At 36.9% G+C, this 64,065-nt stretch overlaps 1 long non-coding RNA gene across 1 annotated transcript; it reads left to right on the top strand.

Annotated features, from left to right (window-relative positions):
• The first annotated feature begins 5,622 nt into the window (after nt 1-5,622).
• LOC309660843 lies at nt 5,623-30,685 on the top strand. The gene is made up of 2 exons (XR_014263671.1): nt 5,623-18,461; nt 18,786-30,685. It is a non-coding gene; the product is annotated as an uncharacterized lncRNA (long non-coding RNA).
• The last annotated feature ends 33,380 nt before the right edge of the window (nt 30,686-64,065 follow it).

Genomic DNA, 64,065 nt, shown 5'->3' with positions numbered 1-64,065 from the left:
CCCATAGATTTTGGTTATGTTATATTTTCATTTTCATTTGTCTTCAGGTAATTTTTTATTTCTCCTTTGATTTCTTCATTGACCCAACAGTTGTTCAGTAGCATGTTGCTCAGTATATGCATATTTGTGATTTTTCCTGTTTTCTTATTGGGGTTGATTTCTAATTTCATACCACTGTGATAAAAAAAAATGACACTTGATGTGATTTCAAACTTCTTATATTTATTGAAGATACACACACATTTTTGGTGTGTCCCAACATTTGATCTATCCTTGAGAAATTTCCATGGAAATTTATACAGCAGTGTATTCTGCTGATTTGGATGGAATGTTCTGTACAAATCTATCAAATTTATCTGGTCTAATATTTCATTTAAGGCCAATTTGTCCTTATTGACTTTCTTTCTGGTGATCTATTCATTGATGTAAGTGTGCTGTTAAAGTCTCCTACTATTATTGTGTTGCTGCCAATTTCTCCTTTAGTTCTGTTAATAATTGCTTTATATATTTTGGTGCTTCTATTTTGGGTACCTATATATTAATAACTGCTGTGTCTTCTTGATGAAATTTCACCTTTATCATTATATACTGTCCATTTTTGTATCTTGTTACCTTTTTTTTGCTTGAAGTCTATTTTGCCTGATACAAGTGTGGTTACACTTGCTTTATTTTGGCTGCCCTTTGCTTGGAGTATCACCTTCCATCCCTTCACTTTTAGCCTATGTTTTGTTGTTAGAGCTGAAATTTGTCTTCTGGAAGCAACATATAATTGGGTCTTGTTTTTTAATCTACCCAACCACTCTCTGTCTTTTGATTGGTGAATTCAATTCATTTACATTTAGGGTGACTATTGACAGATGAGGACTTAGTACTGTCATTTTATCTTTTGTTCTCTGGATGCTCTACATCTCTATTTTTTTGTTTGCATTTCTGTCTGTCATTTTGTTTTGGTGGTTTTCTATGATATTTTTCAGTTTTCTCTTTTTTATATTTCATGTCTCTGCTCTATGTTTATGTATTGTGGGTACCCTGAGGTTTGTATCAAATGTCTCACAGATAAAATAGTCCTTTTTCTGTTAATAGCATCTTCATTTACCTATATGAGTTACATCCTTTTCCTCTCCCCTTTTATGCTTTGTTGTCTCAAATCATCCCTTTTTATGTTGTGACTATGTTACCAAAATGAAATAGCTATAGTTATTTTTCTGCTTTCTATTTTTCTCCCCATAACCTTTATGCTATAATGAAGTGTTTAAAAACTGATTTTGAAAAAGAAGTGCAATTTTCTGGTTCTGTCTATTTATCACCTTGCTCAAAGTTTTGTGTATTTTTTGTTTGTTTGTTTGTTTCTGGTAGAAAAGCTTCTTTCAACATCTCTTGTAAGATAAGTCTAGTGTTGATGAACCCACTCAGCTTCTGTTTGTCTGGGAAAGTATTTATCCTTCATATCTGAATGATAACTTTGTTGGATAGAGTAGTCTTAGCAGACAGTTTTTATTTTTCAGTATTTTTGAGAAGGTCATTCCACTCCCTCCTGGCCTGGTAGGGCTTCTGCTGAGAAATCTACTGATGGTCTAATGGGGGTTCCTTTGTAGGTTACCATCCATTTTTCCCTGGCTCCCTTTAAAATTCTTTCTTTGTCATTGACTTGTAACCATTTTAATATAGTGTGTCTTGGAGAAAGTCTTTTTGCATTGAGACAATAGGTGTTCTCTTAGTGCCATGGACTTGTATATCTGGTTCCTTCCCCAGGTTTGGGAAGTTCTCAGCTATCATTTCTTTAAATAAACTCTGCTCCTTTCTCCCTCCCTTCTCCTTTGGGGATACCCATTACCCTAATGTTGCCCTTCCTAAGAGTCAGATGGTTCTCTTAGAATTTCTTTTTTTAGAATTTTAATCTCTTTGTAAAGCATTCCTTCTGTTCATTATTTTTATTCTTGAGCTCATTAAACTGCTTTTCTGAGTTTTCTTGTATCTCATTGAGTTTCTTCATGAAAGTTATTTTGAATTCTCTATCAGCTAGATTGTAATATTCCACATAATATTCCATGACTTTAAGTTTGGATTCTGCAAAATTGTCATTTTCTTTTTGTGGCATAGTGTTAACTGTGGTTTTTCATGGTACTTGATGAGTTGTTTCTCTACCAGTGCATTTGAAGTTAAATGACAGGTTAGAAGTTCTTCTCTTTTGTTTTCTGTTAGGATGTGCTGTAACAAGAGTTTTTGGGTTCTCTTACCTGAGCTGCCTCTGGTTATTTTAGAGTTGACACTTTCCAGCCTCCACTCTCTCTGTAAGAGCTGTGGCTTCATGCCTCTGTTACCACTTCTTGTGCTTCTAGGGTTGTTGCTGCTTTGCTTCTACCAGAGACACTGTCCTCTTCCCTCATGTCCAAGATCCCCTGAGTCATAGGCTTTGCTGCTATGGGGGAAGGAGGGCCATGGAGGGGGAGCCTGGGGTCATGCAGGTACCTCTGCCATGTCTGGTGTTTTAAGATTTGCAGGCTCTACTGTTGCAAATGAGTGGGGTGGAGGGGACTGTGGTCATGGGCACCTCAGTTGCTGGAGGGACAGTGTGCCAGGCCCTACTGTGGCTGCTGCCCTATTACCTGTGGCCTTGGGTGGCGCTGTGGTAGGAAGGCCAGGGTCATGTGCGCCACCTCCCCTGCTGCTACCGGGTTCTGGAAGCTGTGGGCTCAGTTGCTGCTGTTAGAGCGCCAGAGGGCATCAACTCTGCTGTTCCCTTAGTTCCATCTCCTCTGTGTGTCCCAATCCACCCACCTTTAGAGGTACAGATGTGTGGAATTGTCTGCTGTCCTGTTATGACGAACAGAGGCACCTTTTTTGAGTTGTAGGTGTTTTACTGGCTGTAGATTGAAGAGGACAGAGAAAAGTAGCTCCTCACTCCACTATGTTGCTGACATCACTCCACACTCTTTCTTTTGAATGAGTACCAGTATGAGAGCATATTGCCAGCCCTTTGCCAACACATTTCAGCTTAATAAATTAATTGCTTATACATAAGCCTTTTCGCTGGGTTAAACTTGAGTGAGAATAAACATTACAAGACCACACCACTATTTTAGATATGCAATCCATTTACTTAATTTTCTAATTTCTGTACCTTGAACTGTGGATAAAGACCTCATTCTGAGAAATATATTTGTGTGTGTTTATGCACACATGTATATTAGGTGTAGTTAGGGTATGACTGGACAGGAGTACAAGTTGATGTGGTTGAAGTTTATTTTGGATTCTATGGGCCAAAGTAAAAAAAAAAAAAGATTCATTTCAGTGCTATTCACAATGGCCAAGATGTGGAAACTACCTTAATGTCTGTTAATAGACGAATGGATAAAGAAAATGTGGTATACAATGGAATATTATTCAGTCTTAAAAGAAGGAAACATGGGTGAACCTTGAGGGCATTAAGTGAAATAAGCCAGTTATAGAAGGACAAATAATGTGTGATTCCAGTTATGTGAGAGATCTAAAATAATCAAATTTAAAGAAGCAGAAAATAGTATGGTGGTTGTCAGGGGGCTGGGGAGAGGGGGAAATTGGGAGTTTCTAAACAACGTGTATAAAATTTCACTGGTGCCAAAAAGAATAAGTTCTGGAAAGCTGATGCACAACATTGTGCCTATTGTAGCAATACTGTATTGTACATGTTAACAGTCTGTTAAGAGGGGAAACCTCATGTTAACTTTTCTTACCAAAGTAAAGAATTTGAACTTGAATCTGAGTGTGATGGAACTGGAGGGTTTTCAGCAGAAGAGTGACATGATCTGATTTAGATTTTTAAAGGTCAACATGACTGCAGCATAGAGCGTATGTCAGAGAACAAAAGTGGGAGCAAGGTGCTCAGTTAGGATACTCTTACAGAATTCCTAATGAGACATGATGGAGATGCCATGGACTTGGATACTATCCACAGAGACAGTATGAAGCAGATGGATCCAGATGTCTCCTGAAAGATGATCAGAAGTAGTCAGGCAAATGGTAAAGTAAAGCAGCATCTCTTTCTACAAGGAAGAGGTTATTTTAAATTCATATTTTAATCAACTAACAATTTGTGCCCTGTGATTTCTTAAGTGCTGGAGGATATAAGCCATGTGCATTTTCATTCATGCCAAGAGTCATGGTCCTAAGAAACTAAAATGGCATTCCAAGCATCTGAAAATAAACCCAGTGGTCCACTGCGATGTAGACACTTAGTGCTCAGCTATACCCTTCTCTCCTTCTTTAGCACGTGGGAGGGAACCACTTCCCACACCATGTGACTAATTCTGGTCAGTAAAATGTGAGAGAAATAAGGTGAATTACTTTCAAGCTGAGCATTTAAGTGTAGTCTTCTGCCTTTGCCTTCTCTCTTCTTCTGCAGGAGAGACCTTGGATGGCATGTGTTAAGATATCAGAGTCACCACAAGATAGAAATGAGTGGATCTCTCAAAGTCCACATCATAAGACTGCAAAATAAACGTTAGTTGTTTTAAGCTATAGAGATTTAAGATATATTGGCTACTGTAACATAGCCATTCATTAATTATCTTGACTAATACATATAATCAGTCAAAATAAACATGATATAAAAGTAATACCACATATTGACTTTCCAGGGTAAAAAGTTGCACTAGGATTATTTTAACCGTGTTTGTTTTGTGCCTGCTATGAAACGTAACCTCCATATACGTAAAGACAATATATTCCCAATAAACCTGAGTTAGGTATTACTAATCACACTTTTTTTATAGATGAGAAAACTGGCTTAGAAAGGTGCTAACTGGCTCTTGTTTACTATCTTCACGTACTCCAGTTGACTGTCATGTTCTAATAAAAGGAATCATGGATTTTATCTATCCTTTACCACTTCCTGAGTTTTCAGACAAGTGACTTGGGTATTCTATCTCTTCAGCATAAGAGACTCTGAATTAATGTTTCACTAGTTTTGATAATTCTGTATTTAAGAATTCAGATCACCTTTTAAAAGCAGGAGTTTTTTATTTCACAGCTTATTTTATTTGCCAATATTTTTCCAGGCTTAAGAATTTTCATCATTCTTCATGCAACAGTTATTTTTATTTTTTTAATATTTATTTATTCATTTATTTTTGGCTGCGTCGGGTCTTAGTTGTGGCACTTGGGGCATGTGGGATCTTTCATTGCAGTGCACAGGCTTCTCTCTAGTTGTGGCACATGAGCTTATTTGCCCCATGGCATGTGAGATCCTAGTTCCCCAACCAGGGATCAAACCCACGTCCCTTGTAGAAGGTGGATTCTTAACCACTGGACCACAAGAGAAGTCCCATGCAGCAGTTATTAACTTTAGTTTTTGCCTACCACAGTCTTTCATTTCATGCTATTCCAATATTTTGTGAATCTATCTCCCCAAATTGCATCCCTCAACGTCCAGCATAACAGTATCTAGCGCAGAGCTTCAGGATTTCCTTTCATGGTCTCTCAGCACTCACTGGACATCTCATGGAGCAGACAGAAGGGCTAAATATGGGCTTTAAGAAAAACAACTTTAGTGAGGCAAAATTCACATATAATAAACTGTACATATTTAAAGTGAACAATTTGATAAGTTTTGACATATATATATATATATATATATATATATATATATATATATATTCATGAAACCATCACCACAATAAAAAAGAATGATATATGGTGGGAGAGGAACATGGGGAGATGTTGACAAAGGGTATAAAATTTCAGTTACAAGATGAATAGGTTCTGGATAGCTAATATACAGCAAAGTGACTGTAGTTAAAAATACTGTACGGTGCACTTCAAATTGGCTAGGAGGGTAGATCTTAAATGTTCTCACCACAAAAAAAAAATTTGAAAGAAAATGGTGACTTTGTGAGGTGATGGATGTGTTAATTATCTTGATTGTGGTGATTATTTCACAATGTGTACGCATATAAAAACATGAAGTTGTACACCTTAAATATATACAATTTTTATTTGTCAATTATGTCTCAACAAAGATGAAAAGCAAACAGGCAAAAAGAACAAATATATTCATTAGTTGAAGAAAATTCTGTGTCCCTTTGTAATTCCTCACCCCAACCTGCCTCCCAAAAGTCAATCAAAAACTGATCTATTTCCAATCACTATAAATTTATTTCCATTTTCTAGATGTTTATATAAATGAAATCATGCAGTAAATATATTTTCTGTCTTCCTTCTTTCACTTAGCATAATTAATTCATCCATGTCATTGTTTTATAGCTGAGTAGTGTTCTGTTTTATGGATATAACATACTTTGTTTAACCATTTTCATGTCAATGGATATTTGGGTTGTTTTAAGCTTTTGACTATTAGAAATAAAAATACTATGAATATACATGTACAAATATTTATATAGACATATTTTTCCTTTTCTTTTAAATAGGTACATAAAGTGAAGTTGTCAAGAGTATGTGGAAATGTATATATGATTTTTTAAGAAGCTGCCAACCTGCTTTCTTTTTATTTACTAGTTTTTTATTTTATATATTTATTTTTATTGAAGTATAGTTGATTTACAATATTATATTAGTTTCAGGTGTACAACATAGTGATTCAACATTTTTATAGACTATTCTTCATTTAAAGTTATTACAAAATAATGGCTATATTTCCCTGTGCTGTACAATATATCCTTATTGCTTATTAACTTCATACATAGTAGTTTGTGTCACTTAATCCTCTACTCCTATTTCACCCCTCCCCACTTCCCTCTCCCCTAACTAGTACCTAACTACTTATTAACTAGTAACCACTAGTTTGTTTTCTATACCTGAGTCTGTTTCTGTTTTGCTATATTTATTCATTTGTTTTATTTATTTATTCATTTGTTTTATTTTCACTTATGATATGATAAGTGATATCATACAGTATTTGTCTTTCTTTGTCTGACATTTTACTAAGCCTAATGTCTTCCATTCATGGAGGGAACAAGTCCATTCATGTTGCTGCAAATGGCAAGGTTTCATTCTTTTTTATGGCTGAGTAGTATTCCATTGTGTATATATACCACATCTTCTTTATCCATTCTTCTGTCGATGGACACTTAGGTTGCTTCCATGCCTTGGCTATTGTAAATAATGCTGCCAAGAACATTGGGGTGCATGTATCTTTTTGAATTAGAGTTTTCATCTTTTCCAAATATATGCCCAGGAGTAGGATTGCTGGATGATATGGTAGCTCAATTTTTAGTTTTTTTAAGGAAACTCCATACTGTTTTCCATAGTGGCTGCACCAATGTACAATCCCACCAACAGTATAGGAGGGTTCCCTTTTCTCCACACCCTTTCCAGCATTTGTTATTGGTAGACTTTTTGATGATGGCCATTCTGAGCAGTGTGAGGTGATAGTTCATTGTGGTTTTGATTTGCATCTCTCTAATAATTATTGATGCTGAGCATTTTTTCATATGCCTGTTGGCCATCTGTTTGTCTTCTTTGGAGAAATGTCTATTTAGATCTTTTGCCCATTTTCTGATTGGGTTGTTTGTTTTTTTGATGTTGAGTTGTATGAGCTGTTTGTTTATTTTAGAAATTAATCCCTTATTGGTCACATCATTGGCAAATATCTTCTCCCATTCAGTAGGTTGTCTCTTCGTTTTGTTTATGGTTTCTTTTGCTGTGAAAAAGCTTTTAAGTTTGATTAGGTCCCATTTGCTTACTTTTGGTTTTATTTCTTTTGCCTTGAGAGACTGACATAAGGAAACATTTGTGGGATTTATGTCAGAGAGTTTTGCTTATGTTCTCTTCTAGTTTAATGGTGTCATGTCTTATAATTTAGGTCTCTAAGCCATTTTGAGTTTATTTTTGTGTATGGTGTGAGGGAGTGTTCTAACTTCATTGATTTACATGATGCTGTCCAGCTTTCCCAACACCACTTGTCAAAGAGACTGTCTTTTCTCCTTTATATATTCTTCTTGCCTCCTTTGTCAAAGATGAATTGACTGTAGGTGTATGGGTTTATTTCCAGGCTCTCTGTTCTGTTCCATTGATCCATATGTCTGTTTTTGTGCCAATACCCCACTGTTTTGATTACTGTGGCTTTGTAGTATTGTCTGAAGTCTGGGAGGGTTGTACTTCCAGCTTTGTTGTTTTTCCTCAGGATTGCTTTGGCAATTCTGGGTCTTTTGTGGTTCCATATAGATGTTAGGATTATTTGTTCTAGTTCTGTGAAAAATGTCATGGGTAACTTGATAGGGATCATATTAAATCTGTAGATTGCTTTGGGTAGTATGGCCATTTTAACAGTATTAATTCTTCCAATCCAAGAATAAAGTGTATCTTCCCATTTCTTTGAATCATGTTCAACTTCCTTTATCAGTGTTTTATAGTTCTCAGCAGATAGGTCTGTCACCTCCTTGGTCAAGTTTATTCCTAGGTATTTTTATTTTTGACATGATTTCAAACAGGATTTTGTTTTTACTTTCTCTTTCTGATATCTCATCATTAGTGTAAAGAAATGCAACAGATTTCTGTATATTAGTCTTGTATCCTGATACTTGCTGAATTCATATATTAGTTCTAATAATTTTTGTGTGGAGTCTGTAGATTGCTTTGGGTACTATGGATATTTTAACAATATTAATTCTTCCATCTGCAGGATACAAGGTTAATGTACAGAAATCTGTTGCTTTTCTGGACAGTAATAATGAACTATCAGAAAGAGAAATTAATGAAACAATCCCATTTACAACCACATCCAAAAAAATAAAATACCTAGGAATAAAGTTAAGCAAGGACATGAAAGACCTATGCTCTGAAAACTCTAAAACAATGATGAAAAAATCTAGAGATGATACAAAGATATGGAAAAATATCACATTTTCTTGGACTGGAAAAATTAATAATGTTGATAACCTCTTTTCCAAAATATTCGCACCATTTTACATTTTCCTCAGTAGTGTATGAGAGTGCCTGTTTCCCCACATTCTCACCAACACTTGGTATGTTTTTAATTTTAGCCACTTTAATATGTGTGCAGCGATATCTCATTAAAATTTTAATGTTCATTTTGCTAGTGTTCATTTCCCTAAATTATGTTTTACATTTTTGATGTGCTTATTTGTCCTTTATATATCTTCTTTGATGAACCGTCTGTTCCAATTCTCTGCTCATTTTAGAATCAAGTTCTTTGTTTTCTTATTATTGAGTTTCTGAGTTCTTTGTGTACTCTAGATCATATACTCAGATATACGGTTTGCAAGAAAATTATTTTCCAGTATGGGGTTTGCCATTTCATTTTCTTAGTATCTTTTGAAGAGCAAAAGTTTTAAAATAGGATGAAGCTGTATTTATTCATTCATTCTTTAATGGATTGCACCACTTTTGGTTTTGTGTCTAAGAAATACTTGCCTTCCTCATGACCAAGAGATTTTCTTCTAAATGTTTTAGAACTTTGGATTTTAAATTTATGTCTTTAGTTCATTTTTCCTTATAAATATGACATTTTAATGTTTAAAATTCAACAACCATCAAAAGATACAATTACTTTGAAAATTATTACAGATATTGCAAGCTATCTGTCTTAGATCAGGTTTCCCAGGAAACAGATGATGATTAGTGTGTAGGAGGGTTCTTGGGAAGTACTCTCAGAAACAATACCTGTGTGTAAGTGATGACAGAGGGTGGGGCCTAAGACAAAGAATTTGAATTGCAATGCAGTCCCTATAAAGGTATCAATAAATCCTATAGACACTGATGGTCCTTCAGATTTTGTGCCCAGTTGAGGAAAGTGGCTAGGGACTCTGACCCCATTTCTCCCATCATGGAATAAGCGTTGTCCTTGGGAGAAGGTATCGACCTGGATAAGGCAAGGACAATTCCTGAGGAGGGCCTCAGCAGTCAACACCCCCAGTGGTTGGAGAATGTGTGCCTTGGACCTGAAGAGGGGCTATCTGGGGGGAGGGTGTATCACAGCATCTACTATAGTGTCAAAATCTTTTGTCCCCAATATGACTGTGAACCAAGTGAGCTAAACAGTTTGAGCAGGTTGCCTGGAGACACTCTTGCTTGTATTAGGGATGAAGAGCTCATCTTTGAAAGGTTTGTTAAAAAGAAACATTACAAGTTGAGAGAGGCTTTCAAATTAGTATAATGAAAATTCATCAAGTTAACTTTTAAAAAATCATTCTTTGCTCCTAAGACAGTGATTTATGCTTGACAGAACCAATTTATTTTATTTTTTAAATAAAAATCTGTGCTACTGAAAATTATTAAGATGCAATTTAATGGGAAAAATGTGTGTTCGTAGCCTTTCAAGATAATCTTTATTTAAACCTGTTTTATTACTCAACATAAGTGAGTTTGATGAATGTTACAGAGACTCTCAGGCTGACAGTTGATGGTTTCTAGAAGGAAGAAATGAGTGAGATAAATCAATTTAAACAATGGCTAAGTTAGTCCAGTGTAATTAAGGCTAGATTGGAGAAACAAATCACAATTAATGAATATATACAATGCTGATGATTGAACTTATGGTACTTTTTAAAAATATGAATTTCTTAATTCTCCTCCATCCCCACCCTCATAGCCCCCACATTGAGGGTTTAGACCCAGGAATATACATCTTTAAAAAGAATTATTTCCCAAAGTTTCTGAGGAAGACAACTGTAAATGGTGAAATACTGTTAAAAGAATATTGTTCTCAGATTTACAGACTAATCATTAACTATAGATAACTATTGGCTTCTTGGAGCTGAAATTAATAAATCTTAGGTAAAACACTTGGCTTTGATCTTAAGACTGTACTTTAGAATTACCTCAAATGTCAATCACAGTAATTACCAAATCTACTATTTTTGTTGCTACAAAATAGAATTTACATTCTTTTGAAAGGGAACTTTTTTCTTTGAAAAAGTGAGATACACAGCTGATAGTCACCACCCCCTTCCACCCACGCTCTTTGCCTCACCTCCAGACTGTGCCTTAATTTGGAGGAAACTTCACAGTGGGACCCAGTTTTCAGAGCATTACACATTGATCTCACTCTTCCCTCTTCAGTAGCAGTTCTCCAGCTCCCTGCTGATGGTAAGACTGGGATCGTCTTGACTCCAGGTTACTGGCTTGATTAGTAAGAAAAATATAGCTGGAAAACTAACTGGCAGGGTTTGTATCAGTAAAATGAAATTTGAATGGCTGTGCAGAAATGTGCTTTGACTCTAAGAAACTCCCATCAGTTCCTTGCTAGAAGCATTTCTACTCACTGTGCCAGTTGAGACCAATCAAGTGTGTGCCAGCAGGGCTTTTTTCATACTTAGGTCAAAGTTATTTTCATAGTATCACAGCTCTGTTTTATGGTGAGGGAAGGGTGTTGCACAAGCAAATGTATGATTTGATAAAACATATAAGCTAAGCATCACTTGAAGCTTTAATTTATTTGTTAGAAGATGATGATTTATGCATACTTCAGTATTTAGCAAGTGGCACAGAATGCCCTATTAGACTTGTTAATAAAAATAATTTAATAATGAAAATGATACAAATGGACAGATACACAGAGTCAATAAAATTATATAATTGGAAATTCAAAAAAAAAAAAAGGATAAAGAAAAGAAAAGGAAATATCAGAGAGCTTACTCAAGATGTGAACCCTCCAAAGCAGCATTTATAACTGAAGTAGAATGCCACATGACAGTTTCAAGTTAAAAATGAATCATTCTTTCTCTATACAATGTGATCTGAAAGAGGATTATTTTATTACATAGAATAGAAAATAGGTTTTTTCCTTTCAATGATTAAAACACATAAAATTAGTTAACCAAGGGTCTGGTGTAAAAAGATGTTACTAATGTTGATTTGGTTTTTTTAAAGATAAATATTGGATAGTTTAACATACTATTTATTTAAAAATATAGAACATAAATGTTTATCTGTAATATAATAAAAATATACTTGGATTATTTCCCAAGATGTATGTGATGTTAAATAAGCTACCTCATTTGCTTTGTTTCATGCAGAGTTGAAGATAATCAGAGCTGGCCCATATATAACAGGGAAAGGAGTGCTTCACACCACGTTTCAAAAGCATAGCTATAGAAAACTCTGGTGTTGGGGCAAGAATCAAGTATGTATACACAATATCTGCAATGGGGACTACATTGATTGTGGTATTAGAAGAAAATGTCCACAATAACACTATTAAGAAATATTAAAGAAAAAATATAGCAAACTGGAAAAACTATGTGACCAAATAAAAGTAATAATTAATTGGAGTTAGGTGTCTTTTCATTTTGGGGTTATTATTATGTAGCACAACAAAATTATGTGTGTGTGTGTGCGTGTATATGTGTGTGTGTGTGAGATATTCACTTGCTAAATTTTATGGATTTTTAAAATTAGATTGCAGTGTGAAAGTATCCATGCAAGCTCTTTTATAATTTAGTGCTAATGGTTAACTACTTACATAATGTCATTTGCTGCTATCAACTTTAAAATATCATTGAATTTTGTACTTCTTTTTTATCTTATCTCCAGATGAACGGAAAAGATAAGAAGAAGGTAAAAAGTTGAATTAATGGGAATATAGGACAGAAAATAAAAAAGAAAAAACAAAGATGCCCTAATTCCTCTGTCAATTGGAATGAAGAGGGTACAAAGCACAATCACTCCCACTGTAGTAATAGAAAACACCAGGTAAGTGACAAAATCATAGTTTTTAAAAACCTATCAGAGACTTCAACCTATGGCCATAATGGAATGACAGTGATTGGAGTTACCCTGCCAGCTGAAAAGACTAAAAATATTAGACAAATTATATAAAATGATGGCTTTCATGAGAGTGGACATCATTTAAATAAGGATAGTGACCCTAGGGACAGGAAACAAATGAGGTGAGCCCAATAATTGTGCCAGCTTGCTGTCTTGAGAGTCTCTAGGATGAATTCCAGTGAGAGTGAAGCCAGGTGGCTTGTGAGAGACTCTCTGAGTTGAGGAGAGAGAGTTGAGAATCCAGTAACACCAAGGAGGCTAGAGTTTGCAGGGCAGTGTATGGAAGAGGGGAGAGCTGCACATGGAGTGAATTACAGAGTCATGTGGATCCTCCTTACCTGTGTATTCAGCTTGGAGTAATCAGTGCATACATGTGAGGTAGCTACCCATTGCTGGGCAGAGAACCATCAGAGGTTTGGAGGACCAATGCTCAGCATTCACATAGAGCTGGAAATAGTGACACCAATCTGCTTGAAACCTTTATAATTCATGGAGCATTGAGTATATTATTCAGGAGGGTCTTGGCTCAGTAGTGAGGAGTAAATATTTCTAGATTAATTGCTTCTCTTGTTATGCCTAATAAATGATAAAAGCAAGACCCAAACATGAAGAAAACTCCATCAGGACTCACTGAAAATTGTTCAAAAATAATACACAAAGAAGTCTTAAAAGCAGCCAGAGAAAAGCGATACACTACAAACAGAGAAACAAAGATAGGGATGACAGCAGATTTCTCATCAGAAATGATGCCTTCAAGAAGAAAATGGAGCAACGTTTCTAAAGAACTGACAGAAAAAAACCTGTCAACATAAAATACCATACTCAGGGGCTTCTCTGGTGGCGCAGTGGTTGAGAATCTGCCTGCCAATGCAGGGGACACGGGTTCGAGCCCTGGTCTGGGAAGATCCCACATGCCATGGAGCAACTGGGCCCGTGAGCCACAATTACTGAGCCTGCGCGTCTGGAGCCTGTGCTGCGCAACAAGAGAGGCCGCGATGGTGAGAGGCCCGCGCACCGTGATGAAGAGTGGTCCCCACTTGCCGCAACTAGAGAAAGCCCTCGCACAGAAACGAAGACTCAACACAGTCATAAATAAATAAATAAATAAATAAAAGACCGTGCATTTCAAAAAAAAAAAAAAAACCATACTCAGTGAAAACATCTTTCAAAAATGAAAGTGAAATAAAAATCTTTTCATACACTCAAAAGTTAAAATAATTAATCACCAACAGAACTTCATTACAAATATTAGAGGAAATCTTTCAAACAGAAAGAAAATCACATCAGATGGAAATATGGATCTATGAAATTAATAGAGAGCATCAAAAATGGTAACTTACAGAAATTTTTCTAAGAAAGCAATCAGATGCTCAAACAGATTCACATATAAGTAACGTAACCATAACATCATATTTAAAAAAGTTAAAAAAAAGGAATGAAATAACCTAAATGTCCAGTGATAGGAGAGTAGTTAAATAAATTAAAGGTCAGTCATACAAAATACTATGTGCAGCCATTAAAGATTTTTTTAGAAGTCTATTTAATGTTGCCAAAAAGTGTTCAGATTTATAAATGAAAAAGATTACAAAACAATTCTGTAGTATGATTCAAGTTCTTTTCAATTGCAAATGCAAATTTATACACACTCAGAAAAATATGCTCAGGTTCTCATTCATGATTTGTTTTATTGCATTTTAATTATCTCAATTTATTTTTGTAGAATAAAGTGGGATTTAAGTAAGTAAATCATTTTAAAAAATCTAAAAAAAATGTTACCAGGCAATTAGAAACATCGTCTATACCCTGGAGCCCATGAAATTATTCAAATTAACCAATTCACAGGGGGCCTGGGAAGCCTACCTCACCCCACCCTTCTTGCCATATATAAAGTGTTACCTGAAGCTCCAGCTTGCTATTACTTGGTCCCCAAGTGCAACCCCCAGTGTGGACCTGCCTGGCAGCCTTATGTCATTTGGAATTGTAACAAAAATTTTGCCATATATTTACCCCAGGGTCATTATACTGTGTCCCACCATCAAAAGAAACTTTAAATCAGAAAAATTATAATTACAGGGAATATTGTTCATGGCTTTCTAGAGCCACTCCTCACCTTTTTCACTTTACTTAGTCTTTTGCCTTTGGCTTCTAGTTGGATTCAGCTGATTCCACACACTCAGGAGACTGGAGGGTTGGAAGCAATTAGAGTTCAGGTACATATTGTTGGGGCTCTTTACCTGTAGGGCTGCTGCAGGTTGGTAGTGTCCCTCCACTGAAGGCTCCTCTTAGGTAACTCTGTTCATAATGGTACTTCCCACACCTACTCCTGCTTCTAGTACTTTCAGGCCTAGATGTGATAACAGCTCTTTTTATTGTTAGCTATGGGATACTGCATGATATCTAACTGATTTCTCTAAATATTGCTCATGTCTTTGGGAAAACTCCACTTATTAAAATAACTTTATGTATCTTGTTTTTAATCCACCATCTTTTTCGTTCCAGGAGTCTGACTGATACAATGATGCAGTAGTTATATAATTTAAGCACATTTAAATGATTAAATATTTTTGTAATAATTAGCAGGTAGAATTCCAAATATTCTAAATTAGCTTTTCCTAAACTGTTTTCGTTGGTACTCTGAAGTTTCATAAGTTGCTAATAAGTGTTATTTTTAAAATGGGGGATTTCTTTTGGAAATATACCTATTACTATTTCACAAAAAGCTATCAGCATACCTAAAAAAAGAATTTGCACCAAAGGACTCTAAATAATTTTCTAATGTTAGGTATACAATATCCCTCCCTCTTGGCTATTTTTGTAAGTTTTCTAGAGATTAGTTGTTTTAAAAATACTAAAACTTTCTCTCTATTAAAATATAGAAACATAATAGTTACCACATATGATAGGGGCTAGCTTTATAATGAGGAAGTTAAATACGTATTCTCCGTATTAATCCACCTAACAACACAATAAGTTCTCACCATCCCAGTTTACAAGTGAGACTCAATGAAAAGAAATAAATTGTATACAAATTTGGCTATTGATTAAGTAGTGGAAAAAGGATTCAAACCTATTTCTATTTGATTCTAAAGCCTACACTATAATGTGGTTTCAATTTTAAGAGAAATTTAAAAATTTTCCTTTCTGAATGTAAAATTAAGTTCAAACTATTTTAAATATTCAAGTTTTTTGGTAGATTTGTATCATCTCTAAGCCCACTCCTTTTCACTATTTTTTTTTTATTCAAAGGGAAAAGAACATTGTATTTAACAGAAAATATAGGGCAACAAAATGATTAAATGTCAAAATTTTAACAACTGACTGTTAGTATTATATTAGTTCTCCAAACCATTTTGCTCAGATTTCTTTAAATAATTTAATTTGGAATGAGACTCTTATGACAAACAGGTCTTTTAGTTTGTGATACTCATTTATTAATAGGTTTTAAATTAACTATTAATTGATATTAATTTGGTAATTGATTTGATTGACATTAAATCAACTATTAATTGATGTTAATTAACTGATGAGGTAGAAAATTATATAAAGAATAATTTAAAAACACTAGTCTCAAATCAAACTTGTCAAAATTTACAAAAGCCAATTTATCAACCTCAGGAAAAGGAAAACTTTTTGCAAAATTTCATTCATTTAGGCAGTTGCCAAGACTCTGATGGAATTAAATGTCAGACTAGAGTCGTCTTTGTGACTAATCAAGGTTCATAAATGTTTTAATTTACTTCCCTATCCTTTTGTCCTCTTGTGAGGACACGGAGAACCTCTCATCACTTGACTACTGTGAGTGGAAAAATACAAGAACCAAAGGTCAAATTCACAACTACCGTTCTTTTGGACACCAGATGTTGATCTATTTCGCTCCTGAAGCTAGATCTCAACTTAAGCTTCTCGTCTACTCTACTGGATATCTCTACTTCAGAAAATGTATTTTTCCCTCTTTCACTAAAATTCATGTTTAATCAATCTAGCCTGATGCACCCTTTTTCTTACCTATTTATGTCCACTTTATGGGTCTTTCTTTTCTACATTTTAAATAGAAGCCTACAATGTAACTCATTTCCAACACTCCTTAATTAATTAACTTCCATTTGATCTTCCCACTAAGCAGATAAATTCAGTCTCCACAGTGACCTGAATAAGGCATGTAGTCATGCTAATTCAATATTCTCCTGAATTAGGCTGTATCTGTCTTCAATGAAATTTGATATAAAAGAAGTGCATGTCTAGAAACATTGCTGTAGTCTCCACACACATACTGTACAGTAATTTTGGACTTGTTAACAAAGTTAAATATTTACTTTGCTAGCTTTATTGTTTCCACTGAATTGAAGATATAGAATAAGTTGCCTGGAAACTGACTGTGAATTTGAATTTCTAGCTTTTACCAAGTCCATATTTCCATTAACATTTTTAATAAGCTTAATTTGAATATTGCCAAATCTGATTTCTCTTTCTTTTTGATTAAGGATCACTAATTCTTTCCTCACCAGATGATTATTGTATTGTCTAAAAATAAAAACTAAGAAAAGAGCTCATTGTTGATCCTGTGATGTCATAGTTGTGCTAGATTTAGAAGAGATATCCACTTAAAATTGATCTTTTTATTAGAGCTTGAGTCCCATTAGAATTTTTCCAAGATCATATTCAGAGATATAAACATGCCAATAAAGGGTAGAATTCATTAGGATATGCTTTCCACAAGTTAGGATAAACCTACATTGACAATATTTTCATTTAGTCAACATTCCACTGTGTGCCAGGCACTTATTTTCCAGAAAAGATTTATTATATACCCAAATGTTTGGGTATGAAATGTGTGACCCAAATGTTTGGGTATGAAGTGTGTATTGTCGCTTTTTTCACGCTAAGCATTCACTTTTGAATTTTAGGTTCTGCAATATCAGAATGTAAAAAAAATTTTAATGGGTAAAGGTAATTTCAGTCTTATCACTCTGGTAGACTTTCATCTTTCTAATTACATTAACCTGGGGTTTCTCCTCCTTTAACTTATTTAAAACTGAGGAACAAACATAGGGATTTGGGAGAAAGATGAAAAGGCCATGTTTTGAAGAAGCTTAAGTTGGATAAACTGTTTATATAGACCAGGATAGAGTGATGTTGAACCTCGCCTGCAAAGTTTCATCCCTCAATTTGGGTCCCTCTTAAGAGCAGACTCCCATCTACTTTGAGAGAATCAATTTAAAAGGGGTCATTCTGATTTTAAACCTAATTATGTGCTTTCACATCATGAGATCATCAGAAATTTTTATATAATTAGGAAATAATATTCAGTCACATTAAAAACTGTCCAACATGTTTTTGAAATAATTTTGAAAGCTTCTTGCAATCTAAATTTAATAGTATTTCATGTGCTGAAATACTGAGAAAATTCTAGAAATCTAAACCAATTATCTAAGAAAGGTATCCTTTGAAGTCTTCTACTTCAGACAAACCTGCACAGGCTCCAATTCTAGGAGAACTGGACACAGAATATGAAAACGTCCTTCTCAACTCCCTGGAGAACGCTTGTCACATTCCTTTAAAGACACTGTAAGGACACTGCTTTACATAATATGTTCCCAGAATCTTTTTTATTTGCATATAATTTTACTCTTTTAAATGAAACCACAGACTCTTGCACTTAAAGTGTACAACTCTGTAGCTCAAGCAAAAAGGAGTCTCAAGTAACCATACCTGGTTCAGCAGACGTAGAGTCATCCGTAGTCAAAATGATGCCCGGGCTTCCCTGGTGGCGCAGTGGTTGAGAGTCTGCCTGCCAATGCGGGGGACACGGGTTCGAGCCCTGGTCTGGGAGGATCCCACGTGCCGCGGAGCAACTAGGCCCGTGAGCCACAATTACTGAGCCTGCGCGTCTGGAGCCTGTGCTCCGCAGCGGGAGAGGCCGCGATAATGGGAGGCCTGCGCACCGCGATGAAGAGTGGCCCCCACTTGCCGCAACTGGAGAAGGCCCTCGCGCGGAAACGAAGACCCAACGCAGCCATAAATAAATAAATAAATAAAAATTAAACTTAAAAAAAAAAAAAGAGAAGAAAATGATGCCCTTCTGTTCAGACGTGCCTCAGTAAACTTCTTGGCAACTAAATCGGATGTTAAGTAAACAATATTAGTCACTTGGTATTGCAGGGCTGGGAAGTGCCAAGTCAGCAGTATTTTGGAAACTAATTTTATTGAACATGTATTCAACACAGTTCCAGGGAGATTGCCTACTTTTTTCTAATGTTGCCCATGTCAACAGGCCCAGCTGCCCCAGCCTTACCTGCCCAAAGTCCTGAGGAGGACTCTCGGGCCAGGACCGCCCCTGTGTCCTGCTCTGTGACCTGTGGCTTCAGCCATGGGCTCTGGGTCAGCGGGTGACCTCTGGTGGGTCATCCTCTTGCCTACTTCTTTTTCCCCAGCTTTATGGAGATGTGACAAACACCTTCATGTAAGTGTAGCGTGTACAACGTGATATTTGATATATATTGTGAAATGGTCACCACAATAAAGTTAGTTAACACATCTATCATCTCACATAGTTACCGTTGTGTGTGTGTGTGTGTGTGTGTGGTGAGAACATTTCAGATCCACTCTCTTAGCAAATTGCAAGTAGACCGTATGGTCTACTTATAGTTAACTATAGTCACCATGCTGTACATTAGACCCCCATGACTTACTCATCTTATAATTGAAAGTTTGAACCCCTTTACCAACCTCCATTTCCCCCACCCCCTACCCCTGGCAACCATCACTCTACTCTCTGTTTCTAGGAGTTCAACTCTTTAGATCCACATATAAGTGAGATCGCAGTCTTCTCTGTCTGAATTATTTCACTTAGCACAGTGCCCTCAAGATTCATCCATGTTGTCACAAATGACAGAATTTATTTCTTTTCTGTGGCTGAATAATATTCCGTAAGTATATCTGCATATATACATATGTTTTCTTTATCTATTTATTCATCAGTGGACACATAGGTTGTTTCCACATCTTGACTATTATAAATAATGCTACAAGGAACACAGGGGTGCAGATACTTCTTTGAGATAGTAATTTCATTTCCTTTACATATATACCCAGAAGTGAAATTGCTGGATCATATGTTAGTTCTAGTTTCAGTTTTTTGAGGAAACTCCATAGTGTTTTCCACAGTGGCTGCACCAGTTTACATTCCCATCAACAGTGTGGGAGGGTTCCCTTTCCTCCACTTCCTCACCAACAATTGTTATCTCTTATCATTTTGATAACAGCCATTCTAACAGTTAACAGTACAATCTTTACTAGCATGTTGGTAATGTGAATTTCCCTTTATGAAAAGATTCACTCTGGTTGTTAATATCATGCCATTTGCTAAAAGTATCTGTTTCATTTATTTAGAGTAAATTTTTGATTATTATGAAATTAAAAATGTGATTAAATATGGTTTATTTTTAGACCTGGGTCCCTCTTCTTGGTGCCCATCTTTTGGTTATTTCACTGTTTATTGGGCTTGCGACAATTCTTAGTCTTTTGTTCAGAGATAGTCTTGAGTTGATGATTTATGTGTAATTTTTATTTATTTCTTCTGGCTTAAATCTTATAATTATTTCTCATTGCTGTTGGGGAAAATTCCAAACTCTACACTATAACTCAAGCCCATCTAATATTTAGCTGCCAAACACTTCCCTGGCCTTACCTCCTGCTACACCTTTGTTGTAACTTGTGGGCATTCCCAAGAATATGGACACACCTCTCATTACTAATAATGCACAACATAATATCTGAGTCAAAGTTCTTGGACTGACAAAGCCTCAGCCTGAGAGAACTAGAATGAGTAGCAAAGACAGTGGCTACTGTTGAAAGCTGGCACCTCAAATATAACTAGCACAACCTCTTGATAAGATAAGGATGAATTCATTGCTTATTGCAGGAAAGAACACCATCTCTATGGAGCAGTGGAAGTGTCCAGGAGTGGGGAAAGTATATTAGTTTGCTAGGCTACTGTAACAAAGTACCACAAACTAGGAGGCTGAAATAACAGCAATTTATTGTTTCTTGGTTCTGGAGACTAGAAGTCTGAGATCAAGGTGTGGGCAGAGTTGGTTCCTTCTGAGAGCTCTGAGGAAGCATCTGCTCCATTTCTCTCTCCTAGTTTTTGGTGGTTTGCTGGCAATCTTTGCAATTCGTCAGCTTGTAAATGTATCACCTCTATCTCTGCCAGGCTTAGCTCACAAGATGGCTTAAGTCAAAATGGCTTCTCTTATGTCAAGAAAGTCATGCCTGGTCATCTTCTTCTAGGGACCCCCTAATCTATCTGATTACAAAAGGTCAAATATATTTAGAGAAAATTAGATCAAATAAAGTGAGACAAATTTCTTAACTGTAAGTTATCTCAGACCTTTAAATAAGCTCATGGATGTGGTGAACCTTTAAAACAGGGCGTGCCGTCTCCAAAACTTCTTCCCCCAGAACATCCTAAGGGCTGGACGTTGTTCATTCCCAACAAGAGAATGAACACTGGTGAACACTGCCTTAGCTTAGCATATCTGCCAACCACCACTTTTCTTCCCTATTTTGTACTTAAATATGTAACCCTTCACATTCCCATACCCAATACATCTATTAATGCAATTCAAATCTATCAACGAAAAAATCAATCAGTCGATCTAAGAAAAAAAATGGAAAATTTTAAATTCCAGCCAAATTAAGGATTATAACCTGGGAAGAGCCTCTCAGAAAGCTCTGAGAACTGTGGCACCCATTAGAAGTTAAAGCACAGTTATGTAAGTTTTTTGAGACAGAGGGCTGTACATTAAATGATGTATTATTGACAGTTTACACATCCAAGTCTACAAAGCGAGTGTGTCATGGGGCATTGTGGCCCCTACAAGATTAGGAAGGAAGGTTATCTTCTAAGGAGGTCTGGTTAATGCAGGTGCTCAATACACACTAAAGGGGAGGAAGGAGACACAAAAGAGCAATGAAAAAATTTTCGTTTAAATATTTCTTGTCTTGTTACCGAATTGGACCTACTGTGTTCCTAGCCTGGACAGAGATCCTTTGTCTCAGAGAGGGAAGTTCTTTTTCTGCTCAGATTCACACAGCCAGTAATGAAACTGGTGCTGAGACTAGCACAGCACAAGCTTTATTCCACAGCCGAAGAATGGAGAAGCAGGAACCTAGTTCACAGACCAGTTGAGGTGGAGACACCAAATATATAGGAGGGTTGAGGTAAAAGGGAGGGAATAGGAAAGAGAGGTAGGAATATTCATGAGTTATCTGAGAACAAGGCTGTGGTGTGGACCTGGAACTCATGCAATACTCCTTTTCAGTCCTTCTATGGGCTTTTCTGGGTGTTGCCATAGTAGCCGAAATTCAGCATCTGTACACCGGTACTGAATTGAATCCCGGAGACAGAGTTTTGGGTAAAGTAGAAAAGGATAACTTTATGGCTTTGCCAGGCAAAGGGGGACACAGTGGGCTAGTGTCCTCAAAACTGTGTGTCCTGACCTGGACGGGGTAGTGAGAAGTCTTATAGAGTTCAAGGAGCAGGGAGCGGTCACCTCGTGGACACTCTTCTGATTGGTTGGTGGTGAGGTAATCGAGAGTCAGCATCATCAACCTGGTTCCAACAGGTCTGGGGTCTACGTGCTTGTGGGCAGCATACAGTTAACTTCTTCCACCTGGTGGGAGTTTCAGTAACTGCAAAACAGCTCAGAGATATTGTTGTGTATATATCCCTTGAGCGGGAACCAGGACACTGACCCAAGACTGCACTGTTGTTTCTTGGCTGCTCCTCCCTTGTCTCTGCATCCCCTCCCTTCCCTGATTAGCAACTGTTTGATCTGCCCTTTGGAACTCAGGGAAGGTCATGGAGGCTGAATGAAGCCCATTTCCTTACAAACAAGAAACAGGGGACCCAGAAAGTCTCTTGTGCCCAGGAGCCCCACCGGGTCCTGCTCAGTTTCATCATGGCAATCGTCAACTGTCATGGCACTGGTGGGTGTGTCATTTAGCAGGTAATGTATTACAATGAGTTTGTAATGAGGCTCAGGGGCCACTGGAAGTCAGATCTTCTGCCATCTTGGGCCTAGTTGGTTCTAACCAGTTCTTGTTTTTTTTCTCTTTGCAGCTTCCTCCTCAAACTTAGATAAGAATAATTGACTTCCATTCGAGGGAGGGGCAGGGGTAGGATTCTAGGGCAACAGCCTTGGTAAGAGCCTTAGCATAAAATATGAATTTTATTTCATCAAATCTTTTATAGAAAATTGGACTAACTGGTGTTCTTCTGAAAGGGCATGAAGCACACCTCTTTAATACCAAAAAAGAAAAATTCAGTGTGGGCGCCTCTTACCAGCCAGTCACATATATCTTTTCAAATGTCCTCTGATGAAATAAATGGTCACTGCTTTTGTCCTAGTATTTTTCATTTTCTGACTGCATTCAAGACTCAGTTTTTATAAGGACTTCTGATTCTCTGAAGATATATTTTCTCTCATTGGGCAATATAATTAATAACAAAATCTCTTCCCAATTCAGAAAATCTCTCCATAAAAGCAGAAAAGAAAGAAAACAATTTTATTATTGAATAAACACATTAAGCCAGAATGTGAGAAATATCACAGGCAATCAGCTAAAGGATTACAAAGATAGAATGAAATCTCACTTTTCATGTAGTGAAGCAGACCCAACTCACTACACATAGGTTCTCAAAATAAACAATAATTAGTCTTCAAGTAAAGGCATTTGATTTGTCTCCTAGTTCACCCTAAATTCACTTGGTAGTTGGGGGACCATCTATGTTATCTAACTGGCTTTATCCCAAAAAAGTCTCATATTTTTGTGACAGGGCATAGTTTTGCAAATTGGGAGCAAAAAATGCTAGTACTAAACTGGGGCTCCTCTCCTCCCTCAGAAACAGGAGACAGGGGCTCTCTCTTCTTGAGTGATTACATTTCAAAGAGATGTTTCCTAGTCCTTAAGAAAGACATTTCTGGGCCATAAAGCTGGTAAGAGGCTTATTTAGCTTGAAAAAGATTCACATTTATTTCAAAGGGACAGAGAAAGAACTCACAGTTGCAGGTTTTCTAAAGTAAATGCTTTGGGAAGGAAGGGTTCTTTTCTTATTTTCATCGGGGAGAATTAAGTCTCCTATTTTTTTTTTAAGCCTCTTATTTTTGATTTGTATTTTCCCTTACACTCTCAGCAGATGACCTCCTGTTTCTTACCATATAAATATGGTCTTTTTAATGGTTTTTCTTGGTATTGAATAAAGGATATTGCTGTACATGCTTCTCAGGTATTTTTAAGTTTGGAAAGCAAATTTTTTGTTGTTCCATAATGGAAGCATAATCATGACCTCAGTTTGTCTACTACCTTTACATCTTTGAAACACTTTTATGCTCATTATTTCAATTGACCTTTTTAACTACTCAGAGGCAAATATTGATGCCCTTTTTTACTTAGGGTAAAAATTAAAATACGAAATGCAATGATTTAAATATAACTAAGATTATAAAATATTGGTGACAGCATAATGTGGTGGGAAGAGCATGAGTGGGATTTGGGAGCTCTCAAAGCCAAAAGAAATTTCAAATTTGATTTATATTTGAAACCGATTTGATGGCAAAAAGGAATCCATTGTATTTTAGATTATTTGAGAGGAAATGAGATTTAGCCTACTGGGAAGGGCACAGAGTTTACAGTGTAACGAATCTGAGTTTTAATTTTGGGTTTGCCCCTTACTAGCTGCCTGCTTGCTATGGGAAGTCCTGCGTTTTTGCTTGATCATTGTAACATGAAAATAAAGATTCCCTTCTCACAGGATTATTGAGAGAACTAAATGAGATGCATGAACCAAAGGTCTGACTTCCTGACTCGGAGTAAATCCTCACTGAAAGATAATTCCTTTTTCTTTTTTCCTTTTGTAACTGAGTACAAGGCCTCGTGTGCCTGCAGCCCAGAAAACCAAACGCTGGCAGTTGGATTTTTCAGTAAAGTAAGGGTTCATTGCAGGACACCAAGCAAGGGAGTGGGAGACAAGCCTCAGATCCACTCCCACTTAGTCTTTGAGTTGAGGGTGTTTTAAAGGGGAAGAATGAAGAAGCTGGAATTAATCATCATCTTGTGACATGTCTGTGACATTTCTTAATTGCAGTTTCAGGAATCAGGATGCCTACGTTTTATGAGTCTCTGGTCTGTTGGTCCATGACCCAGAGACCTGTGTTCATCTTGTCCTGGAGAAACAGCCTGAGTTTGAACATTAATGGTGATATCTCCAGCAGCAATTTTAGTACATTAATGATGTTATGGACGACAGCAGTTGCTGTCATCTGACTCTGGTTGCTTAGTGGTCAGTTAGCACAGGACTGAGGTGAGAGGGGACAAGAAAGGGAATAAAGTTTTGAATAAAGAGGTTAACTATAAACTTGGCAGGGGAACTTGGTTTGGGGGGGACTTGGTTTAATTTTCAAGAATTCTAATTAGTGGCAAAAGTGAGACTAGATTTTGCATCTTCTCCTTGTTCCCTAGTCCCAAAGTCCTTCCTCTAATTTAAGTTATATACTGTTACTGATAAAGGGAGTTGCAGAATTTTATGAATTTGGCTAAACAAAGATTTTTATTTTAATTTGTCTTAATTTTGGTTAAAAATAGCAAACTTATTTAATCTGCATATTGCCTCCGAATTTTCAACAGATTGTTTTTAGCTGATGTGCTTCAGCTGATGTTTAACGGTTTAATCCAAAATACTTTTTACTCTTCAGTTCTGGAAGAGTATTAGCATTAAAAAGATGATCTAAAGGACAGCTCATATATTTGGATTCATGTTTTATTACCTATGATGAAAGGTAAAGAATATTTGCTATAAAAAAGACTTAGCCCATATTAAATGAGAGTGACCCTGAGGTCTTATGCTCTTTCTAGCTGCTAAATAGGAGCTGGATGGTTGAAGCTGTTTTTATTATCCTTTGCCTGGTGATTTGGTGCTCTGCCGAACTGATCCAGCCTTGTTTATCCACTTACACAACCATCAACTGGCACAACTCATTTCCAAGCCTCTCAAACTATAGCAATGAACCACAAAACTCGTAATTTAAAATATGTGACCTCCATTATCAAATCGCAATTGGAAATTGTTTTGTATGTAATCTTTTTCAAGGCTGCATATCCAGATACGTATTCAAAATCAAGCAAATGTGACTCAGTAAAGCAGTGACTAATGCTGTATCTCTGGAAATGTCAAAAGTTGAATTATGTCAATATATTTTAGCTAGAGAAAAGAAAGACATCGATTTTCCTCCATTTTATGAAGGGTAAACCCCCAAAAAAGTAAATGAAAAGATATTACAGTTTCTCTTTTTCTCAGTGGTTTGGCATTGGGAAATGAGAAATAAACTTTTTTCAAGTGGTGACTGAGAAGATAAAAAATATTCAGAGTGTGATACAAATTTGTATTCGAGTCATGAGAAAATATGAAAAGACTATCTCTTACTAAGAGACAATATGTTCTATTTAATTATACTACATTAAAAAAATCAAGATCATTTTTCCCTGAGTCCTAAAATAAATATATATTTCTACTCTTCTCAAAATAAATACTATTGGAACACTTCTGCAATGATCACTGGGATTCCAACACACCTTTATTTCAATATTTTTTTTTCTTTTATGTTCATTTTTCTTATGGAACAGTCACACAGGGCACAGTCTTGTGGTCAATGTCCACCACTGTGGATTTAGTCATGAGTGGAAATGTGTAGACCCTGCCGAGATAAGCCTGTCAGAATCGTTTGCTATGTCTATACAGGAGCTGAGGCACTGCCTGGAAAAATAATTTAAACTGTATGTCCTTCCACATTTCAGGCATATTTTGTCATGCCTACCAAAGTGTGAGATTGTCCAATGAAAGTATCTTTGCAGAAGGGCTGAGAAGCATTGTTGGTGCTTAGTCATTGGAGAGGAATATGAGTTCTGAGTTTGACAGTCAGTACTTAAACCACTCTTGGATAAATCCCCACATGCGTTATGGGTCCTATGAAGAGAGTGGGATGTAATATATACAGATAGGTGCTGCTTTGCACTTCTCTGTAGTGCAGGCCCATAAAAAACTTCAAGCTGAAATCATGCAAAGAATTCTTTTAAATTAATGGTAAAAATAACAATTGTTCTGTGATCTTTCAATATTTTTGTTAAAATATCAAAGATTTTTTTTTTACCATTGGTTATAAAAATGTAGAAAAATAGAAAATAGTAAAGCTAATGATTATTTATTTATTTATATATTTGATACACTGAAATGTAAAACGTTAGAAACATTGAGAATGAACATGTTTCATTTCTTTGGAAAAACTTATCCAGAGTAGCTTGAAAAGTGATGCCTCCTACTTGTTTTATAACTTCTTATTGTATAATGACACAAAGTAAGCATTTACTTTTCTGTGATTTGCTAGTTTTCATACCTCTTTCTACATATGGACCCACTTCAATGTTTTATCCTTAGTGCTTTCAACGTCATGAGATATCTCTGAGAGTTTCTTTACTGTGAATTTTGTTGTTAGCCTTACTTTCACTGGTACTTTTCCTCACAACCATTTTCCTCTTTTTTGTTGGGAAGTTCACCCTCATCAGTCCCACCGTCTACATACCTAGAGCTCCTCAAACAGCAGGAGTGTTAACATTCCCATAATTAGCTGTTTCTTCTTATATTGGCTAATTTCCTCTTTGAATTATCCACTTTTGTAAACTGTCAGGTAGGTTTATCACTAGGAGGCAAGGAGGCAACACAACTACATGCTTTGCTGTCTGAGCACCAAGTGAATAACAGATGTGCAGTGGCCCAACACCAACAGACTTTGAAAGAAGTGATGTGATTGATCCATCACAACTGCTAATCATGATGCACATATGCTATTTACATAGTGATCTGTGGACTGAAGAGCTGGCAGTGAAGTTTGTATTTTATGCAATTACTCAAAGTTAATATACCCTGGGAACTGATATTTGAACTGTGTTTTTGGGGAACTACTATTATTTAATTAAATTATGATAACTGAAATTTGCGTGTAACAGAACCATGCAAAGAGAAGACTGCCTGTACTGAAGTAACTGTATGACACTTGGGGACCCAAGCAACACTACTTGGGGAGCCTTTTAACAAAGAGTAATGCTAAGAGAAAAAAAGAGGATTTCTTTCCCCCCTAGTTGTTAAGATTTGGCATCTCAAGTGCTGAAGGCAGTCTCTAGCAGAGAGAATCACTGAGGCCAGCAAAGCAGGGTTGTTTCATGTCTATAAATAATTAGAATAAAAAGCTCTATGAGAAAAGGAGCCAGGTCAGCCTTATCCTCTATATCCCTAGTGTCTAGCACAATACTTTTGTGTAGTAGACATTAAATAAATGTTTTTTGATAGAATGCATAAATGAATTCATTAATAAATATCAATATGGCTAAATTTTTTTATAAAAAGACTGAGGCATAACAAAATTTTGCATTTAATAAAATGATATAGATTGGAAACAACATTTTACTAAAAGTCAAGACAAAGATCTAAAGTTAAGATAAATGTCAAGCAGCTTCAATGCCATCTGCTAAAGGACTGTTATCCAAAATATAAAAAGAACAAGGAATTTAACAGACACCTCACCAATGAAGGTATACAGATGGCAAATAAGCACATAAAAAGATGCTCCACATCATATGTCATCAAGGAAATGCAAGTGTGAAATAAAATTCATATTTTATGGCAAGACAAGAAAAATTTAAACATAAAAAATTTCTTCTGCCCTTGGGCCTCCTCTCTCCCCACGACTGTGCATGTGTATCTGCATCAGGCATCGAGCAAACCTCCCCCAGCAGCAGAAATAACTGTTCAATCAAAAAAAGCAGCATTCTCCTAGCATCAACAAGGCAATTCCTTAAAAGATAACATTCCATCTTTATCTTGTAAGAGGCCACATGACCCACCGCCATGATGACGCTCAGATCTGGATTGTGTAAACTGTCAACAATACGTCATTAAATGTACAGCCCTCTCGTCTCAACTCATATACCTGTGCCTTGACTTCTAATGGGCAGAATTGTTCTCAGAGCTTTCTGAGATGCTCTTCCAGGGTTTTATAAAATCCTCAAATTTGGCTTGAATAAAATTTTCCATTTTCTTTCTTAAAAAAAAAAAAGTAGCTTCAATGCGTCTCTCTGATTGAAGAAAGGAAATGTTTATGCTTCATTCAAGATCACATATTTGGAGCTTTGTGGCAAGACTTTTTTTCCTCTCCTTTGCACATTGAAGGACAGAACTCTCAGTCCCAGAAAGCTTATTGAATGTGCCTAGGTCACTGTAACACCTGCTCTCTATTTAAATTGGAGTTTCCCAATCTCCTCTGAGAACTGTCAAAAGAGCAGATTATAGCCAGAAACTAGGAATCAGGCAAAATGAGAACAAAACAGAAAATAAAGGTAGGCCAGAATGAAAGTCATTATATCTTAGAGTTTTTATCATTTGCTTAGTGTGGAGAACTCTAGACAATGTCAGCCCCACTCTGTATTGTTTGATATTCAATTATGCTTGTGAATTATACTCTACACAGCATAGTGTTCTCATCTCATAAAAAGAGAGACAGGGACACATGTCAATGGCTGTTGCAGTCAATCATGTTTGTTTAAAGTGGGCAGAACAAGACAATATCACCCTTTGCAGAATGCTGCATTAGTAAGATTTATTTCTGCCTGGAAAAATTTAATATTATATTAGCAAAGATTGGTAATATTGAGAAAAATACTAAATTAGAAATCATGTGTGTTTAGAAACTTCCATATTTTAGTATTCTTTTATGAAAAAATGATATATTTGGGTATCGTTGTATGCTTTATGTTTTTGCTTATTAATATTCTTGAGTGGGAAGCATGTAAAATTCTTATGGTGGTGCTGTCAGTGGATTATAGTGAAGGCACAGCTTCAGTCCTCCTGGTGGCAGCACATCGATTACAGGCAAAGAACTAAGGGCTTTTTTAAAAAAAATTTTGAAAACTCAAATTCATAAAGAAAAACGAATATTATGGAAAAACCCTTGCCAAGTGAGCATAGCACCAATTTCATTATGGATTTCCTTTTGGAATAGCACTGTAGAAAGAGAAGAAAATGCATTCTTTTAAGGACCCAGACACTATCTTTATGCAATATTTATCTTCTGAATTTGCATTCCTAAATTCTATTTTTATCTAATAACACTTAAATGCTATTTCACAGCTTTTAAAATTCCTATCTTTAAATGAAAACTTTTGGAAATAAAAAGATTAATGTCAATAGGAAAGAAAAAAAAGAAGATATTCTTCGGTTGTGATAAATACATCATGTTTCCAAAAGGCGTATTTTTTATATTTAAATTCTGTGAAAGGGTAGTGAAGCACACAGTACTTCTGATTCGAGTGAATTCTCCATATTTAAAAATAAGTGTGTCTAGTCTTTTAGGTCAATTTTATAAAATATCATGAAACTTCTTTGTTCAGAATAAAAGGTTAATGTGTAAGGGTAAAATGCTAAAATTATGTTTGTTTATTAGAACTACTGTTAGTCTTTGGAATTTTTAAAGAAATGGTAATTAGAGAATACAGGTTGATGAACTGTTATAAATTTATAATGTCCTCAAATAAAACTGAAGTCTTGCACCATCCTATATAATTTGATATGGAACCAAAGTGAGGTAACCAGAGGAAAACATGGGCCTACAACAGCAAAGAATGTGTAAAACAAAGAATGTTATTCACCATCTGGTTCTACAAAGATTAAATCATTAGCCACTGCAGTCACTGACAAACAATGCACCCTGAAATGAATTCAGGATATAAACAGGGATAAGGCACTCTGTGTCTTGGGAAAAAAACAGCCCTTTAGATAGTTAGAAATATCTCAGGAAAAAAAATTAATGAACCCAGATTCTTGCATTTTCCCATACATAGAAAAGCACTAACATAATTAATTGAGATATCTGATCCTTTGACTAGCAGTAACTTTTACTGAGATGTGTTTGCATGTATTCCCTAAGCAAAATCATATACAGCCTGGTCACTTCCCTACCTCTTGGGAGCAGTTCCTCAGGGCTATCTGGGGGGCTGTGTCCCTGGCTAGAGTCCTCAGTAAGACCCTAAAGGAAACTCAACTCACAGCTCTTAAGTTGTGCATTTTCTTCAGCTGACAGTTCTAGTGACATGAAGAGCATCCTTTTGTCTTTTGCCTGAACTCTACAAAGATCCAGAGCCTTGGTACCAGTGAGGGCCCTTGTGCCCGTCCATCACCTTGGTGAGTCCAGACGAAGTTGGGTGAGTGTCTCCTGGTCTTAGATCTCCCGTCTTGGTTGACGATCCTTAGTTTTATTCCATGGTTGTTAAACTTCTCGCTATGAGGAGTAGGTTTTCCTCGAACTTAAGTTTAAGAAGAGGCACCTGGATTCCCCAGATGAAAAACACTGGAAAGACTTTGCTCAGTTAAAAGACCCTGAGGAGGTTTGGACTGGGTCATCACGTAGAAGGCTGACCTGACGTCTTTCCTCGAATTGGCTATTATAACAGGGTTTTGTCAGAATAAAAGTGAAGATACCATATGAGAGCTTTCAGCTCTGGAGGTAAGGGATACAACTCCTTCCAGCCAGCTACAACTTCCTCAGGCACCTGAGAAACTTACAGGAGTCGTGGAAGTGAGTTCTCATACTGTGCAGCAGTCTCATAGGGAAACCCACTCATCAATTAAAAAATTCGCTCATCTGGGGATGCACACATAAGGATAGGCCATCCGGTGCTCCCAGCACCCACAGCAGTTTTAGACTGACAGAGGGAGAAACTGAGACACCTGAAAGAGCTGAAACGACTCTAGGGTGACACCTAGAGGAAGTAAGCTCACAAACAGCACACCAGCCCACCACACAGTTTTCAAGATTAATTTTATGCCAAAAAACTGACCCTGAAATGGGAAACAAAGCCGTCGAAACAGAAGAAGAAGAGGCACCAAATAACTGCCAGCTAATACCCCTACTGGATTTATGTACATACAGACTTATACTTGCAAGTACTTATTTAACTGGGGACTAAGGAAATCTCGCCCTGAAATGGCCAAGGTGGGGATCTTTTGACATTCCAAAACTGGTTTTTGCATTTGCAGTTAGAGAAAGCCAGCTTGACAAAACATCTTTTCAAAATTCTGATCCTAAGGCAACAAAAGTCTCTCTAGGTGCAGTTTGCATTTCTCTGCCCATGCCTCTGAAATGTAAATGTTCTACCAGGTCAGAGAACTCTTATCTAGACCAATTCCTGAGACTAACAAAAAGAAAAAAAAAAAAAAAAAGAGAAAGGCATTTTAAAGCTCCAGCATAAACTTAACTTATTCCAACTGGTATTTATAAACCAGTGAGTTTTATATGGTAATACCTGATTGATGACTAAGTTTTAAACTGAAACTATGAGATCTCTGTCTGAGTCTATCTGGATATATGTGTGTCTATGTATGAACATTGTAAATCTATGTTGCTACCTTCAGATGATATTGCCAAAATTAATTTGTAAATTATTTACAATGAATAAATATATTTAATTGGCTTAAAGGAAATTAAGCACTTATATAAATTCTCAGAAAATATAAAAGAAAATAACCCTAATGATTTCAGGTTCACATGATCTGGGAAATAGTATTAAATTAATGTTCAGTGTTAAAGATAAAGTTTGGTTTAATTAGTACAGACATGTTTTTAGGGTCATCAACATTAAGTATAATACTTTCATTGTACCTAGGTTTACTAAAAGTCAAATAAGTTCATGTTATCTCTGTTACAAAATTTGTAAGAAAAAAAAGTAGCTTGATATGATAAAATTTTCATAAGTAAATTAAATGTAAATGAAATAAGAGTTTTTAGGTGAACTCTAGGATAATTACGTTTTATGGTATGTCTACTTAAAAATAGTTTCTCCATATTTTTTTAACTTGAAACTTTAGAGTTTTTCTAAATTAAGTTAAATGATGGAAGTTTATTGATTATCTAGATCATTCCCAAATAAAATAATATACCAAAACATTAATTACTGAACATAGATTTTCTTGTACAGAGAAGTTAAAGATATTTAAGACTATTAATATATATGTTTGGTGCCACAATGAGACATTTTCTATAAGAAAGCACACATTTTTAGGAATTATAAATAATATTTATAAGTTTGCCAGCTACAGAATGCTAAAGTAAAAGACAGTTTGTAACTGCTTACTTCTTAGTTTTCACTAGAAATTAAGATTTTTTGAGAGTTGAGAATTCTAAGTAATATATGTAATTAAAATTAAAACTACTAAAATTAATAAGGAAAATATCCATTATGCAAGAAAAAAGAAGGTGTAAGGAATGGAAATGCATTTTGTTAAGAGAAAAGAAAATAAATTTATCCTAAAGAGAGCTTAAAAGAGAGAGAGAGAAAGCATAGAACAAAATCTGAAGGTAAAAAAGGAAGTTATAGAATATTTGTGGAAATGAAACCCTGAGGAAAGAGTTTTTTATGTGATCAGTGGTCCGAACGCCAGTTGGAAAAGAATTTCCAGACCTAAGGCAGAATGTAAAGAAGATAGAATTTATTAGAGGGAAGGGTGTCTGCCAGAACTGCGGGCTGACTTCCTAGTAGTCTGGGAGAGTCGAGCCCGAACATGTGCTATTGATCAGTTTTTATAGCCAGAAAACAAAGGAATGGTCCGAGGTGAAAATTTCGTTTACTGATTGGTCAAGGCACATATACCTTCCTTCTATAGGGTGGCAGTGGGACAGGGCAGACACCTTTCCTTATTTGGGACAGGTCCCATCCCCAGGTAGGCGTCGCCCAGGTGGGCTCAGGAATTTGGTAACTATCGCAACATGGCAGGGAGGGCAAGTAAGAGTCCGGTAGGGGGTGTAACGCTGAAACTTTTTCAGGCAGGGTCGTCCTTTGTCCTTGAAGCATCACACTCAGGATGGGCAAAGATTGGAATGAATTTAATTGAGTGAATGAATTTTAATATTAAAAGTAAGCTGGTGCAAAAATGGAATTTGCTTTTCTCTCTCTGTTAAGTGGGCAAAGTTTTCTTGGAATTTTGATCTGCTTTTGATAACAGATTGTAAAGTGTCTTTACCTTTTAAGTAATCTGTTGTAACTTTCTGCATTTTCCTTTGAAATATTTTATTGTGACTTGGTTAAGTGAATAGTATTGCTTCACAGTGACCTATGGATCCTTTGACCAAGTGTTTTAAACCCTTTTGATATCTTTGATGAACTTCTTCAAATCAAATTCTAAATAAAGTTCTATTGACCTCTGGGGAACTTTGAGATGTTTCAGAGGGCCTGAAATATCTCGAAGAGACATACTAGACTAATTAGGCTTATTTGGTATGTTAAATTACATGTGAAGCACTGTTAAATGAGTGGTGATAAACCTTATTAGGTTATATTGTATGGGTAAATGTTATTAATATAAATGTTTTGAAAATTATATGAAATTTCTAAAATTTGAATATGTCCTGGTATGTTATCAGTCATAATTCTAGTTATTATTTTAAAATATTTTATGTCACTAAATAACCAAATTTCTTTGACAATTGCATTGTAACTAGGCCTTTAGCTGTACCTTTCTAGTTATTTGTCATTTACAGACAGTTATTATTTTACTGATACTTTTATAAAATGTGCTTCACCTTCAAGAAGTTTCATAGAAAGGACTTTATGACAAGTACAGATTTCTGATAACTTACTGATCATACCACTGAGCTGGGTAAAAAAATTGCAAAATTCTAATTGAAAATCTGATAGCTTTGTAAAACTGTTAACAGAAGATCAAGATCAACAAGAATTAGTTACATAGGGGTGAATGACATTTTTTATGACTTTTTGTCTAAAACACTACTGGTTTTTAATCTTTGTTTTCCAGACTTAGGGAAACATTTCCCCTTAAGCTATCAATGACTTACAGCATTTTGGTAAATTATGCCTTTGTAAGCAGAATTGAAACATTTACCTTTTCTCTCTACCTGATCCCTCCAGAATTTGGAAACTCTTCATGAGTATTCTTATTTTCATGGCAATATATATATTTGCATAAATTCAAAATAATCTGTTCTCCTTATACAAAACAAAATTGGAAACATTGGTTACATTACCATGGCTTTGACTGGAATATCAATATTGAGAATATGCATAGACTCAGATATGAGCAGACAGCTTTAAAGAACTAAGGTGGACTTTATGGACCCAGAATGCTCGTTGGAAAAACATCCTGGTACCTTGTTACAGGGTTCCCAGTAACATTATCAGGTGAATAAAGAAGGCCACTTCCTGGCAGGTACAGGAACCTCAAGATACTTTGGACCTCAAGAAGAGAAGAATTTACCCAAATTTATAGGTATTACAGGTGAATCTGATGGCAAGTACTTGGTGTGACTTTTTTGGGCCTTCAGAGGTCTTTTAAAAGTTCAACCTGAGATTCCTTATGAAAAGTTACAGCAAAACAATTTGAAAGGGCCTATGTGATCATATTTACACTATGTAAATAATCAGGCCAAGTTGATTGAAACCAGACTTATTTTGCAAGCAAATTAGTCTCTATTTGGCTATAGTTGATAGAAATGAGGGTAATTTTAGAGAAAAAAAATATGTTCCAGTGGATATTAAATTCTAGTGTTGCTAATGGTCTTTGAGGTTTTGTATTTACTGCCTGAGACTCACTTCCTAGATGGTTCCATGTTACTATGTTGCATTATTGTAAGGTTTAACTGAATTATTAAAAGGACACTCTAAGCTTGTTCTGAAGCTTATCACAGTAATCTATTTTTGAATGAAGATCAGATGCCCCATGACATGAAACCAGGAGATTATGCATACTGGAAAAGAAATCATTTAAAGGACTCTCTCCAACCTAGATAGAAGGACCCTTATCAGGTACTGTTAACTAGCTCATGGGCAGCAAAACTGAAGGGAATTGATTCTTGGATTTATATTTCCCACTCAAAAAGGGGCCCTGAACTGGACTGGTTTACAGAGAGGACTGCTGACTTCAAGTTCACCTTAAAACAACATTCAAACAGAGAAGAAATAACACCAACACCAGGGTGGGAAGAATCTGACATCAGAAGTCGACAGCTATCCTAAGATGCTGGACCTGCCCCTTATGATTATTTATAGTGTTTTCTTGATTTCTTGGACTCTTTCATGTTAAATGCTTTTCTATAATGGGCACAATCCTATGCAGAGTTTAAAAATCAATCCAATTTTGGGGATTATGGATGATTACCTATGTGTAGTACTTTGGTTTACTTTGGTGGATTTATCCGCTCCAAGGTGCGGATTGGATTGCCCTTAGGAAATTTATTCTTGAGGAAAGAAGTTACAATCCTTTGGGGGTCACTATTAGTATTACTAGATGGGAGTCCCTCACTTGGTCAATCAATAATATTTGCTTTGACTTTGGCCATTAATATAAAATTTCTTTAAAAGTACTCAAGCTCAATCAGAGCAACGATCTAAATTTCAGTCAAAAACCATAACCTCCTGATTATTAGGAGGGACTATCCTTCAGTTATGGGATTGATTTATATGGGTAATACCAGGTTATGGTTATTTAAGTTTAAAGGCCCCCTTATGTTGGGTACAATTAAATCATACCAAGGATAATCAGTCTAATAACACTAGGAAATTAGACTGGATGCCTTATGAACAAGGGAAATATATCATTATACTTAAAGATAGCGATTAACATGGAACAGACTGGGTCAAATGACCAGGGATATACTATACTGGGTTGCACCTAATGGAAGTCTTGGCTTAAATTCTTACTTATGACTTTATTAATGCTACTAACTGTATTACTTGTATTTTCCTTATTCTGCAAGATTGTTGTTCCTTGCATTGCCCAATATGTAACTGAGCCTCTGACAAAAATAATGACTAAGCAACTTGAAGCAGTTGATGAAATATCTGGTTCTGTATAAGATTAAAATGGTTGTAATAGTTTAACTCTAGATATGGGAAGAAGCAACAAGGGAGAAACTTTTCCTGGACCACAACTAACTAGTAAGACAGGTGGTCCAGAGATTTTTACACTACCATTAACATGACCATGTCTAGTAATAGCACATTGAGTGGCCAATAGATGAAATCCTCCCCTGATGTAGGAATGAGCCTTGCTAGCACCATGGGACAAAATGGTCATGAAATGCCTCCCAAACCTCTGTCAGATTTGTGACCAAAGGGGGAAATTGTAAAACAAAGAATGTTGCTCACCACCCAGTTCTACGAGGATAAAGTCATTAGCATGGCAGGCACTTACCAACAGTGCGCCCTGAAAAAAACCCAGGATGGAAACCTGGATAAGGCACTCTGTGCTTTGGAAGAAAACCAGCCTCTTAGAAAGTTAAAGATACCTTGGGGAAAAAAAAATAAATGAACCCAGATTCTTGCACCTTCCCATACCCAGAAAAGCACTAACATCATTAACAGAAATACCTGTTCCTTGTGACTAGCAGTAACTTTTATTGAGATGTGTTTGACTGCACGTATTCCCTGGCTAAAATCATATATATATATAAACTGGCCACTTTCCCTGCCTCTTGGGAGCAGTTCCTCAGAGCTGCCTGAGAGGCTGTCTCCTGCGCTATAGTTCTCAGTAAGACACTGAATAAAACTCAACTCGCAACTTTTCAGTTGTGTGTTTTTTCCAGTGGATATATGTCATATATGTGTAGCCTTCTGAGAAAGGATGGCAATATTTAGCCTAATAGTGAATGTGCAGCAATCAGAACAGTTTATGGTTGAGAAAAGCAAGAAACAGCTGTCTATCAGAATAAGCAAATATTAGTTCTGTAAATGATTTTATTGTCTCCAAATAGGAAAGCTTTGTTGATTGAACCTTCTTATTTTTAGTTGTACACACAGTTATTGCTTTGATCATGGTCAGTGGTGTCATTTTTAATAAAATAGATATGTTGAAGATTTACAAAAAAGATTTACATCATAGTGATATGCATTAAGCAAAGCATGTTGCTTGCTAAGCAACCACATTTATGCCCTTTCCCACATCACTCACTTATCGTTCAGGCAAATACAATACACTGAATAACGGCAGGTCTCTACCAAAATGCCAATTCTATCATAGCCGCTGAGCTATTATTCATAAACCTTTATACCATTTTCTCTTTTTCCCCCAATTTCAATTTTTTTTTCTAGGATAAAGTAAACACTAAGAGGTAGGCATATGAAATTTGCTTCAAAGCCATTACCATTTCTAAGTGTAAAGGAACATTATTATTTGATGATTCCTCATTATTTGGGATGCAGAATATCTGGCAAAAGCTTGAAAACCTTAGTTCTTTTATTTCCTCTGTGATTCTGTGTTCTGTAGATTTCTCTGCCGAGGTGTAAGGCATGACTGCTTATCTTTAGGAGAATCAGTACCAACCAACTGTTCACATATTTCTTGCTCAAGCCTTCTTGCCCGTCCCAGTGACAGAGGCAATCTGACCATGGTGAGAGAAATTGCCTTCTGCAGTGACTGAAAGTGAATTCGCTTAATTTCATCTGATCTGTGTATTTTCCAAAAAAAATATAGAAAGTAATACATGTGTATAGTTAATTTTTCAAAAAGAGATTCCAATAGCACAGTAGGATACAAGATGTAGTAAAATGTTCTTCCCTAAGCTTATTCCACGTCTTACTTTCCCAATTAAGAGTCCTTCAAGAAACTTTCCAGGCTATACAGATTTATCTCTATGTATGTATGTATGATAAGTGGTTTCTTCCCATTGGTTCAAATCTTTTAAAATCTATATACTGTATTGGTTTTCTATAGTTCTTGCAACACATTACCAAAGACATGGTGGATTAAAGCAATACAAACTTATTTTACAGTTCTTGAGGTCGTAAGTCTAAAATGGACTAGCAAGGCTGTGTTCCTTCTGCAAGACTAGAGGGAAAACCATGTCCTGACCTTTTTCCAGCTTCTAGAGGCTGCCTGCATTCCTTGCAAAGTGGCCCCATTTCTCTCTGACCTCTGTTCCTGTCATAATACCTCCTTCTCTGACTCTGACTCCTCTGGCTCCCTCTCTTAAGGGTTCTATGATTGCACTGGGCCCGCATGGATAATCCAGAACAATCTCCCCTTCTCAAGATCCTTGGCATAATCAAATCTGTAAAGTCCCTCTTGCCATGCAAGATCATTTTTTCATGGGTTTCAGGAATAGGACAGAGACAATTTGGGGGGGAGGGCCCTCATTCTGCCCAAAATAAAATCTCTCAGTAAAGCTTTTACATTGTTTTCATTCAGATCCTGTCCTCTTCTTATTTTATTGCCAGATATGTTATCATTTTTGCTATTGTTGCTGACTATTGTTTATACTTAGATTCTCATCTAACATGGGGTCTTTGGTAGCTGGGAAAACATGACTTTCTTCAATGACAGGATTCTATAAAGATTCTCAATTAAATGCAAGAAATGAGCTGTTTACACAGAACACTCCTCAAATCCAAGAAAATATTTCCTGAAATATCTATCATTCCATCTTCATACAGCTCTGTCAACATTACTTATTTCCTCCGGCTTGAAAGTTTTTCTCTTGTCCCCAAAATGCCATTCTCTCTTGGTTTTCCTACTTCACCAACAGCTCCTTCTCAGTCTCCTTCGTCATTTTATCACATCCCCTCTCCAAGTGTATGTACAGTTCTTACATTGCTAATCCCCCTTAGATGTATTTATTCACTATCTGGATAATCTCCAATCTCATGGCTTTACACCATCTATAAGTAGAAAAGTCCTGAATTTATGTGTTTAGCTCTAACCCTCCCTTTAATTTCAGACTTGAAAATTTAGCTGCCTTTTTGACATTTTTATATGAATGTCTAGTTGGCATTTCAAAGTTAAATATCCAAAGTGACACCTTTGAATTTCTATCCAACACTCCTACCAAACAATCCCCCTCCACCCCAGTCCTCCCCATCTCAATAAATGACACTCTCTTTCACCCAGCTAAACGTGAACTCACACAGACCTGTGCACACACACATGCACACACAAACTTGGAGACATACTTGACTCCTCTCACATCTTCATCCAATTCCACACCAAATACTGACAGCTTTACTTTGAAAAATATTCAGTGTTTCACCACTTTTCATCACCTCTATCATTAACATTCTAGTCCAAGACACCATTAGCAACCAATTAGATTATTGGAATAACTTCCATGTGCTTTCACTCTTGCCCCCTTACAACATCCAGAGTGTTTCCCAAATATTCAACAGGTCATATCACCTCTCTGTCCAAAACCCTCTGGCTTCTAATATCACTCAGGCTAAAAATTCATTCTTTGGTATTTGGGTATATTTGGTATATTGACTCTAAAAGGAGGAACAGCCCCCACTTGAGATGATTACAGGGCAAGTGGTATTCTTGGAAAGGAAAATTTTCTAGACAGCAAAAGAAGTATTCCATGAAGAGCCTCAGGATGTAAACAAATGATTTGTCAGGCAGAGTAGAAATAATAGATGAGTTGGGGAAGATATTAGGAGTCTGTACTTGGGTTGTAACAAGTGATGTCAAGAATGTGAAACATGGTGGGAGTAGCTACTTCTGAGACTCCAAATTTAACTCAGATGTCAGTTTAAACAAAAACTCCACAGATTTAGATTTAGGCTGAGAATCATGGCAAGGGTGTTTGTATGCTAAGTGGAAGCTCTGGGAACCAGCATATTCATGGCAGTGGAGTCAAAGAGAACCAAAGAGAGAAGGCAAAAATCAAGAGGACATAATCGGTGCCCCTTGGTTCAGAATCTGCTGATTCTCCAATCAATGCCAGCTGTTGGAAGTTCTGAGTTTCATTTTACTTAAAGGGGTCATTTCACTTCTAAAATCAACTCTTCTTTATTTTTCTTGAACTCTTGTCATATCCATGACCCTTTAAATCTCTTCCTTCATATCCATTTTTCATTTTAGTTTTCAATTTTAGAATTAATTTGTTCAGAGAACCTCCAATAAACAGGGGAAAAAAGGACAGTAGGACCTCTTCTAGTTTTGTGTTTTTCAAGGATGTGGCCTCAGTAGTACTTTATAAGGCCATAATGTTCTTCCCATGTGCAAGTGTGTGTGTTGGTCACTTAATAGGCTTTTAAGCCATTAGTACATTAAGGCAGTTCAATTTCTCATGATTCATGTTCACAATTACTGTGAATATCTTTAACCCTGTCTCCTAGACAGTAAGTTTCCCAGGACAAAATCTTTTTCCTGGAATCTGACACTGTTATATTTAAACAACCCATAATGTTATCTTCATGTAGAGATATCATTGCACTTGTGTCCTTTCATGACCTATCTTAATTATAATCGTAAAAGAAAAGTAGTATAGGGAAGCAAACAGAAAAATTATCTGCACAATAATGCTTTAGGGCTATAAAGCATTTTTCTCATGTACAAATCATTTTCACCTACATTCTCTTAGGAGTTCAGAGTAACACTCTAAGCTGGACCCATACCTATTTAGAGAGAAGATATAAGAATCAACAGTGCTTAGTAGCTTGCTAATAAGTGTCAGCAATAGAACTGGAGTCCAGACCATTTGATTCTTAGTTCAGTCTGCTTTACATTTTGTGATAAAATGGCCATTCAATGGTTAGCCAGAAAAATCCATGAGAAGATATAACTTAGGATATAAACTGTATTACATTGTAACTATTATGTTTTTCCCAGTAGAGATTCCTTTTCAATTCAAACCCAATCAGAAAATTACTCTTATGCCAAACTTTGACATAATGGAAGGGAGGATAAAATGTCTTCTCATGGCAGCAGCACAGAATGAACAGAGAACACTGAGGCATCTGGCCAAAGAACAGAAAGCACTAGATGAGAGAAAACCAGCCAGTCAGAGTTGCTTGCAGAGAGCTCACCTGTAAGACTGGCAAGAGGTATTTGCAGACCATAGTGGAGAAAATGGAAGCCTCACCACCAATACAATAGGTAATGACTGTGCTTTAAATGAACTTTGTGTCGTTGGAAGATTATAAACCAGTCATTTTCTACAGAGACTTAAATAAGCTTTCTCTAAAAGGAAATGGCATTCAAGCACAGACAGGTGTGAGAGAAGAAATGTGGAAAGCACACACAAGAATCAGTGGGGCTCAGCAACAAAAGAAGGAAAATAGGTACTAGATAGAAGCAGAAGCGATTATCATAATCTCACTTGATTAAGGGTTTTCTCAAATTCCTAGAGAACTGGAAATCAGCTGGAAATTTCATGGTCATTATATATATTTTGTAGTGATTTTGACATGTGTACCAATCATGTGTTCTCAATTGGAAGAAGGAAGTCAACCGAGGATGTGTAACCGAGCAGGACCCTATGGGGCCTTCCCGGGACAGACCCTGCCATCCTCCAATGTCCTCTGCCTGCCTCTTGTCTGTAGAAAAACTTTAGCCTCCTAGGCCTTCCCTGAGTTCCAAAGAGTAAATTTAATCAGAGATGTGAGAAAATGCAGAAAGAAAGGAAAACAGTCAAGCAAAACAAAATAATAATCGTTGAGCCATTAAGCAAAGTCAAGGACCCTTACTTCCTCCTCAAGGGCTGTAGATAATATTCTGAGCAACGTCCTTTGAGTTGTTTTGCAGATACTGAAACCCCCAGGAGGAAGAAGTTAACTGCGTGCTGCCCACAAGCATGTAGACCCCAGACTGAATGGAACCAGAAGGTTGATGATGTTGACTCCCGATTACCTCACCACCAACCAATCAGAAGAATGTCCACGAGCTGATCACGCACCCCACAATGACCCTCCTTACCCTGTGTTAAAAACCTTTCCCTGAAAACCTTCAGGGATTTGGGACCTTTTAAGCACTAGCTACCTAGACTCCTTGCTTGGCACCTGCAATAAATGCTGCACTTTCCTTCACCACAACCTGGTGTCAGTAAATTGGCCATACTGCATATGGGAAGGTGGATGTAAGTTTGGTTCTATAACAGATGAGCTCTCCCTTTAGTGTTGGTGTGCAGGCTGTGCCCTGCTCGTCTCTAGGGGGCTCCATTTACACAGACTGTACTGAGACTCAGTTGTGAATGCACTTGCCCAACTGCTTTACAGCTGCTCTTGTACAGCAAGACTTACCTCTCGATCCTCTGTTCATATTAGCTTTATGTGTGTGTGGTGTGTGCACCTTCTTATCCTTGCTTCAGTCAGTTCTCATCTCAGAAAGACTTTCTCTCACTACTTGATTGAATATCCTCTCCAACCTCAGCCAAGCTCCACTTTCTCACCCAATTCTATTGCCTTCAAAGCACTGTCCACTACCTGAAATTATCCTGTTCATGCATTTATGGTTATTTTCATTTTCCTGCTCCGTGGGTGCACACTTCATCTCTGTGAACAAGTCATAGCTACAGAAAAGTGTTTGGCAAGAATAGTGCTCAAAAAAATATTTGTTGGATAAAATAAGTGAATATCATATCACATAATGTTTTGAAAATTAAATGAGATAATGAAAGAAATCTATCAAGCACAAAATGTTTGAAACTTACTAAGCAATAATTTACTAATTTATTCATTTTTAAATCTATGTATTTATTTCTATGTTCCAACACTCTAACAGCTTCTTTACCTACAAGCTCAACTTCCTTACCCTTTTTTGCTTCATCATGCTTCTTGGAAAAATTCCAGCACTAGTTAAATCCAACTCTTCCCTGCTGCACCCACACATCTGAGTGCTGCTGGGGAGAATCACACCACAGGACTGCTTGGTCTCTCTCTAAATTCATGACTTAAACTCAAGTAGGACCCTGGAGCTGCCCAGCAATCCATTCACATTTCCTGGTTTATTTTCTCTCTCTTCTACTCTCCCTAAATGATTTTGAAATTTCTTCTTCTCTCTCCTGAAACCACCACCATCTCTTCCCCCTTCTGCCTCTAAGTCAAAAACCTTAATTTATTGAGAAAATAAAAGTAATCAGAAGAATTCCACAAACTCCACTAAGACATCTGCTCATCTGTTTCCATCTGGGCGGGAACATCCTTCATGGGTGTGAGGCCAGTGCAGTCACACAGGGACCCACACTCAGAAGGGCCCTTCTCTGGGGCTTTCGTGCTCTGTGGTACCTGTCTTAAGACATAGTTCTTAATAATTTTCATCTTTGAATTTGTGTTTTGTAAGTCAACTTCAAAAGGATAATTGAGCACACTTCAGGGGCTCAGAACCTGGGTCCTGACTCTCATGGCCTTTCTACCTCCTCCAAATGGTTCCTGATCTCTCAGTCCTGCTCCCAGTCTTTCGTTACCCCTCCTGCTCTCCTATCATCCTCCTGCCACCACTACTACCATCCTCAAGCTAGGGCTGCAAGTTGTGTTGAGCTGGCAGTCTGCAATCCACCATCAGCCTCTACCCCAGGCAGAACACCTGGCATTGGGTCAGTGTGGGTCAGGGCTGGGCTCACACCTGTGACATCTTGGGGTAAAGTGAGGCAATGGCTGGTCTGGCGGCTCCTTCAGCAGGTGAGCAAGCAGGAGCCCTCTATCCCATTCCTGATCCCAGGACTGAGCACGGCTCGGGGAGACTGATCTCTTAGGAGTCACCCATATGATGGTTTCATTTACGTGTCAACTTGGCTGGGCCACGGTGCAGTCAAACATCGTTCTGGATGCTTCTGTGAGGATGTTTTTAGATGAGATTAACATTTAAGTGGGTGGACTTTGAGTAAAGTAGATTGCCTTCCTTAATGTGGATGGGCCTCTTTCTGTCAGCTGAAGTCCTGACTAGAACAAAAGACTGACTTCCTCCAAGCAAGAGGGAGTTCTGCCAGTAGAAGGGCTTCGGACTTTGTATTAGTCAGGGTTTTCCAGAGGAACAGAACGAATAGGATATATGAAGATATATGAGGAGATTTATTATGGGAATCGGCTCACATGATTATGGAGGCTGAGAAGTCCCATGTTGCTGGAGCCCCATGAAAGACGGTGGTCCAAAGCACAGTTCTGAAGACCCAGGGGGCTGAAGGCCCAAGAATCAGCTCCGATGTCCAATGTCTGCAGGCAGGAGATGATATGGGTCCCAGCTCGAGAAGAGAGGGAGAATTCACCTTCCTCTGCCTTTTTATTCTATTCAGTCCTCAACGGGTGCGATGCTACTGGTCTACATTGGCGAAGGCGATCTTGTTTACTCAGTTGACTGATTCAAATGCTAATCTCTTCCAGAGACACCTCACAGACACGCCCAGAAATATGTTCCACCAGCTATCTAAGCATCCCCTAGCCCAGTCAAGTAGACACTTTAAATTAACCGTCTCAGACTTGAACGAAACATTGGCTCTTTATGGGTCTTCAGCCTCTCAGCTGGGTTACTCTACAGATTTTGAATTTACCAGACTCCATAATCATGTGACCCTGTCCCTTAAAACAAATCTCTTCATGATTCTATGTATGTGCACGCATACATGTAAACACCCTACTGGTTCTGTCTCTCTAGAGAGCCCTGACTACTATGCTTACTCACCATGGGCTGGAGCCATCAGCTTCTGGTAAGGGGAGATGGACTTCTCTGTCCTTGGCCAGAGCCCTGAATTTTCATTTTTCACTTGGGCCACAAGGTATGTAGCCAGCCATGACCTGGCCATTATATTTTCTGCCTTTTTTCTTGTTTCTATAGATGAATTTTCCTCTAAGGGTCACCACTCTGCTTATGCACTAGACCTCACTGTCTTTCATCTTCTCAAGGATGTGGCTTCAACGTACTTTCCACCCTCTCCTGTGTAATTTTCCTCCTCCTGAATCATCCCATCATCATGCCAACTTGCTGTGATTTCCTTCACCTTTGGTAAAATTCCTCTTCTGATTTCATATACTTCTTCAGCCACACCTTATTCCTCCCTGGCCTTTAGACCAAAGCTTCTCAATAGAAACATTTATACCAGCTGTGCTAATCCTTCCCTTAGTCTAGAATTAGCTGGCTGGCACAGGGTTAGTTACTCTGCTGGCCTCTGAAGCATCAGAGAAGTCCTACAGCAACGAGTGCCGATGACCATCACCTTGTTTCAACTTGCCTCTTGACCTTCTGCACGTGCTGTCCCAAGGCAGTGAGAGGCAGTGAGTAAGGACAGAGGGTGTGCCATGGCACAGAATATTCTACAAATACCATCTGCACAGGGAGCGCATTGGCAGGAAGGCCACAAATATAATCCCTAGCCAAGTTCATAGCCTACCCCGTCTACATATCTTATAACAGGATTTGGCAACTTTCCTAAGGCAGTGTAGAATATCAAATCTTCATTTTCTTTATTTTATGAGGCAAAGGAGAAGTAAGTCAGTCCCTACATCTGTAATGAATAGCATCCTATGAGGATCTCTGTTCAGCTGGCATTTTAGTGCTTTCTGAAAATAATAGCCTGTTAAATAAATTTATCTTTCCTTTGAGATGACTACAGCAGCAACTGCCAGAATAAATAATGTTTACACTTTTGTCGTTCAAGGGAATGTCAGTTTTCTATATTGTTTTGTGAGTTAAGAGACCTAAAGCTATAACTGATTTTGGACTGGAGGCTTGTCAACGGGTGTTTTATAATGAAGCATTTATTCCTGGGAGCCACATGCCCCGAATCTTCAGGGTTCAGGGTTTACACTTGCCATTTCTTTTCTGCTGGAGAATAGAGACAATGGAAGTACAAAGAAATGAGACAAGCCGAGCTAAAAGCAGGATGAATACTTGGAAAACTACAGGAGCACATGAAAGGGGATGAGGCAATGAGCAACAGTGATCCAGCAACGTAAAATCTGCTGGGGACAAAGACGCACTTGGCCTCGAAGGGCAAGTAAATATTTGATAACAATCAGTTATGAAACATCTTTGGGGGGAAATTCCTGCTCCTTTCTTTCTTCTCTATGTCGCTGTATCTGAAGACGTTCCCTCTTTCTGATTACGCTGTTCTTTCCTTTAAATTTGATGATTTGACATCTTATTCTCAACATTCTGTAACACTCATGTATACCTATATAAATAGATTTTAGATTCTCTGCAAAACTGAGTAGCGAGTACAGAGATTTCCCTTGTACCCCCTGGGCCCACACAGACACAACCTCCCCATCATCGACATCCCCTGCCAGAAACATACATTTGTTATGATTGATGACCCTTCACTGACACCTCATTATCAACCAAAGTTCATAGTTGACATTAGGGTTCACTCTTGGTGTTTTATATTCTATGGGTTTTGGCAAGTGTACTGTGACATATATCTACTGTCACTATCATGCAGAATAGTTTCATGGCCCTAAATGTTCTCTGTGCTGTCTCCCCCACCTCATCTCTGGCAACCACTGATCATTTTACTGTCTGACCTTTTCCAGAATCTCTTATAGCTGGAAGCAGACTGTATTTAGTCTTTTCAGATTGGCTTCTTTCACTTAGTGATGTGCATTGAAGGCTCCTCCCTATCTTTTCATGACCTGATAGCTCATTTTTTAGTGCTAAATAATATTTCATTGTCTGGTTGTAGCAAAGTTTATCCATTTTGCTGGCTGAAGGACATCTTGGTTGCTTCCAAGTGTTGGCAATTATGAATAAAGCTGCTATAATTATCTATGTGCAAGTTTTTGTGTGGGTATAAGTTTTCACCTCATTTGGGTAAATATCAAGGAGTGTGATTGCTGGATCATATGATAAGCATATGTTTAGTTTTGTGAGAACTTGCCACACTGTCTTCCAAAGTGGCTGTACAATTTCGCATTCCCACCGGCAATAAATGAGAGTTACTCTTTCTCTACATGGCTGCCAGCATTTGGTGTCACTCCTTTAGGTTTTAGCCGTCCTAATAAGTGCATGTAATTCACTCTTTATAGTTTTATAATTTAATTCACTGGTATTAGGCAATTACCTCTTGGGAATAGAAAAAGTTTAATTGCTCTGGTTTGATTTCTCTCCTATGCTTTTTTCCTTCTCTATTTTGGCCTTTTATTCCTCCAAATATAACTCTCAGCACCATACGTACATATATACAAACCTACTCTGACTAGTACATTGACCAGATGTAACAAATATCATCCCCAGCCAAGGATGCAGCAGATCTCATCCACATGTTCACTTATTAGATTTGGCAACCTCTGTGAAGTAGTTTCATATTTCATACAGTGTGCCCATATTTCTTCCCAGTCTTTACTCTCTTGATCGTTTTCTTTCCTGAGCAAAAGCTTTTTAGTTTGATGTTGTCCCACTTGTCTATTTTTCCTTTTGTTGCCTGTGCTTTTGGTGTTATATACAAGAAATCATTGCCAAGATCAATGTCATGAAGCTTTCTCCTGTGTTTTCTTCTAAGGCTGTTACAGCTTCAGGTCTTACATGTAAGACTTTCTTCCATTTTGAGTTGCTTTCTGTGTATGGTATACAAGTCCAATTTCATTCTTTTGCATGCAGATATCCAGTTTTTCCAACACCATTTGTTGAAGACACTATCGTTTCTCCATTGTGTATTCTTGGCACTCTTGTCAAAGGTCAGTTGACTGCATGTGTACAGTTTTATTTCTGGGCCCTTCATTCTGTTCCATAGGTCTATATGTGTCTATTTTTATGCCAGTATCACACTGTTATAATTGCTTAGATTTGTAATATATCTTAAAATCAAGAAGTGTGGTGTCTCCAGCTTTGTTCTATTTTCCAAAGACTGTTTTGGCTATTTGGGGTCCTTTGTGGTTCCACATAAATTTTAGGATTGTTTTTTCAATTTCTATAAAAAATACCGTTGGGATTTTGATAGGAATTGCATTGAATCTGTAGAACACATTGGGTAGCATGACATTTTAGCAATATTAAGTCTTCTAATTCATGAACATGGGATATCTTTTCATTTATTTGTGTCTTCTTTAATGTCTTTCATCAGTATTTTGTAGTTTTCAGGGTATAAGTCTTTCTGCTCCTTATTTAAGTTTATTCCTAAGTATTTTATTAATTTTGATGCTATTATAAATGGGACTTTTCTTAATTTCTTTTTCTGATAGTTCATTGTTAGTGTATAGAAAAGCAACTGATTCTTGTATGTTACTTTGTATCCTGCAACTTTACTAAATTAATTTATTAATTCTAACAGTTTTGCTGGGTGTGGAGTCTTTAAGGTATGAACATGTCATCTAAAACAGCAATAATATTATTTCTTCCTTAGATGTCATTTATATATATATTTTTCCTAATGGCTTTTGATAGGACTTCCAGTACTATGTTAAATAGAAGTGGCAAGAGGAGAAATACTTGTTTTGTTCTTAAAGAAAAGGCTTTCAGTTTTTCACCATTGAGTATGATATTGATTGCGAGCTTTTCATAAAAAGTCTTTCATATTAAAATATGAAAACCATTGAAGGTAATATCCTTCTATTCTTAGTTTGTTGAGAGTTTAGCATGAAAAGTTATTGAATTTTTTCAAATACTTTTTCTGCCTCTTTTGAGATAATCATATGATTTTTGTCTTATGTTCTGTTAATGTGGAGTATCACATTAACAGATTTTCATATGTTGAAGCATCCTTGCATCTCAGGGATAAATCTCACCTAGTCATGATGAGTGATCTTTTTAATGTGTTGTTGAATTCAGTTTCCTAGTATCTTGTTGAGGACTTCTGCATGTTTATTCATCAGGGAAATTAGGCTGTAGTTTTCTTTTCTTGTATTGTCTTCGTCAGGGTAATGCTGGCTTCATGAAATAAATTTGGGAGAATTTCCAATTTTTTTTTAAAAGCTTGAGAATTAGTATTAACTCTTCTTTAGCTGTTTGATAGAATTCAGCAGTAAAGCCATCCATTCCTAGGTTTTTCTTTGTTGGGGCATTTTTGATTACTGATTCAATCTCCTTACTAGTTTTTTTACATTTTCTATTTCTTCACCATTCAGTCTTGTTAGGTTGTATGTTTCTGGGAATTTATCTAATTTCTAAGGATCCAATTTGTTGATGTATAGTTGTTAATAGTAGTCTCTTACAGACCTTTTTATTTCTGTGGCATCAGTTGTAATATCTCCTCTTTTGTTTCTGATTTTATTTATTTGAGTCTACTCTCTTTTCTTAGTCTTCTAAAGGCTTGTAAATTTTGTTAATCTTTTCAAGAAATTAACTCTTACTTTTGTTGATTTTTTCCTATTGTTTTTCCATTTTCTATTTTAATTATTTCTACTCTAATCCATATTATTTCTTTCTGCTAACTTTGAATTTAGCTTGTTCTTTCTTTTTAGTTCATTGAAGTATGAGTTAGGATGTTTGAGATCTTTATTCTTGTATAATAAAGATGTTTATTACTATAAAATTCCATCTTAGAACTGCTTTTGTTTCATCTCATAAATTTTGGTATGCTGTGTTTTTGCTTGCCTCAAAACATTTCTTAATTTCTCTTTTTTGTCTTCTTTGACCCATTTATTGTTCAAGAATATATTATTTAATATCCAAATATTCATGAATTTTCCAATATCCATTCTGCTTTTGTTTTCTGGTTTCATTCCATTGTGCTTAGAAAAGATAGTTTGTATGATTTCAGTGTTCTTAAATTTGTTAAGACTTGTTTTGTGGCCTAACATATGATCTTTCTTGGGAAATGTTACGTGTACATTTGAGAAGAATGTATAATCTGCTGCTGTTGCATGGAATGTTCTGAATATGTCTGTTAGGTCCACTGATCTATAGTGTTGTTCAAGTCTGCTGTTTCCTTACTGATATTCTGTGTGGATATTCTATCTACTATTGAATGTGGGGTATTAAGGTCTATTATTATGTTGCTGTCTGTTTCTCCCTTCAGTTCTGTCAATATTTGGTGATATATTTAGGTTCTCTGTTGTTGGGTGTATATATATTTATAATGGTAATATCTTCACAGTGAATTAACTCTTTTATCATTTTATAATGTCTTTTTTGTCTCTTGTGAAAGTATTTGACTTAGAGTCTATTTTGTTTGATATAAGTATAGCTACCACTGCTCTGATTTTGATTACCATTTTCTTAGAATATCTTTTCCCATCTCTTGACTTTCAGCCTATGTGTTTCTGTACATCTAAAGTGAGTCTCTTGTGAGAAAGAAAGGAATAAAAGAACTACAAAAGTTCCAGAAAACAATGAAAAAAATGGCAATAGTAAGTACATAATTTTCAATAATTAAATTTTCATGGACTATATTTTCCAAACAAAAGACATAGATTGTATGAATGAATTTAAAAAACCAAGATCCAACTATATTCTGCCTACAAGAGACTCACTTCAACTGTAAGGACACACATAGACTGAAAATGAAAAGATGGAAAAAGATATGCTATACAAACCAAAAGAGAGCAAGAGTACGTATACTTACGTCAGACAAAATAGACCTCAAGCCAAAAACTGTAAAAGGAGATATTAAAGGTCATTATTTAATGATAAATTGTCAATTCATCAAGAAGATATAACAGTTGTAAATATTTATGCATCCAACATTAGACCACCTAAATATTTTAAGCAAATAATACCAGTTCTGAAGAGAGAAATAAATGGCAAAACACTAATAATAGGGGACTTCAGCACTGCACTTTCAACAATGGATAAATCATCCAGGCAGAAAATCAATAAGAAAACATTAGATTTAAAGTACATGTTAGACCAGATGGACCAAACACACACATACAGAACATTCCACCCAATGGCAACAGAATATACCTTCTTCTAAAGGTCATATGGAACATTCTTCATCTTTGTTAAGACAAAACAAATCTTAACAAATTTAAGAAGACTAAGATCATATTAACCATCTTTTCTGACCACAATGGTATGAAACTAGAAATCAATAACAAGAGGAAAACTGGAAAATTCATACCTATGTAGAGATTAAACAATATGCTACTGACAACCAATGGGTCAAAGAAGAAAGCAAAAGAGAAATAAAAAATATCTTGAGACAAATGAAAATGGAAACACAACATACCAAAACTTATGGGATGTGGACTTCCCTGGTGGTGCAGTGGTTAAGAATCTGCCTGCCAATGCAGGGGACACGGGTTTGAGCCCTGGTCCAGGAAGATCCCACATGCCAAGGGGCAATTAGGCCTGTGTGCCACAGCTACTGAGCCTGCACTCTAGAGCCTGTGCTCTGCAGCAAGAGAAGCCACTGCAATGATAATCCCGTGCACCACAATGAAGAGTAGCCCCCACTCACCGCAACTAGAGGAAGCCCATGCGCAGCAACAAAGACCCAATGCAGCCAAAAAAAACCACCCCAAAACTTATGAGATGTAGCAAAAGCAGTTCTAAGAACGAATTTGCTAGCAATAAACACCTACGTGAAGGAAAAAGAAAGGTTTCAGGTAACCAACCTAACTTTATACCTCACAGAACTAGAAAAATAACAAACTAAGCCCAAAGCTAGCAGAAGGCGGACATAAAAAAGAAATAAATGAATCAGAAAACAAATGATCACAAGAAATAAATATCAGAGAAGAAATAAATGAAATAAAGACCAGAAAAACAATAGAGAATATCACTAGAAGTAAGAATTGTTTTTTTGAAAAGGTTAACAGAATTAACAAACCTTTAACCAGACTAAGAAAAAAAGAGAGAAGACTCAAATTAATAAAATCAGTAATGAAAGAAGAGACATTACAACTTGATAACACAGAAATACTAAGAATCATAAATACTATGAACAAGTATACACCAATAAATTGGATAACCAAGAAGAAATTAAAAAATTTCTAATAGAAATATACATCCTACCAAGACTGAATCATAAAGAAATTGAAAATCTGGAATAGACCAATTCCTAGTAAGGAGATTGAATCAGTAATCAAAAGCATCTCAACAAAGTAAAGCTCAGGACCAGATGGCTTCACTGGTGACTTCTACCAAACATTCAAAGTAGAATTAATGCCAATTCTCCTCAAACTCTTCAAAAATTTGTAGAAGAGGGAACATTTCCAAACTCACTTTATGAGGTGAGCATTACCTTGATAGCAAAACCAGAGACAGTACAAGAATAGAAAGTTACAGACTGAAGCATCTGGTGAACATAGATGAAAAAATTCTCAATGAAACACTAACAAATTGAATTCAACAGCATATTAAAAGGATTAACAGCATGATCAAGTAGGATTTATCACCAGCAAGGACATTTCATCGTATGCAAAAAAATAATTATGACACCCTATGGTAACAACAAAGGACAAACATAATTATCTTAATAGTTACAGAAAAAAAGCACTTGACAAAATTTAACTTCCTTTCAAGATAAAAGCTCTCAACAAATTGGGTATAGATGGAACATGACTCAATGTAATGAAGGCTATATATGACAAGCCTACAGCTAATGTCATACTCAACAGTGAAAAGATGAAAACTTTTTCTTTAAGTTCAGAAACAAGATAAGGGTAATAGCTTTTGCCATTTCTTGTTCAACATTGTATTGGAACTCCTCCTCAGAGCAATTAGACAAGAAGAAGAAATGAAGGCATCAAAATCAGAAAAGAAGTAAAATTGTCTCTGGTTGCAGAGGACGTAATATTATATATGGAAAATCCTAAAGACTTCACCAAAAAAACTGGTAGAACTAATAAATCAATGTATTAATGGTGCAGACACAAAATCAATATACAAAAATCATTTGTGTTTCTGTACACTAACAACAAACTATTGGAAAGAGAAATTAAGAAAATAATCCTATTTTACAAAAGCATCAAAAACATAAAATGCTTAGGAATAAATTTAACCAGGGTGGTGAAAGATCTGAACACTGAACACTGTAAAACACTGATGAAAAAAATTGAAGAAGACAAATAAATGGAAAGATATTTTCTGTCCATAAGAACTATTAGACTTCCTGAATCTGGATGTCTATTTCCTTTCCCAAATTTGGGAGTTTTTTGGTCATTATTTCTTTGAATAATCTTTTAGTCCCCGCTCCCTTTCTCTCCTGAATTTCTGAGACTCCCATAGTGTGTATATTGTTCTGCTGATGGTACCTCTTAAGACCCTTAAGATATCTTCTCTCTTTTTTGTTCTTTTTGTTGTTGTTTTTTTTCCTTGGACTGGATTATTTCAAGTGACCTGTCTTTAAGTCTTCTGATTCTTCCTTCTGTTTGATTTAGTCTGTGTTGAACCCCTCTAGTGAATTTTTCAGTTCAGTTATTGAACTCTTCAGTTCCAAGATTTCTATTTGGTTCTTCTTATATTTTCTATCTCTTTGTTGAAATGCTCACATTGTTCACATTTTTCTCCTGAGTTCATTGGGCATCTTTACAGTGGTTATTTTGAATTCTCTGTCAGATAATTCATATATCACTGTTTCATTAAGGTTGGTTACTGGAGCTTTATCATGTTCCATTTTGGGGACCATATTTCCCTGTTTCTTCATTTTCCTTGACTCTGTGTTGACCTCTATGCATTAGTAAAAGCAGACACCTCTACCAGTCTTCACGGACTTGTCCCATACAGGATAGGACCATCACCGATCAGTCTGGCAAGAGATTCAGGATGCCTCTCAAACCTTCCCTGTGTAGGTATATTCTCTGGACTTGTGTGTGTAAATTCCCAATTAGAGGAATTTGCTGGTTTATTTATTTCTTATTTCCAAGAGTTTGTAGTCTCTTTCTTCCTCTTGTGTTTATCTGCGGTACTGTGGATCCTCTGGGGGCAGCAGCACTCTCCAAACTCTTTTTCTGTTCTCAGTGGCCCCCAGGCATCTAGAGTATGCTGGGTCCTATTCATTTTCTGAGATAGCAGAGACTGAAGCCAGTGCCTTGGATAGTCACCTGAAAAGTCTAAATATTGGATGTATATTTCAGTCTTCTCTTTTCCTCCCCAGAGAAAAGCCAGGAGCTTGGAGTCTTGCTGGAGGTGGATCTCTGGTAGATGATTGCATACTGGTCCAAAGCACCATTATTCTCAGTGATCCCCAGGCATCTGGAGTATGCCATGTCCCCTCAGCACTGCAAGACAGGTGAGACAGAATCCAGTCCCTTGGGCAGCCACTGGAAAAGATGGAATAGTGAGCACATGGTCCAAATCTTTCCTCTCCAGGGAGAAGCTAGGATCTGAGGCTTTTCAGCAACTTTCACTGTGCTGAGCCAGGAAGAGGGGCTATGGGAAATGCTTTCCTGCTGGTCCAAACTGCCATCTTTGTTTTCCGTGGTTCTCAGGTGGCTAGAGTATACCAAGTCCTGGCGATGTTCTGAGACAGGCACGACAGAGCCAGTCCCCTGGGCAGCCTTTGAAAAGGGAATTTTGATGTGTGGTCTCTTTCCTTTCCAAGGGTGAAGCTGGGATTTGGAGTTGATCACCTGCTCACTCTACCCTGAGCTGTGGGGAGGAGCTAAGGTGACTGCTTGCACAGTGGTCCAAATCACCATCTTTGTTCTCCCAACCTGAGAGCTCCTGAGAGCTCCAGTTGGTGTTCAGATTCAGGCAAGACAGAAGCCAGTTCCTTGGGCAGCCCCCGGAAAAATCCAAATGTTGGATGTTGTCTAGTCCTTTCCTTCCTTCCCCAGAGAGAAGCTGGGAACTGGGGGATTTCCTCCCAATCCTATGACTCCATGCCAAGGGGAGGGACTATGGTGACAGAGTGTCTCAGAATTTCCTACCAGCTCTGATGGGGGCTGGTTTCATACTCACCTGGGCTACAGGAGCCTCTCAACTCATATCCGGATTCCTCATAAAGGGAACTGGTACTTATATATATATATTGTTTTTGAATCTGTGTGTCAGTCGGGGGGAAGGAAAGTTCAGGACTTTCTATTTTGCCATTTTGCTGATATCATCTCCTCCCCAAAATTAATTTTAACAATTTTCTATTAATGGGCATTTTGATCATTTGCATGTTTAAATTATATACAACTTTCCATGAATATCTTATTATTAGTTTTGTATACATTCCTGTTTATTTCTTTACTAGAATTTACTGGAATACATTTTCTGGATTAAAAAATATAAACATTTCTAAAGTTTTTGAAATGTATTTCCAAATTATACTCCCGAAATCCTGCATGGATTTATAGACCTTTGAGAAATGCACAAGAGTTAGCAGACACTATTTTAACCATCACTTACTACCTTTTAGGGATTCCTAGGATTAGACACAGGAAAGGCGCAACCATATGGTAGATAAAACAGTTGGGTTGGAGGGAAGGTGGGCAGTGGATCTAAGCCTTAGGACACGTAACTGGTCTTCAGATTGCAGAGAGCACAGGCCATGTATATTTTTATGAATTTATTGTGTTTTGGATTCTTGTGAAAATCTTTTTCTCCTAACATTCCTACCCTGTAACATCATGAAAATCAAAATGACATCATCCTGGAAGCAAAGGACATGAGCACTCACTCTTTAATTTTACTCTTAATAAACCAAACTATGAGAGTCCTCTTTTCTAATCTACTCCATCAGTAGTGAAACTATTCAGATAAGATGGTGGTTAAGAGTCCATTTAGCTTTTGGCCAAAAGTAATTTGCTGTTGGAATTCAGTGGAGATTCTGCTATAACATAATCTTTTCCTTAGTGTGGGGAAAATTGGACAATTATCACTTTGGGATGATTTATACATAGAGCTGCCAGAGAGCTGGTGCCTGCCAGCTTTGCAATAATATGGCTGTCACAAGCCCAAAGTGCCTCTTTCATCTACCTGGAATTTTCTTTGCTTTTCTTTTTCTTTCTCTTGGACCAGGCTGAAATTGTATGTTAAAGAGAAAAAGAAAATATTAATGGGAATAATATACAATGCTGAGGAATGTTTCTGCTTTTTAATTAATAGCTCTTTTTAGTCTTTCTAATGTTTTGTTCCATGTTTGGTGCAGAAGTGTGTAAACATTTTTGGCTCTAGCCTTGATCTGGAAATTGCAGAAGAAAGGTAAAGAAAAAAAAGAAAAACAAAAGTATTAATCCATGATTGGAAACCCTTGGCTGATGGGAAAACACACATGTCTGGGGCACAGCACCACAAAATGAAGCATAGGAGAGAGGAGAACGGATGTCTGTGTTATTTGTGAGTATGTCTATATATAGCCACCTTATGTGAGCTCTTGTTTTCTTTAATAAAGAGACAATGTGTGTATACTGAAACTGCACTAGCATCATTCAATTTGTAACTTCTTTCTAGGTCACATCCATAGTTTTATAAGTTCTCAGGCTGTGCCTACTTATATTCATCCTGATGTCATTTGACAGTTACTCAATTTTTTAAATAAAATGATAGTTTATGCTAATCTAGTACTACTTGTGCTCTTCTGAGTATAATTAGCTGATCTTGCAGTTGCATGTAGTGCTTTTGGGAAACACTTCTAGCACCTTTCTTCAGGACCTGGCATTCTTCACTTTTCACCAGGTCAACATGACCAGTTAAGAAGAAGTGGCTAGCAATAATAAATCTTCCAGGTGCTGGCTTTGTTTTATTATGTTTTAAGATACATCCCTTCCCTCAAACCAGGTTGCTAGGGTGATATGTGACCTCTTTCTTTAAAAAGTGAACTAAAGCCAGCAAGACTCTTTTTAGAAGAGTAAAAGCACAAAAAGAATTTGAAATGAAATGTGCAAGAGAAACAAGAAAACTCTAATGGAGTACAGCTGATGCTCTCTTTTCCCAAATAGATAAAAACATCTACAGTGAATATGAGGTCTTGTGATAAGCAAGTGATTTATGTCCTCTTGAACTTTTGAATAGATTCTTAATTTTCCGCCATTATATATTTAATTGAAATGTTAGACATATTACTCATTTGTGTGTATGCACTTTCAAAACCCTATGCATTTGCCTCAAAAGAAAAATAATAAAATAAGGGTGATGTGATATTTATTTTGAAATATTAAAATGAAGTTCACTGCCGAGAAAATCAACTGATAACAATAGTAAAGGAACTGAGAAATTTATTTTTATTTTTAATGAAAACTGCATATTCTCCAAGTCAAGTTTTTATTAAAAAAAAGAATAAAAGAATTAAAAAGTAAAAGAATAAAAAAATTCAATATATCTGTACTTCTACTTTTCTTAAAGAAAGAACCATCTATTAAAATGGCTTTGCTTAGTCTATTAAAAACAATGCGAACATACTGTATAGCACAGGGAACTGTACTTAATGCACTGTGGTGACATGAATGGGAAGGAAGTCTAACAAAGAGGGGATATATGTATATGTATAGCTGATTCACTTTGCTGTACAGTAGAAACTAATAGAACATTGTAAAGCAGCTATACTCCAATAAAAAGTAATTTTAAAAAACCAAAAATATGACAACGTCCAAACATGAAAATGCAGATTTTCAGTCAAAAATTTCCACATGGCCATCTGTACTTGGAAATTAATTGGAGAGAAAAGTTCATAATTCTAGAGAAACACAGCATTAAGAGTACTTCTTTTAAAAAGACCAATAACGGGCTTCCCTGGTGGCACAGTGGTTAAGAATCTGCCTGCCAATGCAGGGGACACAGGTTTGAGCCCTGGTCCGGGAAGATCCTGCATGCCGCGGAGCAGCTAAGTCCGTGTGCCACAACTACTGAGCCTGCATTCTAGAGCCTGTGAGTCACAATTATTGAGCCCACCCACGTGCCACAACTACTGAAGACCACGCACCTAGAGCCAGGAGAAGCCATCACAATGAGGAGGCCACGTGCCACAACTACTGAAGCCCACACGCCTAGAGCCCGTGCTCTGCAACAAGAGAATCCACCACAATGAGAAGCCCCCGCTCACCGCAACTAGAGAAAGCCAGCATACAGCAATAAAGACACAAGGCAGCCAAAAATATAATTAATTAATTAATTAATTTAAAAAAAAGACTGATAAGTAAATTATTTATTCATTTATTTATTTCAGTTTTTTATGAAAACCATCTGGGAAGCCGTCCTCTGGCATCTCTGTCCTGATGCAAGGACCAGCCATCATGTCTTGATGACATCATGCTTTTGTAGTCCTGGTCGGTAATCCCTAGTGTCACTGGTCTCCTCAACATTTTCTGCCCTTTTCTTTAAACCTGAACGGCCTTCTCAGTCCTGAGCTGATCATTTCAGCAGCAAATTATAAACAACAATTAGAGTTACAGAGGGGTAGCTTATACATCTTCTCTGTTCTAAGAGAGGAAGAGAGAAATTTCAGAGCCTCTGGAATTAGCCAAAAATTCTAATGAAGGAATTAACTCTCCTGATGAAGAATTGCAGTCATCATAGAATTTTAGCAAAACAGATGAACAAATAAGATAAAGAATCTGAAAGAAACCAGAGTAGAGGTATTTCCCAGTTTGATACTCCTAACTGTGTCACTATTTCTCTTTTAAACAAGGTTTATTGCTAATACCAGAGAAGTGCTTTTCATTGTTGTTGATTTTTTTTTTTTTAATTTTTACAGCTTTCTTTCTTTTTTTTTTTTAAAATTTTTATTTATTTATTTATAGTTGTGTTGGGTCTTCGTTTCTGTGCGAGGGCTTTCTCTAGTTGCGGCAAGCGGGGGCCACTCTTCATCGCGGTGCGTGGACCTCTCATTATCGCGGCCTCTCTTGCTGCGGAGCACAGGCTCAGACGCGCAGGCTCAGTAGTTGTGGCTCACGGGCCCAGCCGCTCCGTGGCATGTGGGACCCTCTCAGACCAGGGCTCGAACCCGTGTCCCCTGCACCGGCAGGCAGATTCTCAACCACTGTGCCACCAGGGAAGCCCCTTGTTGTTGAATTTTAAATCAAATATAAGCCTGAGTCCACATATCTCAGGCTTTCCTCAGTGAAGTGCAAAGAGGCACAGTCCAGAAATCCAAGGGTAAGAGAAAGGAAAACTAACATTTAACTCGAGTAACTTAGAGCACTAAAGGCAATTAATTTGTAACCAACAATACCTTTCTAACCTCATTCATTTCATACATAATATAGTCTGGAGACTTTCAGAGGTTAACCCCCCAATGTTCACCTAAACCCACTTGTACAGTTTTCTGTCTCTCGTTCTTCTTCTCCCTCTGAGGTCAGCTTAACCTGTTAGACTTACTTCTTAATTATCCCTTAGCTCTCTTTGTTGTATAGGTCCTGCATCACAAATAAAACCAGGCAAACACAGAATATTACTTGAGTTAGAGATTAGGGCATACAATATGAGTTAACAAAGACACTCTAAATTGAATTAATACATCATTTACCCTCTGTCATCTAAACGTTGTTATTTTAGGGAAGTAAATACAGTACAACACTTCAGTAGCGTTTTGCTGTGATGCAAATTTGGATATTACGGGACTGTCATTTAGTGCACATTCTTACCCCACATCCATGCTCAAATGGGGATAGACTGGCATATGGGGTTGCTTGGAAGTGACTGCCTTGTGGTTATTTGGGGTGGGACTTTCTCAATTCAAGGTGAGGTCATTTGGGGTCACTAAAGGTTTTACTGTCTTTACTTTGCACATTTATGACCAGGCAATCCAACTGAAAAATAGTGGGGTTTTTTTTACTTACCATTTCACTAACATGACATACATTTTAAGAAATTGAATTTTGTGGACCCCGTTTATACTGTTATGGTAGGATTTACCTTCAATTGGTTATGTGAACAGCACACGCTCATTATGAAGAATTAGAGTAGTACAGAAAGACAAGAGAAGAGAGTAAAAACTTCACACCAAATCTTATCACCTAGATACAAACAACTGGAATAAATGTTGACAGAACAGTATTCCACACTTCTCTCTATCCAATACCAGGGACTTTATATTTCAAGTAGCAAAAAGATTTTTAAATAACATCCTCATAAAGAAAAAGGTACCTGCAATAGATGTATCCTAGTGGTCTTACCTGGACTACAAGGTAATAAACTTCTATCACAGACTGTCGTGTAAGAAGGGTCATCCTCTCTCTGTGAGCATCAAATAAAATCAGAGCTATAGGATGTAAGCTTACAGTCTGGTACCCAGCTCATCTCAATAAAGTTTTTAGGTTGTTAGTGTCAGACTCCAAAATAAGGAAGGCTTCCAGAATGAAGAAGGCACAGGCTCCAAATGAGAATAGAGGTCAAGATGCTCATGCCCAGGAATCAGCAAACCAGCAGAACTGCAGCCCTTACAACATGGAGCTTAAGCTGGGCCCCTGTGGTCCGGGTGCTGTACCTCTTCCAGCATGTTCTCCCTGCCCGTGGGGTGGATAATTTGCCACCTGCCCATAATCCTTATGGAGTTTAATTACCCCCCTATATATGCAATAGTAAATTAGATGGGGATCAACTCAGTTGTTTTATTTAGGACAAGGAGGTACCAGATTTTTCTTAAAAAGTAAACATGGGACGCAACCAAGAGAGAGCAGGGGCCTTGAACTTAGATTGCTGAGTCTCATATCCCATCTCTGCTATTAGTCAGCTGTTGACATGTGTAAGCAATTTAGTCTTCTAAGTCTCAGCTTCTTCATCTCTAAAATGAGGATAACATCTCATTAAGTTGTGCTACAATCAAAAAATGGGCAGAACACCTAAATAGCTCCAAAGAAGAAAAACGGATGGCCAATAGGCACATGAAAAGATGCTCAACATTGCTAATTATTAGAGAAATGTAAATCAAAACTATGATGAGGTACCACCTCACACCAGTCAGAATGGCCATCATCAAAAAATTCCACAAACAATAAATGCTGGAGAGGGTGTAGAAAAAAGGGAACCCTCCTACATTTTTGGTGGGAATGTAAGTTGGTACAGCCTTTATGGAAAACTGTATGGAAGTTACTCAAAAAACTAAAAATAGAATTATCATATGATCCAGCAATTCCACTCCTGGGCATATATCCAGACAAAACTATAATTCAAAATGATACATGCACCCCTATGTTCATAGCAGCACTATTCACAATAGCCAAGGCATGGAAATAACCTAAATGTCTGATGACAGATGAATGGATAAAGAAGATGTGGTACATATATATAATGGAATACTACTCAGCCATAAAAAAGAATGAAATAATGCCATTTACAGCAACATGAATGGACCTAGAGATTATCATACTAAGTGAAGTAAGTCAGAAAGAGAAAGACAAATATCATATGATATCACTTATATGTGGAATCTAAAATATGACACAAATGAGACTATCTATGAACAAAAAACAGACTCGCAGACATAGAGAACAGACTTGTGGTTGCCAAGGGGGGAGGATGGGGGAGGGGTGGAGTGAGAGGTTGGAATGAGCAGATGCAAGCTATTATATATGCAATAGATAAACAACAAGGTCCTACTGTATAGCACAGGGAACTATATTCAATAACCTGTGGTAAACCATAATGGAAAAGGATATAAAAAAAGAATGTGTTATATATATATATATATATATATATATATATATATATATATATATATATATATATAAAACTGGATCACTTTGCTATACAGCAGAAACTAACACAACATTGTAAATCAACTATACATCAATAAAAAAATAAATAAAATGAGGATAACATCTCATTAAGTTGTTGTCACAATTAACTAGAGCCACAAACGTTAAAATTCAGCTTAATTTCAACAAGTGTTAATATCCCTAGTTCATCTTAATCTCTTTCCCTTTTTTCAGATTTCTGATTAATGCCATTATACTGCAAGAACATAATATGACATATCTCCTTTGAGAAAGTTAGGTCAGATTACCCAGCTGGTTTGGTACGACTGGAAAAATAAACTATGTCTTCCAACCTCCCGGTCCATTTCTCTATCCTCTGAGGTATATTATTTATTTTAAGGGCCCTTGCACTCTCCTTCAGTCACTCTTAAGAGTAGGTTCTCTTCTAACTTACTGGTGAAAAAGACTGCTTTTAGCTTCACAGCATGAAAGAGGAAGAAATCTTCTGTGGCTTGCCCAGATAGTGAACCCAGCGGTTTCTTAGAAAAATAATTCAATGTGTCCTAACAGGCAAAATTCATTCATGTGTGTCTAGTCCGCAGGAAATGAAGGTCCCAGATCATTAAATGAGAAGCAGGGAAGCTTACTGGGGTCCGGACAATCTGATTACCAGCAGGTTAAAGACGCTGAAGAGAAGAAAATCCAGGGCTTCCACATTTCTGAACAGTAAAATTCATAGTCTTGCTGGGTTCTGGTGAGGACACCCATGTAGCCAGTTTTGAACAGCTTTTTGTAGAAAAATCCAAGTGGTAGTTTTGTGATGACAAACCCATGAGACCTTGTTTCTATATATGGACTTGAAAATAACAACTACAACCACAGAATGCATTTTGAGAAGATAAGTTTCTCAATGAGAAGTTAATCCACAGGATCCAGGTGAGTGTACAGAGCCTGCAGACACTTTCAGGAATTCTTTTGTCCTATACACACCCTCCACGCATTGTACTCATTTGTTCAATTCTGACCTTTAGAAGTTTGGAATTGCAGAGTCAGTTTTCGGTAGGAGTAGTGGTGGAGGTCGTGGTGGAGGTGACTGCAATAGTGTTATCATTTCCTAGCCCAGGCACCCTATCCAGAACTTTCCATACCCTCACATATTTAATCTTTACAATGCTTAACAGCAGCGATAAGACAATAGTTACCATAGATTGTAGGCTTCTTATGTACAGAAACTCTGCTAAGTTTCTTCTATACACAGTCTTCTTTAATTTTCATTTTAATTCTGTAAGGTGAGTATCACTTTCTACTTTATAGACGCAGAAACTTACTTTCAGAGGTGCTTACTTTCAGAGGTGCTAACAATGTAAGTAACTCACCAGAGGTGTGAATGTATTCTGTGTATTTACACAGTTCCTCATTTGGTGCAGCTGAAATTTAAATTCATATCCATGTGATCACGCAGCCTGAGCCTGGTTTTTCTCATTATGTTATACTGCGTAATTCAGACCTATTTTATTATTGCCTTTGTCATTAATCACATAATTTTTATTTGGGTCCTACTCATTGTAGCAAGCATATTACTAGATGCTTTATTATGTTATCTTGATTACTGCTCACTCTTACCTATATTATTGCTTTTATCCCTATTTAATAGATCAGGATACTGAGGTTCAGAAAAATGGGGTCCTCAGGCCAAGTTTACACATCAGTTGAATGACTCTTGTGAGATACTGATCCAGGCCTGTGTTGGTCCATAGTCTATGTCCTTTCCACCAAACTTGACTGCTAACCAACTTAGGGGAAAAAAAATAATGGTGACTGCATCCTTTTTTAGGTATAAGATATCTAGTAACATAGTTAAAATAACTGTTAGGTAAATCTCTAAGACTAATATGTCATATTAATTGTGAAATCACTAAGCTGCACTGACATACAAAGAGAAAGCAAATTCCCCAATGCTGGCACTATCTTTTTAATCCTGCCCTGTTTAGTTGCCACTAATCATTAAAACCTCTGTCTGATTATGTTTAAAATACCCACCCCTCAAATTTCACCTCATAAATTCAGGTGAAGTGAATAAGACATATATTG

This window comes from Balaenoptera physalus, assembly GCF_965194825.1.
Source record: "Balaenoptera physalus genome assembly, chromosome: 5".
Taxonomy (NCBI): Eukaryota; Metazoa; Chordata; class Mammalia; order Artiodactyla; family Balaenopteridae; genus Balaenoptera; species Balaenoptera physalus.
This window is presented reverse-complemented; position numbering and strand designations above follow the sequence as displayed.